General features: G+C 39.4%; 1 protein-coding gene across 4 annotated transcripts; it reads right to left on the minus strand.

Moving 5' to 3' along the window:
- Window positions 1-22,249: 22,249 nt before the first annotated feature.
- LOC131241241 (cyclic nucleotide-gated ion channel 1-like) lies at window positions 22,250-58,120 on the minus strand. 4 transcript variants are annotated; one of them, XM_058239985.1, is made up of 8 exons: window positions 57,962-58,120; window positions 44,474-44,692; window positions 35,520-36,081; window positions 34,426-34,638; window positions 29,682-29,971; window positions 27,165-27,276; window positions 24,999-25,235; window positions 22,250-23,140 (listed from the first exon to the last, which is right to left on the minus strand). In XM_058239985.1, the coding sequence occupies exons 2-8, from the start codon at window positions 44,500-44,502 to the stop codon at window positions 22,448-22,450; spliced, it is 2,136 nt and encodes a 711-aa protein (XP_058095968.1). In that variant the 5' UTR covers window positions 44,503-44,692; window positions 57,962-58,120; the 3' UTR covers window positions 22,250-22,447. The 4 variants fall into 4 exon arrangements, with proteins under 4 accessions (XP_058095968.1, XP_058095966.1, XP_058095967.1 ...); XM_058239983.1 differs by having other exon boundaries at window positions 44,474-44,696; XM_058239984.1 differs by having other exon boundaries at window positions 44,474-44,717; window positions 57,962-58,118.
- Between the last annotated feature and the right edge of the window lie 13,969 nt (window positions 58,121-72,089).

A 72,089-nucleotide genomic window follows, 5' to 3' on the forward strand; every position in this document is an offset into this window, starting at 1 on the left:
TCATCACCATTCATTAGTTCCTTAATATTAAAATAAATTAAAATCTTAAATTCTAGATAGATCAGACCATTAGATGAGAAATATTTATCTGAATAAATAATAGATCATACGTTGTATTCATTATGTGTAATTGTAAGATTTAAAGAGAATTCTTAATTATATGATTTTAAGAAGTCCTAATTCAATTCAAACCGTTGGTTCATGGAATCATCTCCACTACATCAAGGTGAGTGATCCCGATGTGTTTATCATCCATCAAGTTAGAATAGATGGATTGTTTGATGTGTTGTATTATTATCCTGATTTAATTACCATAATTTAATTGATATGATTTAATTAGCATGATTTAATTGATATGATTTAATTGTCATGATTTAACTGATATGATTTAATTGTTATGATTTAATTGTCATGAATTAATTGTCATGATTTAATTGATATGATTTAATTGCTATGATTTAATTGTCATGATTTAATTTCCATGTACTCTTAGTTGATTTAAGGGACTGTGATTTTTATATTAATAATGATATGATTTGATTAAGGTGTTAGATTATGTTGATTTAAATATGATAATTGAAAAAATCTATGCAATACATGATTCATAATTATATGGTGCATCTATCAATTGCATGCACAACACGTGCTGAATTCCTAGGGGACCTCCCTGGATGGTATATCCTGGTAGAATTGTTACCAGAAGCCCACTATACTATTGGAAGCCTACTCAAGCAGTAGATGCGGGCCTTGCCTATGCCTACCAGATGGTAGAAGCCTGCCAAGGGGCAGATGCGGGTTGACGGGTTTCCAACTCAAGCAAGTGGACGGATTCCCACTTGATGCATTATTGTATTACATTTGCATTTAAAAAAAAATTTATAATGTATATGTTTATTAGGCATTCTATTATAATTTGATGTAAATAACCATGTCGGGAATTCTCATTAGGCCTGACCAGGTTATCCTTTTTATTGATGGAAAAACCGTACAGATGTGGATGAGGGTGAGCCGGTGGCTTAAGAACAGGAATACGTGGCCAAGTCGGAGGAAGATTTAACGGACACGTGACCCTACTTGACAGAGGAAGAAATTACTACTTTAGAGTAGCCATGATTTTATTTTATTATATATACTTTTCTTAGATTGTTAATTAATTTTTCAAGTTGTTGGACATGTTTATTTCATTTCATAAGACCCCGAATGGAAGGGTCCTTAACTATGTTTATGATTAGTTATTTGAAATAAATGGTTATTTCTTATTTATGAGATGATTTTTAGTATGAATGGAACGTAGATCTACAGTAAAGCTACTGAGTAGATGAGATTTTTGTAAGCAATTTAATAGTTTAAGTACACTTAGTGTACAAGTCATGACATGGATCTCGGGTCCGAAGTATACGCTAGGTACCCGAAATCTGGGTCGTGACAGAATGGTATCAGAGATTAGTTTTTTCAAAACCTAGAGTGACCTGTAGGTCATGTATCCCATAAAATTTCATAAATTGTAGACCTCTAAAATTAGAAATATTTCATTATAATTTTTCTATCTATTGATGTATGGAATAGGGTATATAGAAATTCAAAACTAAATTCCTATTCATTTTTGAATGTAGAAAAAAAAATTAGATTCTCAGCACTCCTATTTGAATATAATTTAAATTAATATGGGTTAGTGTGGCCCAAAATTAATTTTTTAAGATTTTTAATTCACAAAATAATATTTGACAGCAATAGGCAGCAAAAATTACCCAACTTGTAAAATTCGTAGCTTTCAAAAGCTTGATCGAAGATAGACGAGTCTAAATTAATATAAAAATAATTAAAAAAAAATTTGAATATCAGAATCATTATATTGATTTAGTGAGTTAGTATAGGTTGGTCAGAATTCATCAAATTTTGGACAGATCTGACTGCAGGAATTTTTAAAAAATAAAATTTGTGGTTGGAATTTTTAGATAATATTTTACAGAGACATTAAACTTACAGTAAGAATTTCAGAAAAAATTAGAATTTAATTTGAAATTTTAAAGTACAAGAAAAGGTGATAGAAATGAAAGTCATCAAATCGGAAATCAATCTGCCCATACTGGTTTTCTATCAGTTTAACTAATGGAGTTTTTCATTTTAATAATTATTTTTGGTTTAATTAATATCTTTATTTGAATTAAATTATTTTAAAAAATATATTAAGAGTAAAATAAAATTAAATAAAGGTCATTATCTCTACTAAATTTAAAATTCTTTCTTATAGGATTATAAGCCCATACTTAGCGATTTTTTTATTAAAAAAGAAAAGAAAAGAAAATTTAATCTTAAACTTACTAAGACTTATTTTTAGACCTATAAGAATATTTTTTCCAAATTTCAAGGTCCAGGGTAAGTATTTCTAATTTTTGACAATTTGTTTATATTGTTGATTGAAAATTTAGACCATTTTAGTATCCCTGATCAAACACAATAAAATTGTTACCCAAAAATATTTTAAATTTTTTTTTAGAATCATGTACATATTGCTGGATACTTGTATAAAGTTTTACGACAATCTAAGCTATAAATAAATTATGAAAATTCAAATAGTAGGCCATAAATGACAAAAATAACTGCTGGATAGCATGATTTTTCTTCCTTAGTAGTGATGAAAAACTAAGTAGATGTAATAATTTTGATCTGAAATTTTTTAAAAGAATTCATCAGATAGTCAATGACTTATGTTCCAAATTTCAGATCATTCTGACTTTCAGTTTGAAAGTTAAAATTCTAAAAATAATGATGTGTCTATCAAATCCGAATTTGAAATTTTCCTTTAGTCACTTCGAGAGATGCAACACTTTGATCCTTAATCATCGTGACGTGTAAAACTTAAAAACCCAACCTATGATCCTTGATTGATATATATATATATATATATATGTGTGTGTGTGTGTGTGTGTGTGTGTGTGTGTGTGTGTGTGCTCGACCTCATGATAAGCTCCCGTGAGGTTGAACTGTGTGGGTCCCACCGTGATGTGTGTCGACCATCAACACCGTGCATTTGATGGGTCCCCTTTAAATTATGGGATATCCCAAAAATCAGCCGTATACAGAACTCAAGTGGGCCATACCATCTAAAATCATGTGAAGACATGCCAAAAACATATAAAAGCACTTGGTGGGGCCCACCTGAGTTTTGAATGCTACTGAAACTTGGTCTAAACCCTCATCCAAGTGGGACACACATAATGGATGGGCTGGATTTGCAAACCACATCTCGGTGTGCCTAAAAAATGATTATGAATGTTTTAATGGTGCACAGCCCCTCCTCACTTTTGTATGTGGTGTGGCCCACACAAGTCATGGATTGACTTGATTTTTGAGACCTAGGCCCACGATGGAATGGTGCATCTGATTAATGGGGTAGATGTTCGAAACGCATCACGGTGGGGCCCACACAGCTCGACCTCACGGGAGCTTATCATGAGGTCGAGCGCATAGTACCTTTTCCCATATATATATAATTAAATTTTATTTCCTTGCTAGATTAAATTTTCTTCTCCTAGGATTAAATGGCCCCCAAGAAGACCCGTAGTATCTGAGATTTGTTGCCCTCCTCGAGTGCACCTCTCCCTAAGACTCCTGTATCAAATCTGACTATTTATGAAGAATCAGGGACGACTCCTGAAGAGCAGGATGAGAATATGATAAATGTGGATGAAGTGGGCGATGTAGGGCAAGTTCCTCTACCACCTCCTTATCTAGTTAATATGAGTGGTGCAGGACCGAGCACTCATTTGCCGCTATCTCCAAATACGATGCGTGCTAACTTCAATGGACCTCACATTCAGCCCTAGGATGCAGCCTTTGGATTGATGACTCAGATGGCAGCCATGATGAAACAACAACAAGAACAATTTGCGACTCAGTGGGATATGTTAATGAATTTGAACCAGGCCCCTCAGAATCACTGGAATTCTTCATCGCACAGAACCGAACTACCTCGAGAAGTAGATATGCTCCAAAAATTTACCAAGCCATGTCTGCCAGTTTTCAAAGGAGCTTTTGATCCATCAGTTGCGGAAGATTGGCTTAAAGAAGCCGAGAAGACTTTAGAAGCTATGAATTGCCCTGATAACCAAAAGGTTCGACTCGCAACATTCACCATGCAGGGCGAAGTAGACGTATGGTGGAGAGCAGGTAAGAGGATGGTACCAACTGGACATTTGTGGACTTGAAAAGAATTCCAAGATAAATTCCACGAAAAATATTTTCCCAAGGCTTATCGAAACCAGAAGATGGCAGATTTTGCAAATCTACAGCAAGGAGCGATGACTGTGGCTTAATACGAGGCCAAATTCACTAAGTTGTCAAGATATATCATAAGACTAGATGAAGATTACAAAATAACAAGATTTGAAGAAGGTCTTCGTCAGAATATCCGAATAAGATTTTGTTGTGCGGATATTCAAAAGTACTCTGAAATTATAGATAAAGCCCTTCAAGCCGAGAGAGATTGTGAACATTTTCTGATATCGAAGGTAGGAAGCCAAAGCAGAATTGCGCCAAATCAACAACAACCTTTCAAGAAGAGACAATGGACGCATGTTCAAACAACACCATCAGGAAATCAGGAGCAACATTTTTCTGAAAATTGTTCATATTGTGGAAAATATGGACATAAAGCTCAGGTGTGCAGGACTAGACTTAAAGACATGGGAGTGATGCCGCTTCAGCAAATACCTCCTAGATTGCAACTTCCAGTACCTACTCAACAGTCGGGCCAAGCGTTGCGTGCATTACCTTCTAAGCCTCTACAGAATCAACATAATAGGCTTTAACCTCTTACGTCTCAAAACCAGGGAAATCAACAAACCAAAATGCAACCGTCGAGAGCTCGGGTTTATTCTATTCATTCCATCACACCGGCAGACAAGCCTGAAGATAACCATAATGTCGTGGAAGGTACAATTGATATGAACGGCATTTCAATTCCTGCGTTGTTTGATTTTGGAGCTACATTATCTTTTATTGCGTCATCCATTACAACTCCATTAGGGTTAAAACCAGAAAGTCTTGTAAAGAAGATTTCTGTGAAGTCTCCCATAGGAAAGCCTATTATTTTAAATAAGATTTGCAAGTCTGTTTTAGTCATATTAGGAGGGATTCCAATGATAGCTAACTTGGTTGTCATGGACATGTCTGGATATGATATTATTTTTGGTATGGATTGGCTTACCCCTAATCATGCCAAGTTGGACTATTATGAAAAGACGGTTAATTTTTTTGTACCTGGAAGAAAGCCATTTACAATTCAAGGGAAGCAGGGGAACGAAAGGATTGAGCGTGTTATAATGTTAATGAATGAAGAGATAGCAAAATTGTCTGTAGAACAAATTCCAGTAGTGAGGGAATATAGTGAGGGAATATAAAGAAAATTTTCAAGATATACCGGGTTTACCACCTCGTAGAGAAGTAGATTTCGGTATTGATATTCTGCCAGGATCAGCACCAATATCTGTCTCCATATCGAATGGCGCCTATTGAAATGAAGGAATTGAAGGAACAACTAGAAGAACTGAAGGCTCAGGGATTCATACGACCAAGCACGTCACCGTGGGGTGAGCCGGTACTGTTCGTGAAGAAAAAGGATGGTACTAGACGCTTATGTATTGATTATCGCCGATTGAATAAGGTGACGATTAAGAACAAGTATCCCTTACCACGCATTAATGATCTATTTAATCAGCTGAAGGGAGCTCGGTATTTCTCCAAGATTGACTTAAGATCTGGATACCATCAACTGTGAATCAAGGAGGAAGACATCTATAAGACGGCATTTTGAGCACGCTATAGACACTATGAATTTCTGGTTATGCTCTTTGGACTAACCAATGCTCCAGCAGTGTTCATGGACCTGATGAATAGAGTATTCCAACTTTATCTGGATAACTTTATCATTGTATTCATCGATGATATCTTGATTTACTCCAAGACTAGTGAAGAGCATGAGCTACATTTGAGGACAGCATTGCAAACTTTAAAGGACAATTAATTTTATGTTAAATTCTCTAAATGCGAATTCTGGAAGGAGAGTGTTAATTTCTTTGGCCATATTATCTCAAAAAAGGGAATTGCAGTAGATCCAGCAAAGATTGAATCCGTGGTGAAATGGAAACAACCCACAAACATCTCGAAAATTAGAAGTTTTCTTAGACTGGCTGGGTATTACAGAAGATTCATCAAAGATTTTTCGAAGATTTTTGAGCCATTGACAAGTCTGACTCGGAAGGGAGTACCATTCAAATGGATCGAGAAGTGTGAAGAAACTTTTGTCAAGTTAAAGCGACTTCTAACCTCCGCTCCCATCCTTACTCTTCCGAAAGATAGACTGATGTTTGAAGTATATATAGATGCATCAACAAAAGGTTTGGGTTGTGTACTGATGCAATTTGGTAAGGTCATTGCCTATGCATCAAGGCAACTTAAGCCTCATGAGCATAATTACCCAACTCATGACCTGGAATTAGCCGCCATTGTGTTCGTATTAAAAATTTGGCGACATTATCTGTATGGCGAACGGTTCGAACTTTTTACAGATCACAACAGTCTTCGGTACTTATTCTCACAAAAGGACCTGAATATGAGGCAAAGAAGATGGACAGAATTCCTGAAGGACTACGATTTTGAATTACTTTATCATCCGGGTAAAGCAAATTTAGTAGCAGATGCTCTAAGCAGAAAAGAGTATAAGCAGAAGACTATAGCTAGTTTGATGATCCACGAATGGGAAATGTTGAGTTTCATAAGAGAATTCGACGTCAAACTAAATTTTTAGGAGCAAAAGGTTGAGATATGTAATATTAAGGTGAAACCGACTCTTAGAGATCGGATTATCGAATCGCAAGCTAATGATGAATGGTTGCTAAAAATGGTAGCCAAATATCAGGATAATGAAGAGTCCGAATGGAGTAATAGGGCAGATAAAGGGATTCAATACCAAGGACGTATTTGTGTACCTAATGTCCCAAAGTTGAAGGATGAGATTTTGAAAGAAGCACATCGAACTAAGTTTACTATTCACCCTCGAAGCACGAAGATGTATCAGGATGTGAAGAAATTATTTTGGTGGCTGAACAAATAAAGAGATCACAAATTCTATTTTTTGATGTTTTATCTGCCAATAGGTGAAGTCAGACCATCAGAATCCATCAGGTTTATTGCAGCCATTAAAAATACCTGAGTGAAAGTAGGATTGTATTTCTATAGATTTTATAGTTGGTCTCCCCAAGACTCAGAAAAAGCACGATGCGATATGGGTGATTGTCGACCGACTGACAAAGTCAGCACATTTCCTTCCCATCCGTATCAATTATTCGATGGATGAACTCGCTAAATTATATATCAGGGAAGTTGTAAGACTCCACTGCATCCCTAGTTCTATCGTGTCAGATCGTGATCCTCTTTTCACTTCGCAATTCTGGATTAGCATACAGGAAGCTATGGGAACCACTACAGACTACAATACAGTATATCATCCATAATCCAATGGGCAGACCAAACGTATGAAACAAATATTGGAAGATGTGAACCAGATATTGGAAGATCTATTGCACGCATGTGCCCTCGATTTTAAAGGAAATTGGGATGACAATTTACATTTCGTTGAGTTCCTCTACAACAACAGTTATTAGGCAAGCATAGGAATGGCCCCATATGAAGCTTTATATGGGCAGCCTTGTCGTGTGCCTAATTGTTGGACCGAAGTAGGTGAGAAAAGTTTGGTCAGGCCAGATATTGTTCAGGAAGCTACTAAAAAAGTCAAGATCATTCGTAAACATTTACAAGCTGCGCAAAACTGTAACACCCTAAAAATCGGGGGTCGTGCATACGCTCGACTCCCGAGTTCTCGGGGTCACTTATAATCGATTTTCCTTAATATGTATTTAATCAGGTTTAAATGCGCAGCCTGGAGCTCCTGGAACATGAAGCACAAATGCACCTGTCGACTGAAATGAAAGAGAACTAGCACATATATATATATATATATATATATACACACACACATATACATGACCAAGAAAAATAATAAAGGGTTACACATGGTGTCACCCAACAAAATCATAAAGAATAATATGTCCAAAAAGAATAGAGCTGAGCCATCTGCGCAGCGATCTAACGTGTCATCCACAGGTCCGATGAGGGCCCGTTCATCAGCTGGAAGTAAGAGATCTCGTCCTCCTCCTCGAGGCTGCATCGCCAGGCTCCGCGAAATCTTTATCACCTGCATCTATGAACAGGTCTGGTTGGTGTTTTAAAACACCGTCCCAGAGTGGGAGTGAGTGATCAACTCAGTGGGTGCTATTAACCTTAAGTTGCAACAAGCATCAATTATAATAAGAATTTAATGAAAAGTAATCAATCATAAATATCTATCTAGTCTTTTTAATGTGCATGCATGCAGGATGATATGATGTATGCCCTCACCACAACGCTCCCTCGTGCGACAATATCTAACGATTGCCAATGCCAACACTCCCTCAGTGCGACCTCGACTACAGAGTTGCCAGCCTAGCTAATGTCATGCAATGATGTTGTTAACCGGGTTCTTAGTTAAGTCCATTCATCCAGCAGATTTGGGAATCTGATACACCCAACGTATCAAATGCCCTGAACTAGTTGCGAGGCCAAGGCCCCCCAATGTGTGAGGCCGAGACCCCGCGATCTTTGACCCCGTCGGGTTTTTTTCATCCCCGACTTCAAGCACATGGGGGGTGCTGAAAGTGAGGTCGCTCGAGGTCACTACGGGGAGGCGCCTCACCCCAGCGTAGGCCGACAGCTCGGACATCGTGTCCCATTCCACCATGCCCGGCTCACGAGACTGTAGATCAATATTTTATCCGGTATCGATGGGCTACAACGGTGGTAGGGTATTCCAGTTTCCATACATATGTGAGCAAACAAGGTTAACAACCAGGTGGGTCAGCCAGTGGACTAAACCGCATGAGCCCAGGCAAGTATGTGGCGGAACGACATCGGGTACAAGCGACTCATATAGCGTAACCACTGCCGCCCAACGTACTCGCCCAAACCCATGGGTTTAGCCTCAAGGTGGTCCTACCAACGGAACCACCTTCTCTCTCCTCATGTTCCTGACCAACCCAAGGGTAGGAATAGTGACTCATAGCATGCCAACTACCAATGTAACATCAAGCATATTCAACACCATGTTCTCATGTTGCTCAACATACAATTCAAATTTCTCTAACAAGCAACTATTAATATCATGAATAAAGTGTAGGTGTGTGATGTGGGTTAGTGAGGAAGTTAACACTTCCTCCATGTTGAAAAATTATATGTACAAGAGCAATAAATCATACACAAGATGAAGCAACACATATGAAAAGAAGAAATCAACCATAAATGAGCATGTAATCATCCATACACTAGATTATGAGAGATGCAAGATTAACATCAAAGAGAAATAAACATGTAATTCATACAATTCCAACAATATGTTATTCCTAGGTTTTTCTAGATTCTTCCATACAACACACCAAGTAAACAAAATCATTAAACTCCAACTATAATTGGTGTTAGGCCACCTAAGGATAATAGTCTGCACCTATGGATCATTCAGATCTTGGAAACGACCTAGGAATGAGGGCTTTTGGGGTCAGATGGCCGGATTCCTTAAAACAACCATTTGCATGTTAGAAATTCATGAAATCCCTTCTCATCACAAGGGTTTTAAGGAAAAAGGGGTGATGGGTCTTACCTAGACGATCAACGGGATGAATGAGTGGTTGTAGAGGAGAGATTCTTCTTAGAGAAGAGGTAGGGAGTTGTGGGGTTTGATTCTCTAGGCCCCACCTCGATTTAGGGTCCACCTTCACTCCCTTCTTCACTCTCCCTCTCTCTTTCTCCTCTTCTCCTCTTTCTCTTCTCCCTTTTCCCTCTTCTCTCCTTCCTTCTCTAGGGCAAATTCGTATGGGGAGAGGGGTGCCCCAAATGAGGCCCTTATATAGTCTCAGGTTTGGTGTAAATGGCCCTAAGAGATGGGTTTTCACTATACTAGACCAATGAGAAGATCTTTCTAAGCTCTAGGGCCCACTATGAGGTGTACAAGTCAATATACACCGTAGGATAGCTAGCCCTAATGATGATCTACGTATGGATATGATCGGCCCGCCATTTGGATGCGCCGATCGATAGATATGATAAGAAGTCTGTTCAACAGTCACCGATAGTCGATCAGGGCCGCGGCTATACGGATATGAGCAGGAAAATATCCTTACTCCATGGGTAAATTTTGGTCACAAACCGACGGTCCGAAATCCTCAACTTTGCATAAGAGTGGACGACTCAATTCACTTAAGTTCCAACTCCTTCCTTTAGGGTATTTGCACTTCTCATGCACCAGTCCTTCAGTTCAAGTTGACCGGTTCTGGACCGTACCCAGGTTCGATTCCCGCGATGGATGTCAAGCCCAATGAGACGAACATTATTCTATAGTTTTAGAACTAGTGGTCCACCAACGAGCGGTCTAGAGCTTGTTTGGATAATCGGGGTAGTTCTGGTGGCCCTCTGACCATGAAACTTATAAGATAGGTGCTCCATGGCCCGATGAAGGGTCATACAAAATTTGGGGATGATCAGATATGGGGTTTGGTCGCACGGGTCCGATTCGTGATCAATGGTCACCGTGCTACGATCGGGACCCAAATTTTGTGGGCCGGCGTAAAAAAATACATTAGACCCTTACCATAAATTTGGAAGGAATTCGACGGCTGAAATGCCTGAAATCTCAGTTTTATTTACCCGTGTCAGATTCCAATTCTGGCATTGGTGGGGCGCATCTGGCAAGTACCAGATTTCACTTCTGGGTGTCCATTAGGTCCGTGGTCCACGATGGTCCCCAAGCCCAGTGAGATCTATGATCTCCTAAATTTTTATAATTTTTTGACCTTCCCGTGTCGCGGTATAGCCTGCACAGGCTGTCGCTAGGTGTTAACGGCCAATTGGCTTGGAGGCCCACACCAGGTTTTATCAGGACCCGTCTGGTCTATTCAATTGGGCTAATCTCGGTCTAATTTATTTGTGATACCTCCCTACGAGTGACTTAAACGAACGGTCCTATAGCAAATCCTACGTGGACGCTCCAGGACACTGTTCTGTTAGGGCCGAACGTTACACTACACCTGATGTTCAAATGATCAGGCGAATTTGTTGGCTTTCTACGGCTTATTAATTGGACTGGTGCGGCTCTTTACTGGTACCACCCCTGTATACACTGACATTGAGTGCTAATGGTTATTAAGTAATATTTAGGTTAATTAAATAAACTTAAAAAAATAAAAATTGATGGATTTTTGGAAATCCAAAATAGTGAAAATTCAGGATGTTACAAAAGCCGTCAGAAGAGTTATGCCGATAATAGAAGACGTGATATGGAGTTCACAATAGGAGATCATGTATTTCTAAAGGTCTTTCCGATGAAGGGACTTATGTGGTTTGGTACAAAAGGAAAACTTGCACCGCGATTTATTGGACCTTTTGAGATTCTTGAATGTGTAGGAGCAATAGCATATCGACTCGCTTTACCTCCTCAATTGGCAAGTGTTTACAATATTTTTCATCTATCGATGTTGCGAAAATTTGAACGAGATGCCTCCCATGTTATTGAGTGGCAAGATCTTGAGTTGTAAGAAGACACTTCTTATATAGAGAAACCAGTTCGAATTTTAGACCGTAAGGAGCATGTCTTACGTACAAAAACTATACCGTTAGTCAAAATCTTATGGTTACATCATGGAGTAGATAAAGCATCTTGGGAATCAGAAGTAGAAATTCGCAAGAAGTATCCTCATCTCTTTGAGGAATGACCTCAGGTAAATTTCGAAGACGAAATTTTTCTTTAAGGAGGGTAGAATGTAACACCCGTATTTTTTAAAAATAAAATTTAAATTTTAAATTTTAAATTTTAAACTTTAAGTGGAGAAGAGATCCACCGATCTCGTTATCCTTCCTCTTATGTCTCGTCATACAAAATTCCTCGTATCTCGTAGTTCCCCAACCAACCTTCCTTCTTAAAAAAAAAAAAAACGTAAGAGAGTGAGAGTTCTATTAAAACTGAAATAAGTAAGGAATAACTCGTAGAAAAAGAATACGGAAGGAAAAGTGGGAAGGACGAATTTCTTTAGAATTCACTTATTGAGGTAAGTAATTTTATATTATTTTTCTTATTTTATTTATGTAATATGTAATTAGCATGATCTACACATTGGATAGATTGGATTAATCAAACATTCATTGTATAGGTTTAATTAATTCACGTAAAAAAGTATGCGTATGACTTGCTAAAGTATAGAACGTGAGATTTTAAGGTATGCGCAGGGCTTTAAGGGTAATATGTAAAATGTGATATTTTTTATGATGGACAGAAACCAGTATGATCCGTACCATTCATGGGTGTTATGACAATTAATTATATAATATTCTTTTAAAATCAGATTGATTCGACACCTTAGTGGACCGTACTGGTCATATATCTATCAATCTTCTTCCTTAACTTAACGAAAAAAAAAGAAGATAGAAGAATAATTCTCTACGCAAAATACAATTTGGCACAGAGAATTATATGACATAATTTAAAATGTGTGATTAAATCATTACCATTCATTAGTTCTTTAATATTAAAATAAATTAAAATCTTAAATTCTAGACAAATCAGACCATTGGATGAGCAATATTAATATGAATAAATAATAAATCATACGTTGTATTTATTATGTGTAATCGTAAGATTTAAAGAAAATTCTTAATTTTGTGATTTTAAGAAGTCTTAATTCAATTCAAACCGTTAGTTCACGGAATCATCTCCACCACATCAAGGTGAGTGATCCCGATGTGTTTCTCATCCATCAAGTTAAAATAGATAGATTGTTTGATGTGTTGTATTATTATCCTGATTTAATTACCATGATTTAATTGATATGATTTAATTGACATGATTTACTGATATGATTTAATTGCTATGATTTAATTGCCATGAATTAATTGTTATGATTTAATTGATATGATTTAATTGCTATAATTTAATTGCCATGATTTAATTTCCATGTACTCTTAGTTGATTTAAGGGACTGATTTCTGTATTAATAATGATATGATTTGATTAAGGTGTTAGACTATATTGATTTAAATATGATAATCGAAATAACCTATGCAATACACGATTCATGATTATATGGTGCATCTATCAATTGCATGCACAACACATGCTGAATTCCTGGGGGACTTCCCTGGATGGTATATCTTGGTAGAATCGTTACCAGAAGCTCACTATACTAGTGGAAGCCTACTCAATGAGTAGATGCGGGCCTTGCCTATGCCTACCAGATGGTAGAAGTCTGCCAAGGGGTAGATGCGGGTTGACGGATTTCCAACTAAAGCAAGTGGACGGATTCCCACTTAATGCATTATTGCATTGCATTTGCATTTTTTTTTAATTTCAAAAGTAGACATCCTATCTAAATTATCATATTATTATTAAGTGTGATCAAAATATTTATAATGGTCAAAGTAAAAAGTTTAATTATTTAGACATTATAAAGATCTCTTAAAACCTTTTGAGTGTTGGGCTTATCATAAAACAAATAAAGAATGTTTGAGCATAGAATCTCAATTGAAGAAACCAATGGTTTTCCTGTTAAACCAAGTAAGCTTTTAAATGGACTTTATTGCATGCACCCAGATAAATCCAAATTTATTAGCTGTATGAGAGGAATATATTTTTCCTTAAGTGCTTCCTTCATCTCGACTCAATTTACAATCGGGTCTTGTCCACACCTTTCTAACTTACGCTCAAGATTGGTCCAAAACAATTTAGCCTGGCCCACCAATTTCATTGTGGTGAACCTCACATGACGGCGATTAGATATCTCATACCACTTAAAGTAGTAGTCCATGTCCACAAGTCAGTCGAGAAAACCCTTTGGGTCCAGACAACCATCAAAGCTAGGGGCCTCAACCTTGACACTTTTCAAGATGCGCTCATATGGATCGTAACGATTGTGATACTCTCTAAGGGGTGGCTGGATATGCACCCCATTATGGCCAACACCTTGGTCACAACTTCTTCCACATCCTCCAACATGACCTCCCACATGAGCTTCTTCTACACCTCCCACTTGAGATTGACCATCTTCCCCATTGTTGGGGTTTGCCTGAAGGGAAGTCTCTAATTGAGCTATACGATTGTTAGTCGCTATCAATTGGTAGCCATACCAGCCTTCTATTTCACACACGCATATATATTAAAAAAGAAACCAAGAAGACAGACAGCGAAAGATAGAGAGGTAAAAGAGAAGGCTAGAGAGAGAGAGGAGAGAGAAAAAATAAAAGAAAGAACATCAGAGAGAGAGAGAGAGAGAAACAAAAGAGAGAACAAAACAGAGGAGGTGTGATCAATGAGTACAGACCAGATTGCAGAAAAAACCAACTGGGTTTCGCGCAATTCCTGCTGCTGCTGCTGGATTTCTCTTTAAAAGGTGGGATTTTGATATGTTCTTATTGTTCTAGCCTTTGAGACAGTGGAGAAAAGGCAAGAGAAGATTTTTTTAATACTTTCAAAGCTGGAGAAATCCAACTGGGTTTTATGCAATTCTTCTTGTTGTCGGATTTCTCAAGTGGGTCTTTTTTTATGAGAGGAAGAAATAGAGGAAAACAAATGAGAGAATAGAAAGAAGGAGAGGAAGAAGAAGAAGAAGAAAGCTCTTCTTTTCTAAGTTTATTTCTCATATTCTCAAAGTTGCAGAAAATCTAAATGGGTTTTGTGCAATTTCTCTTTTTTTTGTATTTTTCAATAGTTTTTTAAGGTGGGATTTTAGAAATCATCCAGAAATATCATCGTTATGCATAATTTCTTACATGGTACATATCATGTGGAATTGAATAGAGTGGTTTCTTCATAGGACAAATCGGTCTCTCCAGTTCTTGAAAACTCAAAACTGGCATGTTGCCGATGTTGCCCATCCACACTGGAAAGTAAAAAAGAATCACTCTCATCTCTTTCCTTACCTGAAGAGGTAGAGACAAAAGCAAATGGCATCTTCTAGCATCAGCAAAGATCCCCAAATTGTGGTTACAATAGTCCTAGACCATTGCAACCTGAAAGTAATGTAATTGCAATGCAATGCCTGAGAACCTCAACCCATCTATTGCAAAAGAAATTTACACTTTAGTGGTTTTGTTTATTGTGCTTATGATTGCAATATAATTTGATGTAAAGAACCATGTCGGGAATTCTCACTAGGCCTGACCAGTTTATCCTTTTTATTGATGAAAAAACTGTAACGCCCTGGAAATCGGGGTTCGTGCATATACTCGACTCCCGAGTTCCCGAGGTCACTTATAGCCAATTTTCATTAAAATGCAATCCAATCTAAATGCGCAGCATGGAATCTTTTGGAATATGAAGTACATTCACACAAGTCCACTGAAATGAAAGAGACCAAATACAAATATATATATATATATATACACACATATATACATGACCAAAAGAATACATGGGTTGCATAAGACGCTACCCAACAAAATCGTAAAAGAATAGTAACCAAAAGATTAGGACTGAGCCCCCTGCTCAGTGACCCAATCCCGCTGATCAAGCTGGCGAAGAACCCTCCATCAGCTGGAAGTATGATAACTCGTCCTCCTCGCCCAGGCTCGTCTCGCCAGGCTCCTCCAGTCCCGAGTCACCTGCATCTATAAATGGGTCTGGTTGGTGTTTTAAAACACCGTCCCAGAGTAGGAGTGAGTGATCAACTTAGTGGGTGCTATTAGTCTTAAGTTATCACAGGCATCAATTATAATATGACATTAATGAAAAGCAGTCAAGCATAAACGTCAAACTAATCTTATTAATGCGCATGTATGCAACATGACATGATGCATGCCCTCACCACAACGCTTTCTCGTGCGACACCATCTAACGATCGCCAATGCCAACACTCCCTCAGTGCGACCTCGACTGCCGAGTCGCCACCCTAACTAGTGCGATGCAATAATCATGTTAGCCGTGTGATTAGTTAGGTCCATTCATCCAGCAGGTTGGAGAATCTGGTACACCCCACGTATCAATTCCCTAAACGGGTTACGAGGCCAAGACATCCCAATGCGTGAGGCCGAGACCCCGCGGTCCGTGATCCCGTCGAGTTCCTCATCCCCGACTTCAAGCACATGAGGAGTGTCATGAGAAAGGGATCGCTCGCGGTCACTACAGGGAGGCGCGGTACCCCAACATAGGCCGACAGCTCGAACACAGTGTCTCATTCCACCATGCCCGGCTCAAGAGGCTGTGGACCAAATTTCAAGTGGGTTATTGATGGGCTACAACGGTTGTAAGGTGTTCCAGGTTCCATACAAGTGTGAACAAGTAGGGTTAACAATCAAGGTTGGTCAGACAGTAGGCTAGACCACCTGAGTCGGGCGAGCATGAGGCGAGTGACATCGGGCACAAAGGACCCATGTAGTCGAATTACAGCCATCCGCACACACCCGCCCAAACGCATGGGTCTAGCCATAGCATAGTCCAACCGATGGGACTACCATCACTTCTCAAATTCCTGACCAACCTAAGGATAGGAATAGGGACTCATAGCATGCTAACTACCAAAGTAACATTAAGCATATTCAACACCATATTTTCATGTTGCTCAACATACAATTCAAATTTATCTAACAAGCAAACTATTAACATTATGAATAAAGTGTATGTGTATGGTGTGGGTTGGTGAGGAAGTTAACACTTCCTCCATGTTAAGAAATCATGTACACAAGAGTAATGAAATCATACGTAATATGAAGCAAACAACGTATAAAGAATCAACACGGCATGAGCATATGATCATCCATACATCAAATCATGTGAGAGGCAATATCAATCATCAAAGAGCACCAAACATACAAATCCATGCAATTCCAACTAACATACAATTCCTACGATTTCCCTAGGCTTTCAAATATAACATCCAAGCAATCAAAATCATTAATCTCGTATTAAAATTGGTGCTAGGCCATCTAAGAACAATAGTCCGCACCTATGGATCGTTGAAGACTTGAAAATGACCTAGGAGTGTGGATTTTGGGTCGATTGGCCGGAATCCCTAAAGCAAAGCATTGCATGTTAGAATCCCATGTAAACCCCTCCTCATCATAAGGTTTTCAAGAAAAATGGGTGATGGATCTTACCTAAGCGATCAACGGAATGAAATGGTAGTCGCGGAGGAGGGTTTCCTCTTGGAGACGAGGTAGAAAGTTGTGGTGTTTGATTTCCTTGGGCCCCACCTCGATCTAGGGTCCACCTTCCTCACATTCACTCTTTTCCTCTCTTCCTCCTTTCTTCTTTCTCCCTTTTCTCTCTTCTCTCTTCCTTTCCTCTAGGGCAAAATCGTATGGGGAGGGAGGGTGCCCAAATGAGACCCTTTTATAATACCAGATTTGGTGGAAATGGCCCCAAGTGTTGGGTTTTTACTATACTAGACCTATGGGAGGGTCTTTTCAAGATCTAGGGCCCACTATAGGGTATACATATTGATATACACCGTAGGATAGTTAGCCCTAATGATGATCTACGTATGAACATGATCGGTCCGCCATTTGGATGCACCGATTGACAGATATGATTAGAAATCTGTTCAACGCTCACCGATGGTCGATCGGGGCTACGACTATACGGATATGAGCAGGGAAATATCCTTACTCCACGTGTGAAGTTTGGTCATAAACCGACGGTCCAAAATCCTCAACTTTGCATAAAAGTGCATGACTCAATTTACTTAAGTTCTAGTTCATTTCTTTAAGGTATTTACACTTCTCATGCACTCGTCCTTCGGCTCAAGTTAAGCGGTTTTAGACACTACCTAGGTTTGATTCCCACGATGGACGTCAAGCCCAATGAAACGGACATTATTCTATAGTTTTGGAACTAGTGGCCCACCAACGAGCGGTCTAGATCTCGTTTAGAAAATTGGGGCATTTTTGGTGGCCCTCTGGCCATGAAACTTATAGTAAAGGTGCTCCATGGCCCGTTGAAGGGCCATGCAAAATTTGGGGTCGATCGGATATGGGGTTTGGTCGCACGGGTCCAATTTGTGATCGACGGTCACCGTTCCACGATCAGGTCGCAGAGTTGGTGGACAGGTGTAGAAAAATTCATTAGACCTCCACCGTGAATGTGGAAGAGATCCGATGGTTGGATAGTCTGGTATCTCGGTTTCATTTGCAAGCGCTAGATTCCGGTCTTGGCATAAGTGGGGTGCATTTAGTCAGTGCCAGATCCCACTTCTGGGTGTCCACTGGGTCCATGGTTTGCGATGGTCCACAAGCCCGATGAGATCTATGGTTCCCTAAATTTTTAGATTTTTCTGACCTTCCCGTGTCACGGTACAGCCCGCACGGGCTGTCGCTAGGTGTAAGTGGCCATCTGGCTTGGAGGCCCGCACTAGGTTCTATCAGGACCCGTCTGGTCTAATCAATTGGACAAATCTTAGTCTAATTTATTTGTGATACCTCACTACGAGTAGCTTAAATAAAGGGTCTTGTGGCAAATCCTACGTGGACGCCCCAAGACACTATTCTGGTTGGGCGGGACGTTACACTACACCTGATGTTCAAGTGATCGGGCGGATTCATTGGCTTCCTACGGCTGATTAATTGGACTGGTGCGGTTCTTTACTGGTACCACCCCTGTATACACTAACATTGAGTGCTAATGGTTAATAAGTAATATTATAAGTTAATTAAATTTAAAAAAAAAATTAAAGGAATTTTGAAAATCCAAAACAGTGAAAATTCAGGATGTTACAAAAACCATACAGATGTGAATGAGGGTGAGCAGGTGGCTCAAGAACAGGAATACGTGGCCGAGTCGGAAGAAAATTTGAAGGACACGTAACCCTACTTGATAGAGGAAGAAATTACTGCTTTAGAGTAGCCATGATTTTATTTTATTATATATGATTTTCTTGGATTGTTAATTAATTTTTCAAGTTGTTGGACATGTTTATTTCATTTCATAAGACCCCAAATGGGAGAGTCCTTAACTATGTTTATGATTAGTTATTTGAAATAAATGGTTATTTCTTGTTTATGAGATGATTCTTAGTATGAATGGAACGTAGATCTACGGTAAAGTTACTAAGTAGATGAGATTTTTGTAAGCAATTTAATAATTTAAGTACACTTAGTGTATAAGTCATGACATGGATCTCGGGTCCGAAGTATACGCTAGGTACCTGAAATCTGGGTCGTGATAGGTATCCTCCATTTAAGGTGGGCCAGATTACATAAACGGTTTGAATAATTGAAAATTGATTCAAATGTTAGAGGTCCGACATATCTTATACTAAATTAGTAATACGACCGAATGTATTCCATCAAACTTCCCATGCATTTGCCTAACAAATTGGGATGTGGCCAAATTGAGATGTGGCCCTTATGCATGGAAGGGGAAAGCTAATATTCTCACGCGGAACAGGAGTACACATGAGTCATATAAGAGCAACTCGTAAACATATATAGGCTATTGTGGTTCAATTTACAGTTTTTGTCAGGCATGACAGAATTGAATGTGCGGCTCAAATTAAACTAAATAACTATGACCTTACAAGCTAAGAAAGGCATATACATAGTAGGTGGCCAATATTGAATAAGATCGGTCACCTATTCAGCCATTCGCATAGTATTTTAAAATGGCATACTCATATATGCGGCAAACCGTTTCTTCTGTCTCTCCTTTCACCAATCTCATCCGGAGATTTTGCATGTGTGATGGAAATCAAACCCTCCATGAATGCAAGCGATATTCCAGCCATTAAAAATTACGAAGTACTATTGTGATCGGATTTCCGGCCATACATTCAATACTACTTACGAACATTAATTGAAAAGTTCTTCCACACGTTTTCCATATTGACACGTGTGCCCGCTGCCATTTATTTGGTTCTTGCCGGATGCGCCTCACATGCTTTCGTCCGGAAGCGGATTGGCTACTCCGCGCGGCTGGTGGTCGGTGCTCTGTGGGCCCTACCAAGATGTATGCTTTTCATCCATTCCGTTCATCCGTTTTTAAAGATCATTTTAGGTTTGAACTAAAAAATTAGAGGTATATAAATTTCAAGTTGTCCACACCACATGAAAACAATAGCAATTGGATGTCCACCATTAAAATCCTCCTAAGGCCCACTGTACTGTTTATTTGATATCCAATCTGTTGATTAGGTCATACAGGCCCAGATGAAAGGAAAAAACAAATATCTGCTTGATCCCAAGCTTTTATTGCCCCCAAAATGTTTTTAATGGTAGACACTCATTCAATACTGTTTCTTGTAATGTGGTTCACTTGAGATTGTGGTATACCTCATTTTTGCTCTCATACTGTAAAATGATCTGTAAAAATAGATGGACAGCATGGATGAACACATACATCATGGTGGGGCCCAGAGAGCACCGACCACCAGCCATTGGCTGGTGTCGTGGGGAGTAGCCAATCCGTTTCCCGTCCGTCCAGTCTGCCAATAGACGGGGGCCACATGGCTGCTTGGTCGGATAATCCCAACGGTCCGTTATGAGGACCCCACCGTGAATGGGCCATGATCAAAGAAGTACCGTGGGTCGGAGGTCCTCACCATCAATAAAAAGACATCGCAAATGTTGAACGTTGTTTATACCCGTTTTTCATATTAATTTAAAACAATGGGTCGGATATTTAAAACCATGGGTCGGGTCGGGTCCGGTTAACAGGTTCCTGAGCCCGGCTGGGCGTGGATGTAGATAAATATGTATGGCTGTGGGGTTTCCATATTGATTTGAGCCCCAATAATCATTGGGTCGGATGGGATATGGGTTTGGGGCTAGTTCCTCTACAAATGTAGTGGAATAAGCTTATTCTACACTGCTAGGGTGTGGGACCCACTGTGGTGTGTTCGGTATCTATTTCATCCAACCCATCAAAGTAGGACATCTCTCAACCTTTGTCCATTGCTTGTTATCATGTGGCTCACCTGCTGATTGGATGGTTATGATTATTAGGCCATTCCAACAAGAAAAATAGGTCGAAGGTCAGTTTTGAGTTTTAAAACATTGGTCTAGATTCATACGTCGTAGGGCCATTGTGACCAACTCCTGACCGAACGAGCTAGTGGCCCACTAGTTTTCAGGGATCCAAACCCAAAGATAATGCGTTTACACCATGCAGAACGATGTTTATTAGCTCTTCTTCTCCTCATGGCCAACCCTCTCATTCTCACCATGGAGTCCTTGAGAAATTAAAGTTTGGGTGTTTCAACATTGGTAGATCAATGAACTGCTATTCAATACAAAAGCGCATCCAAACACGTGCTATTCTATGAAAAAGAGCATCCAAATGTGCCTTTGAAGATCGACTTAACATGGTAATGGCATTTTGCTGCCAAGTAACTAGACTTCCTTTTGCATCCCATACCGTAACCATGAAATAACTGTTGTTGAATTTCAAACCAATGTTTTAAAACCTGGACCAGACGCCCACCTGTTTTTGTGAGAGGTCTTGTGCAAACGTTGCCAGTCTAACCGCGTCATTCCATGTCATAACCAAGATAATTAAATTGGCTAAAATTACTTTTTTTAAAAAAATCAGGCAAAAGAAAGGCTGACGGTTCCAATCCAAACCGCCCGGGTTGGTTTGATGATTGGAATGGAAAACCCATATGACATGGGCAATCTGATTTGCAAAACCGTTCTTGTAGCAACCCACTCAGATAGGCCACCAGTTCTGGTTCAAACCAGTCTGACCCGTCAGCCTGGTCCAGGTTTCAAAACATTAGTCTGGACAAAGAAAATTACACACCACTACTATATATGCAAAACCATTTCCTTGCAGGAATTACTTGAAATGCTCGCGTAGGATGATGATGACCCTACACATGCACTCATTCACCGCACATGGCATAATGCACCTCAAGCCAAACTCTCCTCATTGTGGGCCCCATTGTACATTCGTCGCAACTGAAAAAAACAAAGTGGACAGATGAACCTAACTGTACCGTCATCAGCTGTCAAATGAACTTATAAAACCAATAATGTTCAACAATCCGAATTCAACAAGTGTCTATTAATGAAAGGTAAGGAAGGCCCAAGTAGACATATAATGGCTTGTGCCCCATCTTCAGTAGGAGTGGCGATAGGCTGGGGTGTCTGGACATGTAGGGCCAAGCTTGGCCCCTAAACAATCAATACATTGAGAACCAAACAAGAAACTGCTATTAGCCTACATTTTCTGTACAGAACTTCTGGTACAAACGATACAAGAACACAAAACCCGAATATTCTTCCAGCGTTGCAGTTTATCTACCAAAAATACAACGAAACGCAGACACAAGCTCCCGAGGAACTGATATTTTAATACAAAAACAGGATAGGCCATTAACATACGTCTTCATTCTGCTGTAAAATCTGGCTCAGCCGGCTTCTGGAGCAAGATGGGTGGCAACCTCTCCGGCAACCTGGTCTTGCGCGCGCCATTGCGCCGCAATGCCCGCAGTGCGTTGGCGGCAAACCGTGACGCGTAGATGGTGGCAACGAGGCTCGGTGAGCTGCCACCACCCGTCGCAAGTGCAGCTTGCAGCCTATCCTCTTCCTCATGGAGGGACTCTTCGAGCTTCTTCCTACAGTGACGGCGCCAAGCAGCTTGTATAAAACAGGCAGCCCATGTTCTCCACTGTTGTGAGTAGAGCCGGAAAGTGTGGCGGAGCTGTTTGCTGTGGAGCCTCCGGAACTGGGATGCAACGAATTTCAAGTCGTCAGCCATGAGAGCAAAGGCTTCTACCTCAGTCAACGCCCGTACTGTTCTTGTTGAGGTCGGGAGGTTGGAGGAAGAGTGTGGGTCCAGTGCCCATGTGAGAAGCTCTTCTCCACAGAAGTCCCCAGCCTTGAGGAAATCGGCATTGAAGAAGCCAGTTCTTCCACCATTGGTAGTTACTGTCTCCAGCTTTCCCCGCATTATGAAGAGCATTTCATCGACTGGGTCGCCCTCACGGACAATGTAGCTATCTTCAGTGTACAGGGCCGGCTTGAGACGGTCACACATGGCATCCAAGAGTTGCTCATCCATCTTCTCAAACATCGGAACCTAAAGAAAAGGGCCATGGTGGAGATATAGGCATGTCATATCAAGGTGGCCATATGCAACATTCAGAGCTTAATGCATGGGGCGGCCCATCAATTGGTCAGCCTAGATTGACAGAGAAAAGGGGCGGTACCATTTACTAAATGGGACCCAATGATAACGTGCACTGGAGCTGCTGTCCAGATGAAACAGTTTTGTTCTTGTGGATAGCAACAATGAGGAAAAAAAAAAAACTCAATTAGCTCGATTCTTAGTCTATTCAACTCATTCAAGACTCAAGAGCCAAGTTTCACTATAACTCAGTTTTGACTTGCCTCAGCTAATAATAACTCCAAAGACTTCCAATACTCTACGAGCTCAAACGATAACTAAAACTAAACAAGTTATAGACCTATGGAAAAGGACCTTGTATTCCAGATATCAGTACTGTGTCCAAATTTCAGAAGCAAGCATGCAGCACCTCGTGGTGTAATAGATTATGCAAAGGAATTTGTTCACCAGATTTCATATAGTTTGATCTCCTGAAGTGATTCGAGCTGGAGATTAAAGAAGAGAACTGCAGGGGGGTGCACATATGAAATCCGGTATATTCATTAGGTGATGGCCAATGTAAACATGCATTGGCCCAAAGATAGGGCGGGTGGACTCGTCAAGTGAGACACATGTATGTTGTATGTAGGCCATTGGTCCTCTTTTTTTCAATCCATCCATTTGTCTCATTTAAGTGCAAGCCCAGCTAATGAGTGGACTCGGCCTGCTTTACAGGCAAGGCAAAGTGGCATCGAGCCTGTACCTTTTTGCATTAGTTATGGAAGAGTTAGTAGGTAGTATATTGTTTGCAAAATTACTTAATTCTCATTAATGAGACAAGGGGGGAAATGCAAAAGCTAAAACTATGGATGGATGCTTTAGATAAGGGTTTTAAAATTAGTCAGACAAAAGCAGAGCATATGGAATGCAGTTTTAGTAACAATAGGAGTAAAACCCACGAGTTTGTTAAAATTGCTCAGTAAGAGGTACTCCAAAATGATCATTTTCACTATCTTGGGTCAATAGTTCAGGAGAAAAGAGAGATGGAATGCAGTTTTGATGGCTCTAAAAAGGCAAGGGGAAGTCTCAAAAGGATGTGGGGGGAGTTAGTAGGAAAAAACTTGAGGACCTAAGGTTTGAATGATGATATAGTCCGTGATAGAGTGGAATGACTTAACAGGGTTCATGTTGCTGACCCCAACTAGTTGGGATAAATATGAAAGTGGGTCCCACTTGATGACTGGCTTGGATCTTGCATGTGTTCCACAATTAACCCCTTTTCTCTCCTGGAGCGAATCACTTCTGACATCGCTTGTCATTCAGTAGCCAGAAAACCAAGCCTTCCAAACAACAGCTTTTCTGGCCTCCACTCGTCACGTTTGCTACAATATTTACAAACAAATGGACAGCTTAAGTTTTTTTTTTTTTTGGCACCCATCTATTTGTTCCATAAAATGTCATGCACCTAATAAGTGTACCCTGATTTTTGGCCCAGGGAATTTCTAGGGTGGGATCCACCTAATGAACAGTTTGGATCTGAAACCCATGTGCCATGAGGACCTCTGTGATGGCAAAATAGTGGGTTAGCAAACCTCTAAGAAGCATATATTTCTAGAAAGTATGCAATCCCTAATGATAAATAATAATAAAAGCATGTATCCCTGCTCTTGGGATGATAAATGTGTTGAAGAGCCCATGAGGGAAAGATCATCCAAGAGACTTTTTGTTTCAAGATAAGTAAATTATGTATTTTCCACTAGCAGAAAATACAGAGAGTATTGTGTTTCATCACCTAAGCAAATAAAGCAAGGAGAATTTATGAACCACTTACCCTCATGAGTAATGCCAAGCAGAGATGGCGCTTAATATCTCTCCTGAGGTCCTTGGGAAGATTGTGAAGCAGAAGCTCTTCATCGACCCCTCTTGTTTCTTGCCACTTATATTGTTCGTATCGACGGATCCGCTCCCTCAGGTTATCGGGAAGCAGACGGTGAGACATCCATTGCTCCGCGTCTCGCCTTTTAACTCTCATCTCTTCCAATCTCACAGTGGTGGACTGCAGATATGTCTGCAATATAGTTGCATATTTAATATTCAGAACATCAATACAGAAGGAAATGATGTGAAATATACACCTATGCCCCCAGTTTGAAGAAGGGTGAAATACGAATTGGGCCCTACTCAGACAGCGTTAACTTTCATTTTCGAAAAAGAAAACTTTTGTTTGCGAAGTGTGGATATTCCATTACAAATCAAATTGAATGAAGAATTCCTTCAAACTTGCTCCAAATGTTAGGAGTGCAACTCGAGTGGGTTGGGTCAGGTTGAGAATCAACCGGAACCCAACCCGACCTCAAGAGGGCCCAATCTGCAGCCTGACCCAACCCAAATTCCAAACCAAACCCCACCCAGACTCCTTTATAGTCGACCCAACCTGACCTGACCCAATTCACCCCAAATATATGTGAGTATTCCAAACCGAGCTAACCCCGCCCTTCAATTTGCTCAACCCAAATCCACTCTGAATTCAAATAGGGTTGGCATTTTCCAACCAGAAGCCAACCCGGAAATTTTGACAACCCAACCCAAACTCGGGTTGGGTCAATCAGATTCAGGCTGACCCGAAACTAGTTGTAGCCCCTACCAAATGGCATGTGAACCCAATGCAGCATGCAGCAGAATTGGGCATAATGGCCATTGCTACCAGTGGGAATGCGCATAGTGCAAATATAACAACTCCCATAGCACCCTCACTTTCGAGCAAATGACATGCACGCACGCAGACCTGACTGGGATCAACTTCTGGGGACATGCATACACTTCAAGGAAATGAGATACACTACTAATCATTATAAAAAAGAAATTATGTGTTCACATGCCAATATGCCAGCAGTTAGACAGTTCAGGTTAGCACTTTCAATCTTTCATAACTCAACTATTCAAATTAGAACTCTTCTGTGGTCGCAGATAAGAAGAGATCAAACTTTGAGAAACTACAGCAGTTAACCACCATATATCTTTGCCTTTTCTCTTCTTCTTTTTTTTTCTGAAAATCGTAACAACATGTCTTCTAGTCGTAACTACTCCGGACATCTTCTTGCAGTAGGCCGGCATTTTCTTTTAGGAGACTAGTACACCATTTTAAAGCAATAGCATGTGTTTTCCATCATCTGAAAGTTTTCTCAGAAATTTCAGGCACCAGTGAGACTAGCATTCAAATCCTATTTCTAGTTATTCAAATAAGGCCCTCCATTTGGAAGTCCCTGGAAATCAGGATTGCTTGTGGTTTTTAGCAGAGCAAATCCCTCAGCATATAGAGCAGCCATTTGGAGCAGCTTGGGAAAGGGGAACTGTACTAGACAGCTCACAGGGCACATGCTGCACATCCCATCAACCACAAACAGAAACTTTCAGATGGGCCCTGAAGCTACAAAAATTAGTAGTCATGGCATTTGAGCATGTGGGTTGGTTAACATGTAATTTAAGACATCAGATAGTAGAGAATAGTTGCGTGATTTTTCTTTTTCTTTCTTTGAAAGGACACTAAAGTTGTCTCTCAAAAAAAAAAAGGATGCTCAAATTTCCAATGTACAAGAATGACAGAACAAAGTCTGTCAAAATACAATTCTAATTCTATTTTCTTTTGCTCCACTATCTTCAGATAATGAAAATCAAAGTCTCTAGCTGTAATACAACTGCAGCCTGCAGGTTTTGAACTGCCAATTTGATCATCCCACTAGCACCTCTTGTACCACCATTTATATACCTATTACAATGTATGGGAAAATCTAACAGGATTGTGAAAATGGATAGAGCACAGTACAATGATACAAATACAATTAGGCAATTTGCTCCTGCAAGTTTGTCAATGGAGATGTGTGCAAGAACATTTAGTCATGAAAGAGAATGACTAAGTGGCATCCAACTACGAATCTGCACTCATGTTTATGCTGACTCAAATTAATGTAGGCCATGAGATGCTTGAGGAATTAGTTACCTGCATATTGCCAATGAGAAGTGAAAATAAAACCAAGCCACAGATGGAAATGAGAACCGCAAAGCAAATCTCCCAAACATAAGTACTTGTTTGCAGATTTTGGCCAAGAGCACTGCAAAACAGAAATATCAGTCACACATTTTATTTTTATTTTATTTTTCACAAACGCACACACACTGCCACACACTCACGCCATAGTGGGATTTCACCACCTATGGGTACTTGAACCCTTGACCAGGTGTTCAAACTCCTATAAGAGTCTACCACCGGAGCAAGGGCAAGGACCCAAACTCAACTATAATTTATAAGTAACTTATACGTCGATCAGGTTCAGGTTGGGATATGAATATCAGTCACACATTAGCAAGGACCCAAAACAGAAATATCAGTCACACGTTAGCTTGAAAAGCAAGACACTGCAATGCAATATGAATGTCCCTATGAATGTAACGGCTATTAAAAATAGTCCATCAAATGCATCATTGTGATCACTGCTGTAACATTCATGAAGCTACTGTGTGAATTCACACTTGTACATGTATTCTAACACTTACTTTTAAAGCCACATGTAACTTGCCTTTCCCAAAGACTAAAAAGCTTTCACCATCTTCTGGCTTGTAGATTGTAGTTGTGTCATGTGTGGCTTCACTAAACAGATTATTATCACTTTGTTTCCTCATTGATTCACCACCATCTCATTTATTTTGTAATTGCTTCTGTACAATAAAGTTAGTGATCACCATCATCGGCATGTGAATAGCTAATCACAGCAACCATCCTCATCATTCAACTGAAAATGCGCCAAAGCGTCGAAGGGTCATGATATTCCAGTCTGGGTGATTTTGGGTCATCACCATGCATGGTGATTCCCATGAGAACATCAGTCTGGATTACCAAACCATGTTTTCCACATGCACCTCTTCCTCAGCAACTACACATTTGCTGCCACTCAAGACCCTGTAATTCGTCTTTGAAGAATGTGTAAGTTTGAAGTCAGGGAGGATTTGACATTGGAACTTTGAAAAAGGCTTGCAAACACTGGAACTTGAAGAGACAATTGTTTGTAGGTTTTTTGTCTGAATTCAAATGCTTTGTCAATTCTAATCTCAAAATGTTTCAACCCAAGGGGTTCTTTCTCCAGAGATTTGTTAAACCCACACGCATGTGCAATAAAGCTCACCTACATGCCAATTATGTGCCAGCATGTCACAATTCATCCATCAGAATAGCACCACTATATGCTCTAGCCCAAGAAGCACATTGTTACTGGTCAGGTGGGCCACAGTTTGCAAAACAAATGTACTGATCTGAAAACCTTTTCTAAACCATCCACGTGTTTCCATTTGTGAGGCCACAGGCTGATTGGTCCAGATTTTACTTTTGGGAAAATATTGTATTGACCAACCAGATTGATGGATTAGATCTCACACGTATGTGCCATGTGGGCACATTTGTGGCATGTACACAAGCTTTATTGCACAAGCATGTGTGATTAGCAAAGCTCCTTTTCTACATTTTCCAGCATCGACGACCTATTTTTATGAATTCACACCTTGCATGATGTAGGAATGACCAATCAGTTCTTCAACTGAATAAGATCACTTTAACTTGCTGCAGCTTACTTGACAAATAGCTGACAATTAAAGGGAAGGAACCAAGCTCAAGTTTTGTGAAAATGCAATTTCAATTTTCCAATACACGGACTATCGAGGTCTTCTTTCTCACATGGAGTGGAGGCGGGTCCAATAAAAAAGGAAGGGCGATGTGGAGGTTAGCTATGTCGGCCGATCTTTGACTCTTTGGGGAAAGAGGAATAACCGATGCTTTCGAAACCAGAGTGGGTCATGCTTGGAAGTCTTTGGAAGGGCAAAATCTGATGTATTGGAGTGGGCTTCTTGTTCTCGTTTCTTGCTCAGGCTTGAGCTTTTATATTGCCTCTTTTGCCCTTTGGGCCTTTTCTTTTAATAAAATCTCATTACCTTTCAAAAAAAAAAAAATCCAATATGTGATACAGTCAACATTCTAGTAAAGCTTCACGATCATTGTTAATGGATCGTTGTGATCACTCAGAGTGATTACAACAGAGCAATAATTACAAGAGACCACATGTGAGACCAAGCCGGTCTACCTAAGTGATCACAATGGTCCATTAACAATCATCATCATCTAAGCCTTATCCCAATTAATTAGGGTCAGCCAACATTCTAGTAAAGCTTACCTTCCCCATATCCACATATCTATTTTACTACAATCACTGAGGAAGACAGAAGCCTTGTTATGATTTACCACAAATGTGCACCATAAGTTTTATTAATTTTCCAAGTGATTAGTTCAACATCACACAAATACATTTCCTGCATGCTTCAAAGAAATTATGAGGACATATATAATACACAAACTATGTTTGAAATTGGAATTGAAACAAATGTGCACAAGCACAAGAGAAAAGTATGTAAACTGCTTGAAAATAGATTGGCATCGATCGAAAGAGGCAAGAGGATCTTTATATGCACCAACCTCAGATTTTGTAGTCCCCACCAAAAGCAGTAAAAGAACTTCTGTGGAAAATTTCTTGATTGGACAATCTCGGATTCGAGAGCGGGATAATATATTCCAAAGTCAAAAGGTGGGGTCGTGTCCTCTGGCTTTACAATAGGGCAAGAATCACTTAGAAAGCTATTGCCTCCTGCACCCTCCCCTTGACAATACAAAGATTCAACCTTGCATGATCCATGGTCGCGGCAGGCTCTGTGCCAGCATGTATCTTGGCGTTCAATGGCAAATAGGTACCAAAGGGCTCCAACAACCTGAAATACCATTCACTTATCAAATCACGTGGGTCTGTGAGAACTGAGAAATGACAAATCCTACTTTTTAGTTTTGGTTTTCTTTTTATTGGCAATGGAGATATTTTATGAAAAACCAAAAGGCCCAAAAGCCAATACAGCCCTAGGCAAAAATAAATCGTAGTTTTGTTGTAATCAGAATTTAATAAGGGGCTTGTACTAGGATGTGCTAGACTGACTGTCTGGAAACACCCAGCCTATCCAACTTTCAGGCATCAAGATAGGTTTCAGGCATGGATGATTCTCATAAGAGATTACCAACATATCATAAGATTCCTGTTCTTGAAAATCAGCACTTTTCCAAACCCAGAAAACAGGTAGGATTCTATGATTCTTCCTTGGGGCAAATACTTCTATGCCAACCTCTTTGGGCTGATCCACACCATACTGTATTTCCATAAGATGATGCACACTATCTAACAATCTGCCTGGTGCTATTTTCAGTTGTAATTAAATAAACTCCATTCAGTGAAGTTCCATACAGGCACTGCATGACATCATGCTCATGCAAATAGTATTAGTTACTGTGGCTATTATTTGCTTGACAGGGTAAGTGGCAGACGATATGTTCAAATGTCAAGACTTCCATAGGGATTAAAATCATCGAATGCATATTCAACCTACTAAACATATGAGAAAGAATAGATTCCAGCAGCAGAAATCATTATAATACCAAAAAATGACGAGTCATATATCTTGCACCTGCATCATCATCATCAAAGCTTTATACCAATTAATCAGGGTTGGCTATGTGAACCCTATTCTGCCATTCCACTCTATCAAGGGCTGGACCTTCAGTTAGACCGGTCATCAAGTCTTTTCTTACTACTTCCATCCATGTCCTTTTGAGCTTTCCCCTTGCCCTTTTAGAGCCTTCAACTTGTACCAGGCTGCCACTGACTCCTCCAAACCAAAGTGGTTCTTGGTCTCCGTTGCACATGACCAAACCATCAAAGTCTACTTTAACTCAACTTATTCCCTATGGCACCCCTAGGTTCCCTTGAATGCATTCATTCCCAATTATACCCTTCCTTGTCTTGCCACTCATCCATCCCAACATCCTCATTTCTGCTACAGTCATCCTATGAACATGTTGTTCCTTAACTGCCCAAGAAGACCCTTTTTATCTTTTATCTTGCACGTGCATCAAATCTTAATACATGACCTTTTTAGGAAAAAAAAGAAAAAAAAAAAAGAAAGAAAGCATGATATCAGCAATAGGAACAAGGGTACAGAGCATGTGTCAAGCAATCAGGAGAATTCCTGTTCCTGAATCTGTACTGGTGAAACATTCATAAAGCTGACCCCAAATAATGGGACAAGGCTGCTGATGAAGAAAGAACTCTAGGCAATGATAGGATTCGGAAAATGCACATTAACGTGACAACTGCAAAATGCATCAAGTCTCACAAAAGGAATCTAAGTAAAAAAAGCAAAAAGGCATAAATGAACTAATTAATAACATTTAGAATGAAGAACAAGAACATAACTACATGACACTGATAAGAGGTCAGGACACTTGGAATAGAGAAGGGAAATGAATTTCCAAAAATTTTAAGACATTCTTTCAGATCCCCAAATTGTTTGTCAATGATTTCAAATTTATCACTAAAACCATGCGCACTCACCACCAGGCTCAGGGCTTTCCAGTTACTCTGGATTCCATGCCTGTTTATTCGAGGAAACACAGGAAAGGAAATTTGTTTTTGGTGAAAACATACTTTCCCTTTCTTTGTTTTGAATTTTTTTCTTGGAAAATAAATGAAAATCCAAATTTCCAAGAAAATCCACCCATTTTCCCCATTTCTTTTTCCTCATTAATACCTAAGAAAAGCATTTTCCTTGAGTTGGAGGCAAATCCATTTCCAATCACCCTCAGAAAGGAGTCTTCAGTCAATCGATCACTTGTATTTCTATGTGGATCTTAACCATGCATTTCTCATCATTAATCAATTCTAACCACTTGTATTTCCATGTGGGGCCCACGGTCAGATGATCTTAACCACATTTACCGTCATTAGTCAATCCTAACCACTAGTATTTCCATGTGGGGCCATTTTTGGATGATCTTAACAATGTGGAGCCCCTTGCTATTCGATCTAACCATATGTATTTCCTCGTGGGGCCCATTTTCAGGAGATCTTAACCATGTGGTGTCCAATGCTTAGTCTATCCTAACCATCTGTATTTCCATGCAGGGGACATCGTTAGACGCTCTTTGTTAAAACTTAAAAGTATTGTTGGTTCACATGTTTTGGGCCTTGGGCCCCTTTGGGCTTTGGTTTGTTTCTTGGGTTGAGTTTGGGTCCAAGTTTGGGCCCATATGAATATGTTTTAGTTAGTCCTTAAGCAAGGAGGGCAATTTTGAATTTCAGCTATAATGACTCCAGCCCTAATAAAATAAGATGGGAGAAATGTGAGGAGGCTGGCAAGTGAGCAGTCGTACCTCCTCTCTTCTTTTCTTCCCTTTTTCTTCTATTTTCTCATCTTTCTCTGTTCTTCTCTCTAGCTTCTGTTAAAACCATTCTTATTTCCCTATTTCACATGGTATCAAAGCCATTAAGTGAGAGAAACCATGCACATTCTTCCCTGACAGTGACGCTAATCTGATTGCCACCTTTTTCTTAAGTTCCAATCAGCCCACTAGGATTTTGGAGACCTCCAAGCTAGATCCAAATATTAGGGATCTGAAAAAGAGAGGTCCATGGCCCAGCATCATTAGTTGATCCTAACCATGTGGAGCCTATCGGTGTTGATAATTACAAACAACTAAGTCGTTATTTTCCTGTGGAAATATCTTTGCCAAACAAAAAAGAGAGAAATGGAGAGCACTTTCCAAGGGAAAAATTTTCGGAAAACAAATGGTATAAATAATGTTTCATTTTCAATCAATTGATTGACAAGACAAATGTGGGATAAACACAGCTAGATTTATGGAGAGGTGCTTTAGAATCCAAAGGATTTAAAATTAGTCGGACTAAAACAGAGTACATGGAGTGCAATTTTAGTAACCGTGGAAACAAGGAATTAATTAACATTGTTGACCAAGAAGTTTCCAAAATAACTACTTTAGATATCTTAGGTCAATATTCATGAGAATGGATACGGGGTGTAATGGCCATTACGGGGGCCGTTACGGTCTCTTTTTTTATTGAAAAAAAAAAAAAAAAAACGAAAAAACTATATTGGCCCTATAATGGATCGTTGCGAGGCTATTACAACCTTTATGGGGGCGTAACAAACCGTTATGGGGGTTGTAACAGCCTTTACGGGTCATTTTTTCCGTAACGGCCTTTACGACCTTATAACATGTAACGGTTGCCATTGTTACCTTTATGTAACGGCCTTTATGGCACAACATGGAATAGAGAGACTAAGAAGGATGTTGCCCATAGAATTCAAGTTGGGTGGAAGAAAATGGAGATGTGCCTCTAGAGTTTTGTGTGACCGTCGTGTACCACTCGAACTAAAAGGAAAATTTTATACATTAGCAAAAAGACCAGCCATACGTTATGGGAAAGGATGTCAGGCAGTTACAGAATGACATGTTCATAGGATGTGGCTGAAATGAAGATATTGAGATAGATGAGGGGCAAGAAGAGGAGGGATAGAATTAAAGATGAAGACATTAGAGCATCATGGAAAGTGGACTTAGATAGTTTGGTCATGTGCAAATGGAGACCAAGAACTGAGCCGGTTAGAAGGGGTAATAATGCAAGGGCATTTTCACAATGGGCTCAAGTGGGGTTGCCCGTGGGATGCGGGGGCACACTCGGGGTGGGCAACCCGTGTGAGGTGGGTGGCTTGTGTGAGGCAGGCCCCACCCGTGTGAGGCGGGTGGCTCGTGTGAGGCGGTACTCATGTGAAGTGGGGCCCATGAGGGGGGTTTGGCCGAGGTCCTAACCCATGGGATGTAGGGCCTGGGCTATGAGATAAAGGGATTGATTAGCCATGATCTATCAATTCGAGCTTTTAGAGCAAGGGGTTAATTGTCTTGCATCAAAGTGGTATCAGAGCAGGAGGTCTCGTGTTCAAGACTCCTCACTGGGGGTGATTAATGCAAGGGCATTTTTACATCGAGCTCAAGTGGGGTTGCTTATGGGAGGATTCATGTTGCAGACCCTAATTAGTTGGGATAAGGCTTGGATGATGATGTGGTGGTGATGATGATGATGATTTCCACCAATTTACCTGAAGTGATATTTTCATGGAAATAACTTTTCCACTTTTTTTTCAATGAATCCAAACAGGCCCTGAAAGGAGATAAGTGAAAGAAAAACAGATGTCCGGGTGTTTGTGACAATATATATAAAGAATAATCTATGATAAACTGAAAATTGTCTTAGGAACATTTCAAGGTGTAATTAAAAAATTAAAAAACTATTATTTACAATCACTTGGATGATCAAACTTACATGACTTGCAAGCATGTAAAGAAAGAGATTGAGAGCAGCTCCAGCCCATGCAGTTTCAGTGATTATGCCAGACGATCTTGTGACCTCCCTGTATAGAGGAATGATCCGTACAAGCCTGGGTACATACTGGAGTAAAATAATAAATCGCAATAGGTTCTTTGCATGCAATGGTGCCGACCCTCTCAATTTGGGTATTATAAACAATATAATCACCTGAGCATATAAAAGCAAGCAAGAAGTAAGAAACAATGACACTACCCTCAAGACAACCAAATCTTAGCATGCTCAACTTAAGCAAGAAAAGCTACAATTCAGCACAGGTTCCGGATTTCATCTGTGAGGAATGGATTGAAAGAATGGTCTTCTATGTTATGTACATATAGATATTGAAAGTGTGGGCTTCTGCCATGGCTAGTTTCCAAGAGCCCATGTAAAAAAGGTAGGGTGATATCAATCCGCCTTTTCAAGCCAGACCTTGAATTGCTGGAAGAAGGCTAAGATGGTGAAGATGATGCCCATATAAAAACAGATGAAAAAATAACAGAAGTAGAAGAAATCACCCATTGCTGACTTAAGTCCATCATCCAAATAAGAAATGAGGGGGGAAAAAATTTAAAGCGCCTCTTTTTTTTTTTCCAACACACAGTACCAAGATGCAACATTTTGATGAAAGGGAATTCAAATCTGTCATCCTCATTAGATTTCTTTCTATTTTTCAAATCATATTTACAAGAATAACAAGAACACCGTCTATCTTTCAGGATTAAGAGAAGTTTAATGTAAAGCTAAAAGCATTAGTAGAAGGACAACAATTCTAGAACAATAAGAAAATTGACCAATTGTCAAATGTCTCAGATTGGATGCACACCACAAAGATATGATATTTTATTTATACATCTTTTAAAAATAACATTTTCTTTTTCCATCATTGAAAATAAAAAAATTTGAACAATCCATTATAGAAAAATCCCAAAGAATGCTGTGAAATACTACAAAACTGAGCAAAATTTTAAGGAACTAAGAAGCTGATGATAGTTTTAGAAGACAAGTGGCTATAATGAAAAAATAAATTCACAATGAAACAAAGTGTTTACCTGGGGTAAGGGAAGAACTGCAAGAACATCAATTAGGAAGTATGATGACAAATATCTCCTTGCTATTGCCAAAGAATCTTCAACCAAAACACCCCTTCCGAATACTCGAGAAGAAGGAGCAATAAAACCCGTACGAAATTGAAAGACAATATGAAGTAGATAAAAGGCATCAGTGAAGGAACGCAAAACACTAGCTGCAATTTCCAATCTATGATCCAAACCAAGGCATTGCTTTTGGCCAGTGCCACGGATAACTGGGATGTAAAAGAACAAGGGGTCCACAGACACAGCAATCACACATGACAGAAGAAATATCTTATTCCATCTTTGAAGAAATGCTCCCTGAGGATCAAGAATCTTCCTCGAGCTGAAATCTTTCGTAGAGGAATCTCTTGGAGAACGAAATTGAAATGATTTCTTAATGCACTTAAGTCTTTCAGATCCCCGTTCAAAACCTCTTCGGATGCTCTCTGAAGCAGAGCTTATTGTTCTTCTAACCTTTCCAGAAGATTCTCTAACCTCTGCAGAACTTACAGATTTCTCTAAACGCCAATCCTGAAACCTGAAAAATATAGTTGCTATAACCAACAAGTCGTCTAAGAACAATTCAGGCGAAGCACTAAAGTGCCATAAAAACCTATGAAATGCCTTTCATCAATTTACAGTTAAAACAGACAATAGATTAGACTTTGAAATAATATAGAAACAGTAACAGCTTCAATGCTGCTGAAGAAAGCATAAATTACTGCATAATAGTATTAGTTCCACTGGTTGGCCCGACTTACTGGAAAGAAGTTAGTTGAGATTGCTGACTGACCACCCAAAAATGACCATTTTCAATATATGGTTCAATAATTCATGAAAGCAGCAAGATTGGGAAGGATGTTGCTCATAGAATTCAAGCTAGGTAGAAGAGGTGGAGATGTGACTCTAGACTTTTAAATGATCATCGCATACCAATCAAACTAAAAGGGAAATTTTATACGATTGCTATAAGACCAGCCATGATTTATGGGAAAATGTCGAGCAATTAAGAACAACATGTACATACGATGAGCATAGTTGAAATGATGATGTTGAGATGGATGAGTGGCAAGATAATGATAGAATTAGAGATGAACACATTCAAGGGAACTTAGGAGTAGCACCAATAGGTAATAAGATGATGCAAACTAGACTTAGATGGTTTGGCCATGTGCAATACAGACGAATAACTGCACCGGTTAGAAAGAGTTGGTTCAAGTTGAAGGTTCAAAAAAGGCAAGGGGGAGGCGACTTGAGGACCTACATTTTAACTGAGGAAATGGTTTGTGGTAAAGTGGAATGGAGGAACAGGATCCATGCCCAATTAGTTGGGATAAGATGATGATGACGATGACGACGACGATGATGCGTTTTCCCTTTATTTTTTAGCCGTCGACAGGTGTAAAGCATGTTTTATTATATTAATACATTAGCAACTCTCAGATTAAAAGAGGTCTCTTTCATATTTTCTTTTTCCATGGTATAAAAACTACATGTCGTTTTTAAAAAAAGGTTTCTGGCTTGAACAAAAGACATTAATTTCAAGGATTGACTCCAAGTCTCCAACCATCTGAGTTCAGATAGGCAGTTTCCTGGAATTGTTGGACACCTTCACTTCATCTAGGCCGTCCAGCTAATGTCAGCAACCACACAGCTGATATCAGAAGCGTGGCCAAGAAGACCACCATTTGAATCATATGATTGTTGTGTACTTAGGTTAATTTTGCCAAACTTTTTTTCCATCTTGGTGGTGTTTTGATTTTATTCCCTCCCTCTACATCAAACTTAGAAACCCATTTTCTGCTAGTTCTCACCCACTTTTGAGCTAGAAACACAGAGATTTTGGGTAGGATACAATGAAAACAAAGTAGAGTGGACTGCTTTCGGGAAAATAGAAAGGTAACTGTCACCTTGTTTTCATTTTTTGTTGTTGTTGTATTTCAACATAATGGGTCATAATCCATTAAATCATGATTGATTTATATTCAGCTATGGCCTATTTGGCTGATTTTTCCACTTATACACATTTTTTAACAATTTTTTGCCAATTTCAGAGATAAAATTTTACAAGTTATATATATTATACATTTCCAAGGCACTGCCCTCAATATTCATGATTGTAATTTAACCATAGATATTTAAATTCAAAATAACCTGTGATGATTCCTATGACGCTTAATGAAAATAAGATAAAACATGCAATAAAACCCATTACAATAAGAATATACGACCAACAAAAGAATTCCCATGTCCTAACTCAAAAACTCATTTCAACAAGTCAGACCAACAGGCTCATTTCTTTCCTCTTATATATATATATATATATATTCACGATTTTTGGGGAGAAAGAATTAGGCCAATATGGTCCAATACAGCTATCGTATCAGTTTTGGACCAGGCTGATAATGCCCTTGAAACTGATATTCAAAACCTTGGCTGGATACAGATACTGCCCACCTTTTTTCTTTTCTTTCTTTTTTTCTTTTTCTTTTTTTTTTTTTTTTTTTTTTTTGAATGGTGGATAAACCACCCCCAAACTCAACAAATGAATTTTTTTTGCTTCTCACCCAAACCCTAGCACAAAAATTCTCACCTCAATCTTTCTAACTCAACCAACACCAACTTCAAGCACCTAAATAAGCTTTCAAATGAAAAATAACTCAATAAGCCTTCAAATGAGACCAATTTCAAACCATTCATACGTTTAATGCCTAAAAAGTAGCCCGAAAATAAGCAATGAAAATACTAAGGGTCCGTTTGGATTGGAGGCATTCGAAATTTCGGTAAGCCCAATCGCCAATTGAAGTGTTGCATTTGGCAACTGCTGGACATTGGAATACACAAATTTTGAAATGCTCAATGGGCATCTCAATAACTCATATGGGGAATCACAATGCCAGAAGTAGACATGTACATTTCTGAACCGTGTGCCCTCTCTCAAGATCGTGGGCCTTCTCTCTTTAGATCATGGGCCGTCTTTTATTTTTCTCTTATTTCTCTTATTATTTTTCTTTCTTTTGTTTGTACTCTTTTGCTTGTGGTTCCAAAGGTATTTTATGTAATTTGGGACATCACTTGATATAAATAAGAACGACGCTAGACTCCTTGCTCTAGTTAGAGTTTTTCCTCTCTGACAAGGTACTTGAGCAAAAAAGCTCCAAGGGCTTTCTCTTCTTCCTCCCTTCTTTTTTTTTTCATCTCCCTTCCTCCTCTCCTTTCTCTTCTTCTTTTTTCACTTGTTCACTTTCTTCTTCTCAGATTTTTCTCTCGATGTGAGAGTCATTGAAGCCTAATCAGTGGTTGAATGTGATTAATGAGGAAGGATCTTGCAGCAATTTCTGATTTTCTGGGAGGGTTGTGGGACATTAAGTTTTGATAAGGTTTTTGGGGCATTTTTCTTCCATTTTTTTCATAAGTTGGTCTTTAGCAGCTAGGGTTTGCTGAATTTTTTTGCTTGGACATTGTTTAGTTCTTTTCGTCCAGATTTATAGCAATTCTTTTGCGTCCAGCAATCGAGTATTTGAGTTTTTTTTTTTTTTTTTGAAGATCTTCAAGATTTGTTGAGATCTAGTGAATTTAGCCATAAGACCCCTTTCTACTCTTTGGTGGTTCATTTGGAACTGTGAGGATTAGTTCCTTTTTTTATTTTTTTTGGTCTTTTTTTGGAGACTTGCCAAAAGCAAAAGTTGGTTGTAGCAATTTTTTAAAATTGATTGGTGTGAAATCTTGATTTTTAGTACTTCTTAATTGTTTGCGATTATATATGGCTTCATCATCAACATCCAAGACAGATGATCCCGTCACCCCCAATATGGAGAAGCTGATTGTTCGTTATAATAATCTTGGGTTACAACTTGTGAGCTCAAGTCCAACAATTATCTTCATTGGTCAAAAGTTATTAATCCCCAGTATGCCAGATGATAGACGTTCCTATTGCACTTTTTTTGGAAGTAATCTTGTTACGACTAAAAAACAAATGGTTGTTACAAGATCCAGTGTTGAGGCTGGGTACCGTGTTATGGCAAATACACGTAAAAATTTTGTGGTTAGAACTTTTGTTGTTGAATTAGGATTTCCAGTAAAGACTCTTATACCTATGTATTGTGACAATGAAGTTGCAATTCATATAGCTTCTAATCCCGCTTTTATGAGTTGACAAAACACATTGAAGTTGATTGTCACTTTATTCGCGAGAATGTTACCGCTAGCATCATTTATACTCCATTTGTTCCATCTACTGTTGAACTCACGAATATCTTCACAAAGGCTCTTACTGTTGAAGTTGGACAACATTCTTGGAAAGTTGCTATGTCACAGCTTGAGGTTGAGTGTATACACGTATAGACCATGGGCTCTCTCTCTCTCTCTCTCTCTCTCTCTCTCTCTCTCTCTCTCTCTCGACGTTGGGCTCTCTTATTTCTCTTATTGTTTTTCTTTCTTTTGTTTTTCCTTTTTTACACTTGATTCCGAGGGTATTTTATGTTTTTTATTTTTAAAGGATCCAAGGGTATTTTATGTAATTTGGGACATGGGATATCATTTAATACAAATAGGGGGGTTGAACTTCCGGCTGTAATTAAGAGTTTTTTCTATCCCAAAGGCTTTTTTTCTCTCTGACACAAACCAAAAAAAAAAAAAAGGACATGGAGGGCCTAAATCAAAGATGGCACCATTTGTAGTACTGTCAATATGGGCCATCAATTTCCTAGACATTGATTGGACAACTAAAATCACCAGAAGAAAGTGAATTTTAGAGGGATGGGAGTTGATTGGATGGTTAGGACCATTTAATAAGTGATTTTTCATGAGGATGAACAATCAAGAGTAAAACCCACATAATGGATGGTACGGATCCATGATCAGACCATATGTAGTACGATCAATATAGGCCGTCTGTTCCCTTTGCATTGGATGGATGGTTGGGGTCATCTAACAAAATTGATTTTTTGAGAGGGATGAACAATCAAGAGTGAGCCCCACATGATGGATGGTTTAGATAAATGATCTAACCATTAGTAGTATAATCAATATGAGATATCCATTTCTGTAACCATTTAACGGACAATTAAAATCATCTGACAAAAGTGTGATTTTGTAATGATTGCCAATTAAGGGTGGGCCCACATGATGGTCTAGACCAATTTAAATCATAACATTTACAGTATGATCAATATTGACTGCCCGTTTCCCTAATCATTGAGGATGATCCGAAAAATGTGATTTTTTAAGAGGGATGGGCAACCAAATATGGGACCCCACATGATGGATGGTCTAGATCAAAGATCGGACCATTTTGTAGAGTAATCAATACCACTAGTGATTTCCTAATTATAACTAAACCAAACAAGGATTCAAATTCTTGGAATCACAATCACCTACTACAAAATGTTATACTAAACACAAGATAAATTTCAACAATTATAATTCTTGCTTATTGTTAATAGTATTGTTATGTCTAGGTCATCCAAGTGCCCCCATTCCAAATGGCCCCTAAAGGAAACTTAATCAACAAACCACTACTAACTTTAACAACTAATTAAATAATAAATCAATAAATCCATGGACCTATGGACCTCACAATCCAATCGGAACATTAGTTTTAGCCCCGATCTGTCACTAGACCCTTGATATGATCTAGGTTCTCAATCAAGCAATCTAGACCATCGATGTGGCTTGGATCTTAAATATGGGTAGTAAGATTTGTCAAATCTTTGATGACGACCCCCTAGATGGGCCCAATCTTCAATTGGCAAGCCTCTAGGGCCATTTAGAACCCATCTAATGGAGATGTGTGGCCTGCCATAGAAGGACTGTCCTTATGATTAGCCCCAGTTTGATCCACTTTCATGATCCGCCTTTGTAGGGTGCCTTCTTTAGTATAGCTATAGTCGCTAATGAAGGTGCATGCATCGGATTGGCTTGATCGTCACATGGCTCCAAATTAACATGTATTGTCACTTCTCCGGCCTTTGTGCGATCTTTCATGTCACAATGAATTTTCAACCAGCCTATTTGATCTAACATCATCGGGAAGTGATTAACATTTTCCATCCCAACTAGGATATATTCCTCAAGACTTGCCACTATGATTGTCAATCTGTTCTTGTTCTATCTAGATTATGTCTTCCAATTCCACTAGAGTCTGCCAGTCGATCCATCGGTAAATTTCTCAAGCAATGAAGATGGATTCTCATCATTGTGCTCATGGATCATAACACTTTTACAAGTGAATTCCTTTGGATTTCAGATTCCACAAATTGAGATTCAGAGTTCATTTAGGGTTTGTTTGGATTCACTGGAATGCAAATTAAGGAACCACTGTTTCCATGAAAAAGGCATTTCCATTGTTTGCTTTTGTAAATTTCTTGAAAAAGCCATTTCCATTTCGCGTCATTTCCTAGAAAACACTCCATTTCCTTGCCCATACATCCATACCTAACAAATGTAGTTTCCAAGAAATTGAGGAAAAGGAGAGGAAACCACCCATCTCACTATAAAGTGTTCTACATGTTCACCATATGCGCCACCAATGACCAACCACCTTCAAGTGCCCCCCATCCCCCATCCACCTTTAAGTGTCCCACATGTGCCAATGCCCCACATGTGCAACATGTACCACCATCAATCTTAAAGCGCCACATGTGCAAAATGTACCACCACCCATCTTTAAGTGCCCCACCAATGTGCCACATGCAACATGTGGGGTGTTGCCTTCTTTCAAAACCCCACGTTCCATTGTTCCAATGTGCAACATGTGCCATCATCCATTTTGAAGCGCTCCACATATGACACATGTGCCAATGTGCCACACATGCATCATGTGCAACCGACCATCTTCAAGCACCCCATATGTATCACATGTGAAACCATCCATCTTTAAGCACCCACATGTGCTAATGTCCCACATCTGACCATTGTGCCACGTGACAATGTGATGTGCCACAATCCATGTTCAACACCACACGTGCCTCCTATTTTCAAGTAAATTTAGAGTTGTACACGAGCCAAGCTAGCTCGAAAAGCTCACTTGGCTTGGCTCGATCTAGCTCGATTTGACTCGGCTTGAACTGCGACTCGAGACGAGCCAAGCTTCATATGACCCAGCTCGTTTGGAAACGAGCCGAGGTCAAGCAGAGTGGAGCTCGACTCAACTCGGCTCGAAGCTCGATTCCAAGATTGGTTAGCTCGAGATCGGCTCGGCGAGAATATATATATATATATATATATATATAAAAACTAAAGGCCCTACCCATCTGTTTACCTTTTCCCTTTACAAACCCTACCCGCCGCACCCGCCCGAGCTTCTCTCTCTCTCTCTCTCTCTCTCTCTCTCTCTCTCTCTCTCCAATCCCCACTGTACCTACTCAACTTAGTGTCTACTCGACTCAACATCTCAGCCGCATGGCCGGCACCCACCGCTCTCTCACTCTCAACAGCAAGGTACCTCTAAATCTAATCTTTGGTTTTTATTTATTTATGTAATTATTTGAAAATAAGCAAACCCTAAATTCCAAAATTGAGATTTGGGGTTTTGATTTGCAAATTGGAAGGTTTGGGGGTCAAGTTGGGGTCGGGTTGGATCGGTTGGTCAGGTTAGGTCAAGTTGGGACTGGGTTGGGCCAGGTGTGAGTCAGTTGGGACGGGTTGGGTCAAGTGTGGGCTAAGTTGGGTCGGGTGTGGGTCAGTTGGGTCAGTTGAGTCGGGTGTGAGTCGAGTTGGGGCTGGGTTGGGTAATTGGATTAGATTTGGGTCAGTTGGGTTGGTTGGGTTGAGTTGGGTAATTGGATTAGATTTGTAATTGGTATAGTTGTATTTTGGATTAGATTTGCATGATTCCATTTATTGACAATTGCATTTGTGTAATTGGATTATATTTGAATTTTGTAGAATTGAATTCTAATTGTGAATCTGTGATATATTTATTTTCTAGAGTACTTATAATTATAAATATTTGTGCTTATTGGTTAATTACATTAACGCCAACTAATGTGTTTAGATGAGTATTTAATAATCTACCTACCCGTTTAAGAATCTATGTAGAACTACATTGTATTATCCAATGTCTATAACAATCTTGTGCAATTAAAAAATTGTTATTTCATAGCATCTTGGAGAAGATACTAGCTCGGGCATGGACAACGAAAACGATGGATCCGATCCCGGTTTATATGGAGGAGATGAGTAATATGGAGAATATTAAAATTATAAAAGATGTATTAAGTTTATTACTTATAGGCTACAAATACATTAGCTTAATTTACCTATTATAAATACACTAACTAACCTTTTCAGTTTTCAAAATGAAAAAAAAAAAAAATGACAAAGCTCGACTTAACACAGCTCACTCGGCTCAACTCAAACCTAGCTCGCTCGACTCGAACAGTTAAACCAAGTTAAGCTCGTGTTTTGAGCTCGAAGGTCGAGCCGAGCCAAGCTCAAGCTGAGGTAGTCATGGGAACGAGCCGAGCCGAGCCGAGCAGGGCAAAGCTCAGCTTGACTTGGCTCGATGTATAGCTCTAGTAAATTTTACATGAAATTTTTCTATTTTGCCAAACAACATATTTACAAATGAAGAATTTTTTTTCAATAAAATCTTCTTGAAAAACAATCAAGGGAAACAACTTTTCCTTTCCAACAATTTCCTCTGAAAAACATCATTTCCTCAATTTTTTCTCAAAGTCAAGTAGGAAGAAAAGGTAAGTAATCCAAAGTATTTTTATGTTTGAAATGCTTATACTTGTTGAATCACAATTATTTCTTTAATTTTAAGAGCTTCATATATCTAGTGCATTAAAATATATGAAAAGCATTCTAATACGGAAGGAATTACCTCTCAAAAAAGAATAATTGGAAGGAATACAAAACTGGAATCTCTGGATATTGGAGTACTTGAGTAAAAGTAGTATGTGTACATATTCAAACAAACTAACCTCACAAATTTCTCCTCTTGATGATACATAACTCTAGCTTGTTTGCCTTATAGGGTCCAATATAGTGAGTCAACCTTGGAACTATCAACGACAATAAACGTATTCCAAGCAATAGATGTATTCAGTGATCAGTCAAAAGTTCAACTGCCAGCCCTTGAGAAAGATTAACCTCAAATGTACAACTTTCCCCCTTCCTCCAGTTTAGAATGTGGTAAAGGGCTGTCTGGCAAAAAAATGACTCAAGCTGTAAAATGAAGCAGATAGAGCAAGTCTTAATTAATAATTAACAACACTAGGTACAGTCAGTTTGACAGAAAATAAATGAAATGGCTGTCTAAGCGAATAATTGGTTCATATCATGCGACCTTAGCATGCATGACCACTCATCAGCTCTTCAACAGTGACCTAAATAATCTAACATGGATTAGTCCAATAAAAGCATGGTATATCAGTGATATAAAACAGACCAGTTACACAGCATGCTGTTTAAATGAATGCAAATTGAAGGCAGTTAATTCAGCAAAAATGGGACAGTTGTGCATAGAATAATTTGAGGAGCCATTTATCTAAAAAAGTAAATATCTGCCAACCGGTCATACAATCATTTTTATAGATAATGGCCTCTTGCATACAAAGGTTGACTCAGATGCCTGAGCATTTCATACAGAAGTAGATTTAACAATTTCATTACAAAAATGCAGTCAAACAAATGAACCATTCCATGGTTCTTTAATTGAGAAATAGCATATCTTTACAATTAGTCTCGTACCTGCGAGTTTGTAAATAACGAGTTCACACATATTTGAGGATTACTAAACCCTGATAAGGACAACTTATGGTGCCAAATTTCTTAAACTGATTTAAAGATGGGAAATGCTACTGTCCCCATCTTTGTGGGGAGGTTAGCAATGTCCCCAAAGCTTTTGTGTATGTGGGACATCCAATCATCAATCCAGACAGTCCATTCAATAGTACTATTGGGAGCAAGCCGAGTGCAGGATTCATGCCAATCAGATTATCCTATCCCTTTGAATGGAGCCAATTTGTTATAACCGTCTGCTTTTTTATGAGCCATAGATCACATGTTTAGAATCCTCAAACCAATCTGCTACTTTGGAATCATAAGAAATAAAAAGTGGGATCTATGATCTATCGAATAGATGTTTCAAGATAATGGTAGGAACTACTTTGTGTATCCACATAATCTTGACCATCCATTTTCCATGCCATTGATCAGATGTTTAGGATCATCCAAATGGCGTGATTTTTGCACCATGGGTTGCTTCCTTCTGTATTAATGAATGAACATTCCAAATCAATGATTGGTTGTCCCATGTGGCATTTAAGAGCTTCGGAGATTTTACTTACCCCATGAAGATGGGGACATTAGCAAAACCCTTTATGGATATGCAAACACTAGAAGACCATGGGTCAGGTGCACCAACAAATTATGGTTTACGGGGGCTTTTGAAGCATGCTTAATATGCTTGGTTTTCGAGTTGATATAGAAATTGAACCGGCATTAAGCTGGCTAGCACTTTCCAACTTTGCGCACCATAAATCACTTCAGAAATAAGAACAGGCTGATGCAGGACATGAAAATTAAATATGATATGCGAGATTTCAGGCTTAAGATCACGTTAGTTCAGAAACAATTACACAAATTTCATATCCCACGTGAAAGTCCAAATATTCAATTAAGGGGAATCTATGCCGGTCCAGGCCTACACATGATAGGGCTGGATCAAAAAAAATTATGAACCAAACAATACTCAAAGATAAGAAATAATCATCCACGCATGCATAGTAATCAGTCCCTAATCCAAGGGATTCAGAAATTCCAATTCGGGGAACTCTAGGGTAAGAAAATTGGTAAATAACTTAGGGAAAACGTAATCTAGGGCTAGGATTCATGAAAAACGGCTATGAGAGGATAAAAGTGGATAAAAACCGGAGCCAAAAGACGATCCCGCGTGTGGACAGCAACAATGGCCAAACGGACGTATGTATGATCCCGGCCGCACGTGTGTGGGGCCCACCATTCAGAAAAAGGCCACCTTGGCCCTGGTCAGCCAGGGATGGTCTTCAAAACCCCCAAATCTCAGCTCGATCCGATGTACGGTTTGTGCGTGGTGCTCCGTCGAAGTTTCAGCTTGCCTGTGGGCCGAAATTTGGAAACCTGCTGTAATGAAGAAATCTGATGTAACAAAAGAACGAATTCGAAGAACGGATGGTGGGGGAAGATGGAAAAATAAAAAAAGATGATGGAGGATGGGGGTGAATCGGGATCGATGTGGCTTCGCACCACGGTAGTTAGCCCTTCAAAAAGGGAGGGCTTCGCACCCACTTTTGAATTCTTCCACAACTCACGAAGAGAGAAAAAATTAAGCAAAATTTTTTTTATTAACTTCAATCAATCAAAAAAACTACAAGGGGTGCCTATTTATAGGGAAAATGATATACACCAAAACTCGTACCATGTGCGCAACCTATTACTTGGCGATGAAGTAAACTAAAATAAAAACCAAACAGAGAAATCTAAAGCGTTCACCATGTTCTAAATAATAACAATAAACAAAACCTAAAATATGAAATCAATCCGACGAGTGGGCCACGATCATGAGATCCCATGATGGGCTTTTCTTGGTTATTGGGCCCAATCTTTTGAACCAAACTTCGTCTTCTAGGTAGGAGGCCCTCCCTGGATGTCGTCATAGAGACAGATTGATGGTGGGGCCCTCCTACTCCGTGCGTACGTGCGTAGGTGAGGCGGCGTGCGTGCGCGTATGCGCGAGATGTCCCCATCAATTCTCTTCGACTGCGAAGATTTCGCCACTGGCGAAATAAAACTCCTGAACCACTCCAGGACGTCAAGATCAAGTCTCTGGAGCTCTTCCGCAGTGAGTCACGTGCTGTCTGAAGCTGGGCGTGAATTCCACTTGACCAGGTACTTCTGAAACTTGTTGTCCGACGTTAAAACTATCTGATGGTCCAGGATATCCTCTATTTCCTCTCTGGGTGTGTGAAGGTTAGGTATAGGAAGGAGTGACTGAGAAGAAATGTCAAGAATAATAGGTATGGGAGGTAGAGGCTGAGGAAATGGGTTGGGACGGGTAGGTATAGGAGGTAGAGGCTGGGAAAATGGGTCGGGACGGATAGGTATGGGACGTAGAGGCTGGAAAAATGGGTCGGAAAGAGTAGGTATATGACGTAAAAGCTGAGAATATGGGTCAGGACAGGTAGGTATGGGAGGTAAAGGCTAGGAAAATGAGTAGGGACGGATAAGTATGGGAGGTAGAAGTTGGAAAAATGGGTCGGGAGGGGTAGATATGGGACGTAATAACTAGGAAGATGGGTCGGGACGGATAGGTATGGGAGGTAGAGGCTGGGAAAATGGGTCGGGAGGGGACCATGGATCAATGGAAACGTCTGATGAATCAAGATGGTTAGGCGAAAGGCTAGACAATGCATCAATAGCTCCTTGAAATGCAACTAGATCTTCCACATTGAATGTGGAACTAATTCTCATGGAAGGTGGAAGATCTACCTCATACACATTGAGACCGTTTCGTTTTATAATTTTGAAGGGTCCAGCGCCACGCGCGTGTAACTTACGAACGGCCCTCGGAGGGTACCGCTCAGGGCTGATGCGGACCATCACGGAGTCCCTTACATTGAATTCTTTGAAACATTTATTCTAGTTTGCAGAAAATTTGTAATGTTCATTACTAGTAGTGATCTTCTGCCTGATTTCTTGATGTCATGAATGAATATGATGCACAAAAGACTCTGCAGGCTCTGACGGCCTATGAGACAGTAACATAGGGACAAGATCAATAGGTTTCTCAGGTTTATAACCAGTAACGACTTCATAAGGACTGAGACCTGTGGACCTATCGACGGAACTATTAAACGCAACCTCGGCTGTAGGTATTACGGTGTCCCATGTTCTGGTGTGCTCTATATCCCTCCTAGGGGGAGACTCATCCGGTAGATCATCAGGAAAGACATCACGAAACTCATCTACTACCGGAATGGCCTCAGTGGGTAACTCTATACTAGCCTCTAGAGCACTCTCTCTAGCCACAAGGCCGTACGTGTTATGCCACTCAAAATAGTGGTCTTGATGCCCCTGTTGGGGTGGGTGCACGGGTGCATGCCCATGACTGATTCCTTGGCCACCTCCATTCATTAGTCTATCCTCCCGGCCACCTGCCTGAGATTGGACATCTACCCTAATGCTGGGATTTGTCTTGGCGGAGGCCTTTAGTTGGGTAATGCGTGCATCAAATTGATCAAAGCGTTGGTCTATATATTGTTCATAGAATTGACCCAAATACTCGATTTGCTAGGACAACTTGTTCATTGACTCTAGCAGTTGCTCCATGTTTAGTGTAAGTTGCAAGCCAAAACCATGACCCGTACGTGTAGGCATACACTGGGTAACTCAACCTAAGGACTTTCTATGACAACTATATGCGTCTAAAAACTAAATGACCCTACGAGACTCAATATGAAGGAGACTACACACTGTTACGAAAATTCAGCTATATATATCAAGGACTACGGTTTTCTAGCAGCTATATATGATGGACTGGATGTATGAATGACTCAAATTAACTAAACCCTAAATATGTGGTGAATTCCCCTACAAGTACCCTAGGCTTTGATACCGAATTTGATGCAGGACATGAAAATTAAATATGATATGTGAGATTTCAGGCTTAAGATCACGTTAGTTCGGAAACAATTACACAAATTCCATATCCCACATGAAAGTCCAAATATTCAATTGAGGGGAATCTATGCGAGTCCAGGCCTACACATGATAGGGCTGGATCAATAAAAATTATGAATCAAACAATACTCAAAGATAAGAAATAGTCATCCACGCATGCATAGTAATCAGTCCCTAATCCAAGGAATTCAGAAATTCCAATTCGGGGAACTCTAGGGTAAGAAAATTGGCAAATAACTTAGGAAAAACGTAATCTAGGGCTAAGATTCACGAAAAACGGCTATGAGAGGATAAAAGAGGATAAAAACCTGAGCCAAAAGACGATCCCACATGTGGACAGCAACAATGGCCAGACGAACATGCGTGTAATTCCGGCCGCAGGTGTGTGGGGCCCACTATTCAGAAAAAGATCACCTTGGCCCTGGTCGGCCAGGGATAGTCTCCAAAACCCCCAAATCTCAGCTTGATCCGATGTACGGTTTGTGCGTGGTGCTCCGCCGAAGTTTCAGCTTGCCTGCGGGCCGAAATCTGGAAACCTGCTGTAATGAAGAAATCTAATGCAACAAAAGGACGAATTCGAAGTACGGATGGTGGGGGAAGATGGAAAAAAAAGATGATGGAGGATGGGAGTAAATCGGGATCGATGTGGCTTCGCACCATGGTAGTTAGCCCTTCAAAAAGGGACGGCTTCGCACCCACTTTTGAATTCTTCCACAACTCACGAAGAGAGCAGAAAAATAAAGCAAGAATTTTTTTATTAACTGCAATCAATCAAAAGAACTACAAGGGGTGCCTATTTATAGGGAAAATCCTATACCCCAAAACTCGCACCATGTGCGCAACCTATTACTTGGCGATGAAGTAAACTAAAATAAAAACCAAACAAAGAAATCTAAAGCATTCACTATGTTCTAAATAATAACAATAAACAAAACCTAAAATATGAAATCAATCCGACGAGTGGGCCACGATCATAAGATCCCATGATGAGCTTTTCTTGATTATCGGACCCAATCTTTTGAACCAAACTTCGTCTTTTAGGTAGGAGGCTCTCCCTGGACGTCGTCATCGAGACAGATCGATGGTGAGGCCCTCCTACTCCTTGCGTACGTGCGTAGGTGAGGCGGCGTGCGTGCGCGTATGCACGAGATGTCCCCATCACTGGCCCTGCTCTCATCACAGACACGTTTGGAATAGGTGCATCATGTCGGCCTTGGGAATCATATGTAACAGACATAACTTTATAAAATGGGTTAGGATTAGGACAGTGAGTAAGATAGATGTCATTACCATGTTTAGTTGGGCTCTTTGTCAAGATTTTTTTATTTTATTTTTTTTTTGTATTTGTAATAGGTAATAAGATGAGGGGAAGTAGACTTAGATGGTTTGGTCATGTGTAACAGAAACCAAGAACTGCGCTGGTTAGAATGAGTGAAATAGTACATGAAGGCTCTAAAAGGGCAAAGGGAAGGCCCAAAAGAACGTGGGTGGAAGTAGTAAGAAGAGACGTCTAATTGAAGATATGGCCCCTGATAGAGTGGAGTGGTGGAACAAGATTCATGATTGATAAGGCTTAGATGATGATGATGATGATGAATATATATTTCTTTTTATGGATATTTTAATATATTTTTTCCTTTTTATCAGCTAGAGGATTGCGCCTGATAGTGATTGCAACCAATGTTGTCAAAATCGTTATCGTATCACAAATTGTAATAGGGGTTGAATCATATCGAATCGCAAATCATATCGTAAACCATAAGATTTTTTCCAATTTTCATAATAAATTGAAAAGAAATGAAAAAATATAAATAAATCAGGAAAAAAAAAAAAAACTTATCAATCATCCTTTTGCCATCAATATGCATTGAGTAATACCATGTCATGATAGTGTTAAAGGATTCTTATCTTTCCTCTATTTTTGTCTTTTAAGAAATTTCCCTTAAAAATCATACAAGGATCCTTTAATAATTTATGTTAGAATCATGTTGGAAAAGCAACATTGGATACTATAGACTGACGAAAAAAGATATTTTGATTTCTAAACATTATTCCACAATACATATAGGTCAACATGATTGTAACCATTCATAAAAACATCCTGGATAAGTCATACATCAATTTGGTGTTTCAACCAGTTAAGAATTATGATTTAATGTTCAAGAGAATATATATATCTTAGAAAGAAAAAAACAAAATAATTTACCTTTTCTAAACAATTTTTAAAGATTGCATCAATTAAAAAACATAAAATGAAAGCCAAGTGAAGCTTAAAATAGAAGAGAGCAATTATAATTTGAATCATAGATTGAGATTTGAATCATAAATTGTAAGATTCAACTCATAGAATCGTAGGATTCATATAAAAAGGGATTCAAGGTGAGATTCAAATCGTTTTTGCTCAAGATTCAACTCAAGTCATATTTCATAAATCGTAAGATTTTAATAACAATGATTGCAACTACAACAGCCAATCCCCAGCCCAAGTAAGGAAGGGTTGATGTTGGGTAGCCAATCATCAAACTTTTTCCATGAAATCATTCATAAGCCCAACCCAAATAGTTGGGACATGGCTATGACGACGATGATGATATATATACACACACAGAGAATGAACATATGAGGAATATTCACCTACAACTGGGTGTAGGTAAGGGCAGCATACTTTTTTTAAAAGGATAGGTAAGGGCAGCATGCATACCTTCTCATGTGCCATTATCTCACATGTGCAGGACTTCCTAGCGGCGGAAAAGGTGGTCCCCCACCATGAAGATCGCTTAGCACAAAAATCATCCCAGTCCACTCAGAAGGCGGTCTACCCTGTTGGGGGACCGCGGAAGCAAAACTCGACTTCGGATCACACGACGATAAGCAAACGCAAACAAAGCATGCACAAGTACACACGAATTTTACATGAAAAAAATCTCGTGGGAAAAAACCAAGGCACAAAGCAATAATGATCACTACGAAAACGAAAAAGTACAAGAGACGGATACACTTACAATTAGAAAACCCTCATTTTCTCCTCTCCAAAACCTAAAAACGTTTAAGCCTTGATTGGAATACCGTAATCCCGCAATTACACCCATATATATAGCATAACACCTAGAATAGGAAACTAATCGCGCAATTACGCAAAATTGTGTGCACTATCGATCTAACCATTGATCGATCGACATCAATCGATTGGTCAATGATCGATCAAGCACCACATGTTCGATCGCTTGAACATGCTCAAAAGTGTCCAGAGAGTTCAAAAGTATTTTTCGAATTATGTCGATCGATCAACTCGATAGATCGATCGATCGAGACTGTCCGAAATTGCCCAAAGACCAATTTGTATAATTTGAGGCTCATTCGATTGATCGACCAAGGTGGTCGATCGATCAAACACCTCTTACATGTACAAATTGAAGACATCTAACAACAATCTCTACCATGACTTCAATCATCATGAACCATTGCTCAAAACTCCAAGCTTCATCTCTAATCGCCTTCATCATAGCTTCACCATCGTCATCACTTTTCATACATACTCCGTCTTCATCAACCTTTCGTCAAACCCAGAGAAGTTGAACAGAATCGGAACTTCTTCGCAATAACCACCTTTGTAAGCATGTCTGCCGGATTCACACCTGTGTAGATTTTCTCCAGAGTGAAATCACCTTCCTCAAGCACATGTCGGATAAAATAATGACGAACATCAATATGTTTAGTTCTAGAGTGGTAAAGAGAATTCTTCGCGAAACCAATCGCGCTTTCGCTGTCACAATTAACCGGCACAGCCTCCTGCTGAAGCTCGAGTCTGTTCATCATTCCACGCAACCAAACACCTTCCTTGAATGTCTCTGTCATTGCTATATACTCAGCTTTGGTTGTGGAAAGAGCAACCACAGACTGAAGCTTCGACATCCAACCGATCGCTCCACCCGCTAATACAAACGAGTAACCGGAAGTCGACCTTCTGTTATCCACATTCCCTGCGTAATTTGTATGCACATAGCTTACAAACTTTTCATCTGATTTCTGAAATGTCAAGACATAGTCCGATGTACGTCGTAGATAACGAAGTAGCCATTTCACTACCTCCCAATGTTGTTTGCCGGGGTTTGACATAAATCTGCTCACAACACCGACTGCATGTGAAATATCCAGTCTCCTAGAGACCATGGCATCATCAAACTATCAACCGCACTCGAATATAGCACACGAGACATCCCGTTTTTCTTCATCTATAATGGAACATTGCTTTGAAGAAAGCTTGAAGTAAGCAGCATGGGGTGTGCTAACTGGCTTAGCCTTGTCTATCCCAAACTTCACCAATACCTTCTCAAGGTACTCTGCCTGAGACAACTGTAATCTGCTCCTCTCCCTATCCTTGTGTATATCTATGTCGAGAATCCTCTTTACGGCCCCAGATCTTTCATTTCAAATGTCCTTGATAGTTTAGTCTTCAATGGGTTTATTTAAGATATGTTATAGCTGGCGATAAGCATATCATCAACATATATTAACAATAGAATGAATCCTCCATCACTTAGTGTCTTGAAGTAAACACGGTTATCATATTCACTTCTAATAAACCACTGACTCACCATGAAAGTATCAAACTTCTTATACCACTACCTAGGCGACTGTTTAAGGTCGTACAACGACCTCCTTAACCTGCAAACCTTATTCTCTGCCCCTTGGATTTCAAACCTCTCTGGTTGCTTCATGTATATCTACATTTCCCATGTAGGAAAGCAGTTTTAACATCCATTTGTTCTAGTTTGAGGTTGTATTAGGCAATCAGTGCCAACAAAAATCTAATAGATACCTACTTGACAACAGGCGTGAAAATCCCACTGAAGCCAATGCCTTCTTGCTGAGCATACCCCTTCGCAACCAATCTTGCCTTATACCTATCATGTTTCTTTTTGTAAATCCACGTGTGTCGGATTGCTTTACGTCCAACGAGAAGCTCTACCAACTCCCACATCTCATTCTTGTACAAAAAGTCAATCTCGTCTTATATCACCGCCATCCACTTCTCAGCATCTGAATCATCAAGTGCTTCTTGGAAAGTAGATGGATCCCCCTCATCTGTAATGAAAGTGAACACAATATTCGAGTTATCTCTGTATTTCGCCAGTAATTTACGATCTCTCAGTAGATTTTTCCTCACAGGTGGCAGCTTCACCTGCTCATGTACCTCTTATTACGGCTCAGCTTCAACCTATGTTTCACCCTTATTGATTTCAACATTGATCACTACTGATTTTTCTGGTTCCTTGTTTTCTCCCTTACGGAATAAAGAATCCTCATCAAACCTGACGTCACGGGTAATTGTGATCTTCCGTGTATCCCTTCACACCATCACCATAGCCAATAAAGGTGCACTTTTTTGCCCTTTGGTTGAGCTTATCTTTCTCAACTGCAGTACATGATAGTAAGCGTCACAACTAAATACTCGCAACCCTGAATAGTCTACATTGTGACTACTCCACGCTTCCTCTGAAATTTTACAACTAATTGGCGTAGACGGAGACCGATTTACTAAGTAACAAGTCGCGTTAACTGCCTCAGTCCATAGCTCATTGCCTAACGCAGCGTTGCTCAACATGCTTCGGACTCTCTACAAGAGAGTCTAATTCATTCGTTTCCCCACACAATTCTACTTTGATGTGTGTCTGACTATGACATGTCATACGATTCCCTCATCTTTACAAAACTAGTTAAATTCATTTAAAGTGAATTCTTCACTGTTATTTGTCCTTAAAAACTTTCAATTTTTGTCCTGACTATTTTTCTACCATCGTCTTTCACACTTTAAAGGTGGCAAAAATGGTTGATTTATACTTCATAAAGTATACCCACACCTTTCTAAAGTAGTCATCTATGAATGATACAAAGACCGATGAACACCCTCCAGAAACTACGGGTGACGGCTCCCATACATTAGAATACACATAATCAAGCATCCTTTTACTAACATGTTTTCTCAACTTACAAGATAATCATTATTGTTTACCACATATACAATGCTCGCATGTATTTAAATAAACACCTTTAAAAACAGGGATTAAGCATTAATCAGAAAGTACCTTCATACCATGCTTGCTCGTGTCGCCTAGACGAGCATGCCACAAACGTGCCGATGTGAACTTCGCTGTAGGCGTTACAGCTCTACCCGATATAGTATTCTCGATCAACTTATAAAAGTTACCGCTCTGTTACGCTTTCATCACTATGAGTGCCCCTTTTGAAACTTTTAGAACACAATCAAACCCGGTGAACTTGCACCCAAGTGCATCGAGAGCTCCCAAGGATATCAAATACTTCCTAAGCTCAGGAACGTGTCTAACATCCGTCAGGATGCGCTCCATTCCATCAAACAACTTAATGCGCACCGTTCCGATTCTAACAACTTTACGGGCAATGTCCTTGCCCATAAACACTTCTCCGCCATCGCACTGACTATAACTAGTAAACCAATCTCACTGAAAAATAATGTGGTATGAGGGCCCTGAATCTAAAATCCACTCATCACTGATATAACCGGATTTCGATGCGGTCAAGAAAGTCACCACCATCCAACTCTTCACTAGATTCTACCGTATTGGCCTCCTTACACGCTTCATCTGATTTTTTCCCCATTCTAGGTTTTAGGATTTCGACAATCCTTCTTCATATGCCCATGTCTCCAATAGTTCCAGCATTTCATCTTTCCATTGCCCTTAGACTTGACCGTAATCATGAGTTTTCCTTCTCTCGCTCAGAATTCCTTCCTCTAGCTATCAATGCATCCATAAAGGACCCCATGCCGTTGTCTTTATTTCTCAACATCTTCTACTGAAGAGCTGAGATGATAGTCTCGACATCAATGGTCTCTCTATCGTGGCACATAGTGTCTACAAAGCTATCATGAGACTCGGAAAGAGAGTTCAACAGAATTAGGGCTTGGTCTTTCTCGCCAATCTTCACTTCCACGCTTGTCAATTTGCAAAGTATCTGATTAAACGCAATGATGTGATCATTAAGATCCGACCCTTCCGCCATATTCAAATGATAGAATTGTTTTTTCAGATGCAAATGATTCAACAGTGATTTCATCATGTACAAACTATCTAACTTCTTCCAAAGTCTTGCGGTAGTCTTTTGATTAAGGACATTGTAAATGATACCATCCGCCAAATATAGTTGGACCGAAGATTTCGCCCTCTCATCCAATTCTTCCCACCCATCATTGCTCACAGACCCTGGATGCTTCTCTACACTAATGAGTGCATGTTACAGTCCTTGTTGAACTAAAAGGCATCTCATCTTCACCTTCCATAATTTGAAGTTGTTTTTTCTCGGTGAACTTCTCTGTTTCATACTTCACGTTTGATACCTTAACCGTCATGTTTCAAATTCAAACTCAAAACCCAAAATTAGCTCTAATACCATTTGTTAGGGGACTACGGAAGCAAACCTCAACTTCATATCACACAACGATAAGCAAACGCAAACAAAACATGCACAAGTACACACGAATTTTACATGGAAAAACCCTTGCGGGAAAAAACCACGGCACAGTGACAACACTCGCTATAAAAATAAAAAGTACAAGAGATGGATGCACTTACAATTAGAAAACCCTCGTTTTTTTCTCTACAAAACCTAGAAACGTTTAAGCCCTTATTTAAATTCCCTAATCCTGCAATTACACCCATATAGCATAACACCCGGAATAGGAAACTAATCACGCAATTACGCAAAATTGCAGGCGTCATCGAACTAACCATCGATCGATCAACACTAATCAAGCGATCCTCGATCAATCAAGCACCACATGTTCGATCGCTTGAACATGCTCAAAAGTGTCCAAAGAGTTTACAAGTATTTTTTGAATTCTGTCAATCTACCAACCCCACAGTTCAATCGAACAATATTGTCCAAAACTATCCAAAGACCAATCTGTATAATTCGAGGCTCATTCAATTGATCGACCAAGGTGGTCAATCAATCGAACCCCTGTTACATGTACTGATTGAAGACATCTTACAACATACCCTTTAAAAACAGTTTGACGGGTCTGATTCAACATGCCCATGTAGCCTGCCCAATGAGTGGACCAGCTTTCGCACTGAGCAGTCTTCATGTTTGGGCCCACCTTTTCCAAGGCTCAGATGCCCTAGACACGTGGCATGTCAGCACATGTGAAGGGCCGTATGTTAACAAAATCAAAAACCGATTCCAAGTGATCATTTACATTATATGGCCACATCAGTATATGTAAATGGTACACCCAGCCAGGTATTCCTGAAATCATCATCATCAGCATCATCATCATCATCACCACTACCACCATCACCACACCACCACAGGCATCACCATAGCCTGTCCCGGCTATTTTTGCCCGCCTTCATCTGCACGACGAACTACCAAACCCAGTTCCATACTCGGCCGATTTTCACCGAATAGGGGGAAAATCCCTAATTCTGATATCCTAACATAGCAACTCCCGGAAAATCAATAATCTTTCTACCATTTCTAGAAAAATCCAAACTCCGATTTTGACAACAAGAATCGAGAGAAGGAGAAACGATACTATTCTCGTTTCACCACGATTCAATCTGCCGAAATAGAAGCAATCGAGTGTGAAAAAAACGGCAGAGAAAGAAATCGAATAGACACTGCAGATGCCATGGCAGAAACAAAATTAAACTGGAACTGCCGTTAAAAAATTAAAAATAAAAAAAAAATCCAGCGGCTGAAAAGCTGACCTGTTGTAGAATCGACAGTCGGAGAACGATGGCGACGATCAGAGAAGAGAGAGAGGATAGTTGGATATTTCAAGGGCAATGGATCTCCCTGAGTTGGTAGAAGAGACAGAGGAGGCTTTGATTTTAGCGTAGGTACGCTGATACAAGGACTCGTCGTGCCAGTCAAGGGGCCGGATTTTCCAGGTCTTCCGGGCCCACATCCAGTCTCTGGGCGCTCTACTGTAGTTGTTGGTACGTTGCCGGATTATGAATATTCATAATCACGCAGAGAGATAATATCTATGTGGCATACCATACCTCAATCCACACCGTTAAAATGTTGAATATTTATTAGGTATTCAATTTTAAATTGAATTTGGTTCAATTGAATGGAAACATTTATATTAATACGAGGATCATTGAATCTGTCTTGTTTTTGGCATGTGATTCTTCAATTGTGGGGCCCTTCTTTTTTTAGGGATTGTATTATAAGTATAATCCACGTGTACAATCCTTTATGAGGCTTTTATTCTGTGTATTCCACGTGTACAATCTCCCCGTGCATGCGCATGGATTGTCACGCTCTGTCAGAGTACCAAGGCCTTTATCTTACAGGGTTGGCCTAATTGGTTCCGGATCAGAAACGGAAACTGCACCGCGCGAATGTACTTTTCGTCACTTAGCAACCCACACGTGCAGCATATCCGACCCGTTTATAAATCGGGACACACGGTATAGATATAGATGTTAAAATCTGGTCAGTTCTTTCATCTGATGAATGGACAATGAATGCGAATCATAGGCCAATTTGCAACCGTCTCTTTATTTTTTACACATGTTATAACACCTGATAACTAAACGAAATTATCTTTGGTCCATGTGATCAGAGTCATGGTTCTACTCTGTATAACGTATTGGATCTTTCACGAATATATTAAATCGGCACCTGTAAATACCAAATCATAAGAATTGCACGCGCACGAATGCAAGTAGGCTAATCTTAAACCGGTGGCATGGAAATTACGCTGGCTTCTTCGTGGAAGCGGATTGGCTGGTTCACCAAATTCTGCGTGTCCCATCACAAGGCATGTGTTATATCCAAACCGTCCTTCCATTTGAAAAGCTCGTCGTAAGTCTTGAGAAGAAAATTAAGACATAAAAATATTAATTGGACCACACTGCAAAAATTAGTGACGGATTGAACCTCTACCATTGAAACCCTTTTGGGGTTACAGAAGTTTTGGATCATTATGATATTTGTTTTTCCTCTTCATCCAGGTATTTGTGAGACCTTCTGAACGGATTGGATGGAAAATAAACGTTACCATGGACCCTACAAATGTTTTAATGGTGAAAATCATTCTCCCACTCCTATTCGTTGTGTGGTCCACTTGAGATTTTTATATGACTCATTTTTTGGCACAAAATCTGAAATAATCTCTACAAATGGATGAACGGATGGATATAATAAATACATCATTGTAGGCCCATGTAACTTTGATCTCCTTTGAACCGTTCGTAGAACTCGGAGCACGAAGATGTCAGCGATCGTCTTCGCACGACACGTACCCACATCAGCCAGATCGGTGGTGTGTGGTACACCAGCCAATCCGCTTCCGGCTTCTTCGTGTTTTAGTTAGAAACATGAGTCTACACTGTCGGGCGGAGATACGGACGTTGGCTCCAAAAAGGCTGCCTGAGAAACTCGTGTGCACGCGCGCGTGTGAGTTTCAGCGCGTGTGAGTTTCACGTTGTTCATCGAGGACACCAAGCAATCTTGTATACTATGGAGAATAAACTTCTTCCTAAGCAAATAGACTAATAAAATATGTAAAGATTACAAATTTAAAATTGTGAGAAAGTTTGACTGCGTAACATCAGGAGGAGAGAGAGTGGAAAGGACATGTGCCTAAAATCAATGTTGTGGAATTTGGGAGGAGAGGAATCAGTATTATTTAATAATAAATGGATTGAAGGAGGAAAGTGGAATGCTAGAAAAACGTTAGGTCGACGTTTTTATAGTGATTTGAAGTTTTCTGAGTGTTTGGAGGAAAAGCAAGAGAGACTTGGCTATGAAATGATAGGGTCCGAATGGATATAATAATAAGCAGCCCTGGCCTAAGGTCTAAACCAAGATTGAAAATGAGAAATTTTTGAAAGAACGTAAAAAACACTAAAAAGAAGGATAAAACTATGGTAGGTGAGGCTGGATTTAAATAATAATAAAAACATAGATTTGCAAGCCGTCCAGATTATTTGTATAATAGATTGAGAACAAGAAAAAAGTGAAACGGCATTTACGAACTTGTTAAATAACTCACTTTAAAAGTTTAAGAATATGCGGAATCACAAACTCTAAAGTTGGAGAGTATAGATACTTTTGTATTGGCAGCTCTAATAGAGTGTCCTGTTGGAGTTAAGGCTGCCTCCACTCTCTTATCGCCACTTTTTCCTTAAGTACACTAACCCGTTCACCAACGCTTGTGGTTTTTAATCAAGGCTCACTCTCATTATAATGTCATAAGCTTTTAAAAAAATTGTTACTCTTCTCTTTAATACATTGTTAAACACTTGTTGTTGCTATAGTTGTAAATTTAATATTTTTTTAGAAGGATGCTTTTGTTGGAGAATTACAATTAATGCTTTTCAATACAAACATACCTCTAGTCTCTTGACTTTGAAGTTCATATACATGGCTATCACCACGTGTTTTCTAGACCATTTGATTAGACCATACTAAATCAAGTGTAAACAAAAATAAAAGCAATGTGTACATATATGTATTTACACACACACACACGCGCACACACACACGGTGCGAGGATCCTTACTCGAGCCTCGGTGGTAGCCTCACAAGAGTTTCAATACGAGGTCATGGGTTTGAGTACCCATTGCTGGAATCTTGCTAGGGTGTGAGTGTGTGTGGGGTGTAAATGTGTGTAAAAAAAAAGGTTTGAAGGTGTGTGAGAAATATTTTACTATTTCAATTGATTAGTTGTTCAATAATACTATTAAAAAAATGCCAGGTGAATGAGTGAATAGGCATTGGTACCCGCTAATAAGTGTAAAAGTGACATGAGAAGTTGCGCTATGATCATGAGATAAAACTCATGACTTAGACTATGAAACTGTGTTAGAGATTGATTAAGCAGATTAAAGTTGAATTGTAACATGAACTTGTCGGAGAATCAATTTAGATTTATGTCAAGAAGATAAACCACTTACATAGTTGCTTGAGAAATATGCGGAGAGGAGGAAGCATGTTTACATGGTCTTTTTTTGCTTGAAGAAAAAATACAATAAGACACATTAAGAGTTCATCTGTTAGTTGTTGGAAAAAGAAAGGCGTCACGAGAAGATACACACTATTCTCACGTCTAACATAATTTAGAATATGTACAATTGGATAACAACAGTGTAAGTGAATAAATTTCAAGCCACTATAGGCTTACACTAAGAGCTAATATCTTTCTACTTTGGTTAAGGATGAGTTACTAAGGAATTTACAAGAAAAGTTCTCATGATCTGAAGACATGGTTTTAAATCAGATGAGGGAGTGGATAAATGTACAATTAAATCTATTAAGGCATGCTTCAAATTCTAAAGATTTATATGAAATGCAATATAGTTAAGATAGAAGAGAAAATGAGGAATTAGTTAAGATCACCAACCAAAAAGTGCAACATAATAACTATTTTTAATATTTTGGATCGATAGTTCATAATAGCGAAGGGATTGAGATAGATATTACTCATAGGATTGTAAGTTGATGAAGTGAAGATGACCTCTAAAGTTTTATGCACTTATTTTATACTAATCAAAGTAAATTAGATATTTTATAAAATGGCTATAAAATCATTCATACTTTATGAAACAAAATGTGAGGCAATTAATAAACAATTATAAAACTATAATTGAAACAATGATGTTGAGATAGATGAGTGACAAGACAATGAATAATGAAATTAAAATGACCGAACTGAAGAATAAATCAATAGGTAATAAGATGAGAAAATGTAGACTTTAATGCTTTGAACATATGCAATGAAGATCAAGAGCTACAGTAGTTAGAAGCAATTTAGTCCAAGTTAAAAGGCCTTAAAAGAGAAAGGGAAAGGCCCAAAAAGGGATAGGCAGAGACAAAAAGAAAGGATTTAATGTGTGGTTTAAAATCCTCAAAACTCAATTTGAAATAATGTTTGTCGAGATTAAGTCAACTTGAAGGCTTGAACTTAATTTGAGATTCCCAAAAACTTAACTTGGCTCAATGTCCATTCTAATTGGGTCAACTCAAAGACTTGAGCTTACTTGATTCGATATTTAATAATAAAAAATGACAATATCTGTTGCGCAGCACGCCAACAACGCAAGTGAACCGAGATCCAATCTTCGGTCTCACCCACAAACGATAAACAAGAAAAAATATAATCTAAAAGTATAATCAAAACATATCAACGAACCATAAGATAGAATTTACGTGGAAAAACCCTAACAAGGGTAAAAAGAAACCACGGGTGCAAACTTTCACTATGAAGAAAAATGAAATTACAATCAATGTACTCACCTTAGACGTATAGAAAACCCTTAGCCTTGCTTTAGAAAACCTTTTTCCATACCCTACAATAACCCTATGACTCCTATTTATAGTTTACGAAACTTTCGTTCCGCACCTCTGTGAAACCACATCAAAATTACGCAGTTAGCACCAAATCCACGCACAATCTGTGTAACCCTCGACTAGTCGAGCCAGGTCCTCCATTACATATGGTGTGGCCCACATAAGCTTTGAATGGCCCTCATTTTTGGGCACATGCCCTAACCTTGTTGGGCAAAATTGATGAATGGTGTGGATTTGTCACATCATTCTTATGGGGCCCACTCTCCATAAAAAAACCAAAGCAAAGTGACGCGCTAACGCACGTCACCCCATGAACACCCTCTCCTCCACGACTTTCTCCTTCCTTGTTCTCTGCAGTACAGTTGCACACATGAACCCATCTGACCATCCATGCCATCATCATGGTGGGACCCACTCCTTGATCTAAACCGTTCAATGAACTCAGACCCTTGATTAACCTTAGCCCTTGAAATCTTTTGCCTAAAAACATTTTACGTGGCTCACCTTGAAGCTTGATTTAAACTAACTTTTTAGTACTAGTACCTGTGGAACCTGATTAATGGCCTGATCTCAGCCATTATGGTGGACCCTACATCACTACCCACTCCTCACGGTTACAACAACTGAAAGCAGAAATTTACCTTATGTACGAAGTCACGATCTCACGTTCTTTCCTCTCTCAGACTCCTTCCTATACAAATCTCCTCTCTTACGATCATAGACATTTTCATCATTGATACCAGTCCGCTCACTCATTAATTCACAGCCATTGAAAAGCCTACCATTGAGATCTTTAAAAATCTTTTTTTCCTTCCTATTTATCAATTTCATGTAACTAGTAGCTGCACCTTCCAACTTCAGAATCAACTAACAAAATCAATCCGAAGCTTCAATCTGTGGAGCCCACAAGCTTTATACGGCCTGTAAGAACCATCCACAACTATCAGTGTCGCAAAATGCATCAGTCCAGATTTTGACATGATCACCTACTTCATGTACACCACCACCGTCTAATATATGTAAACCAGCATTACAGCAAGTAAATCTTTCCACGAGGCTTATTAAAAATAAATCCGACCATTAATTAATATTCAGGGTCTTAGTATGTATAATTACATCATTTAATAGGTAAACTGTTTCCCAGATAATTAATCTGAAAGCAATGTATAATTGTAATATAAGCTAACTCACTAAGTCAATTAGCTTATAATTATTTATTTATTTTTAGAAGTTTTTGTACAGATAAAAACCATAATTATAAGAATTGTATTGGAACCATAGATAAATCTTATTTGATCGGACCAATTCTAACATACAAATCCAATTTTGTTCGTGATCGTTACATCGAATCAGATTTGTAGCAGACTTTATTATACAAAGAATAATCCTACGAAAATTTATATTTATTTCAGAGTGTTTTATCATCACAACAGGTAGGTGATCATTCCCTATTGAAAAATTCATAAGTAATTACTTTATGTGATGTAAACATTGAGATATTCTTTATTTGACTGAACCAATACAAATATTATTTTTTTCATTTAATATTATCTAGTGGTGATAATGAAAATTCATTGTGTGAACATAGACACTATATCTGTCATATTTCCTTGTAAGATAGATGTATTTTATGTGAATTATTTTTTTTATGCAATGATTCTTACAGGTACTCTGCCCAAGGTCATTCCCAAAAGGTTTGGCACGGGTGTTCTGCCCTGGGTGATTCTCTAAAAGGCTCAGTACACACGGGTGCACTGCCCTGAGCTTTTGTCCCTAAAAGGTTATACCAGTGCTTTGCCGAGGGTCATACCTTGAAAGAATCAACATCGGTGCTCTGTCATGGGTCATCCCTTAAAAGGATCAGCATACATGAGTGTTTTGCCCACTCCAAATCTTAGTATTTTTAGAAAAGTTATGTTAAACAATTTATTCATTTTATATTCATGTATGTTAAATTATTAATTATAATTTTAAATTCAATATTCGCCTTATTTTGATTAATATGTCGAGGTTAAATTTGATAATATTTATGAGGCTTTCAACTCGGGATTGATGTGATTCTATTAAGTTGTCAACTTATTATGTTTTAACCGTTCCAGGTTATGAATATTTTGAAGATGCAGGGTACTACTATTAGTAGTGGAGCATTGAATGTGTTTGGATGCACGTGGCATGTCATTCTACATAGAATCAATTTTATTTTATTTTAGAACTCTGAATGTAGTAATGTTTTACTTGATTTTTTTACTCAAGTTAAGTTAAATAAGTATGTATCGATGTAGTAACAGATTATGTAATTAGTTATCTTAGCATGTTGTCTGGATCTTAAAATTGTAAGCTAAGGTGAGAGAAAATGAAATGTATATGTAATTGTCATACTTTATATTTATATTTTTAGTTTTTTATATAGGTCACGGGTCTGGAATTCGAGTCTTGGACACCCACCCAAATTTTGGGGCATGACATGTGTAACCCTCGACTAGTCGAGCCAGGTCCTCAATTGGTTGAGACCAAAAAATCCTGCTCGCTGGACTTTGAGTCGAGAGGGCCCTCGACTGGTTGAGCACCCTTCGACCAGTCGAGTAGCCCACTAGACCAGTCGAGCAGCTCGGTAAAGGCGTTGGTGTACTGGCTCCACACCTCAACAATCTCTCACTTGGAGACACATCACCATAATCCTTCGTCTCCTACATCCGGAGTGCACTACATCCCTGTCTTCAAGCCTGAAGACCAATCAATGCTGAACAGATCTTCATCTTCTCCCATGTGACCACTTTGGTCAACATATCCGCAGGGTTCTCACTTGTATTGATCTTATCCAGAGTAATCGATTCATCTTCAAGTAACGAACGTATAAAGTGATATCTGATGTCGATATGCTTAGTTCTTGAATAAAAGGTTAAATTTTTAGCCAAGTATATTGCACTCTGACTGTCACTGTACAACTTGTAATATGCTTGCTTCTTTCCCAACTCTTCCATAAAATATTCCATCCACACCATCTCCTTGCACGCTTCTATAGCTGCAACATATTCTACTTCTTTTGTACTAATGGATACTATCTTCTGTAACTGAGAGACCTAATTGACTGCAGTACTACCCAGAGTAAAGACATTCCCTGTAGTGCTTCTTCTGCTGTCGATATCTCCTGCCAAATTTGAATCTACGTAGCCTTGTAGCTTGATTTCTGATCCTCCATAACATGGCCCTACATCCTACAAGGTATCTAAGGATCCACTTCACAGCTTCACAATGTTCCTTCTTGAGGTTGTTCATGAACCTGTTAACAACTCCCATTGTTTGAGCAATATCTAGCCCTGTGCTCACCATAGCATACATGAGGCTCCTTACAACTAATGCGTATGAGACTTTAGTCATGTAGTCTCGTTACTCTTGTGTCTTCGCACCTTGCTCCTTAAAAAGCTTGAAGTGGTTGTCTAATGGAGTGCTAACTGGCTAACTACCTCTTATACTGAATCAATCAAGTACCTTGGCTATGTACTCTGCCTATGACAAAACTAGTTTTTTATTTTATTCGTCACGCTTTATCCTCATGCCTAAGATTTGTTTTTTAGCTTCTAAATCCTTCATGGCAAATTCTCTAAATAGTTATCTTTTGAAATCTGAGATGTCATTCATGCTCGATCCGGCCACAAGCATATCATCAATATATAGAAGAAGGATAATGTACAACGTATCAAACTTCTTCAAATAGTAACAGTGGTCTGCATGACATCTCCTAAAACCGTTTCCTGATATGAAACTATCGAACTTCTTGTACCATTGCCTCGGGGCTTGCTTCAAGCCATATAGACCCTTCTTCAGTCTACACACCTTGTTTTCCTTTCCTGGTGCCACGTATCCTATCGGCTAATACATGTATATCTCTTCTTCAAGGTCCCCATGAAGAAAGACTGTCTTAACATCTAGCTGCTCTAGATGTAAGTCCTATGTAACCACTATACTTAAGACCATGCAAATCGTAGACATTTTCACCACTAGTGAAAATATTTCAGTGAAGTCGATACCTGCCTTTTGTTGGAACCCTTTCACAACCAATCTGGCCTTGTACCATTTCGAACCATCGTGCTCCTCCTTTAGTCTGTAAACTCACTTATTGTGAAGAGCTTTCTTACCCTCAGGTAGAGTGACTAGCTCTCACGTACGATTGGACTCAAAAGAGTCCATCTCATCATCCATGGTCCGCTCTCACTTAACCCGTGTATTCAACTATAATGCCTTTTCAAAATACTATGGTTCACCATTATCTATCAACAATAAATAATGTAAGGAAGGTGAGTATCAGACTTTGGGTCTCCTCTCCCGGGTAGACCTTCTCACAACCAGTGTCTGAGGCTCTGCCTCATTATGCTTCTATGCATGCTCATTTTGTGGTACCGTAACACCTGTGCCCAGTAACTCTTCTAACTCTACGAATTTTTTCTCATCAGCCTTATTTTGCTGCACACTGTCCTTATGTATCATTTTTTTATTGAAGAATATGTTTTTGCTTCTGATGATTTTTCGGTTATCTGAATCCCAAAACCTGTAGCCAAAATTATGTTGCCCGTAGCTTATAATGTGCACTTCTTAAATTTCGCATCCAGCTCGTTCCTATGCTCTGCATTAATGTGAATATATGAAGTGCAATCGAACACTTTGAGATGTGCAAGGTTTACTTTTTTCTCAGTCCACGTTTCTTCTAGTAGCCCACCATCCAATGGTGCTGAGGGACTTCTATTGATGAAATATATTGCAGTATTCACAGCATCTGCTCAAAACGTCTTGGGCAATTCTGCATGTAATATCATGCTCCTAGCGCGCTCAAGGATAGTCCCGTTAATGCGCTCAGTCACACCGTTCTGCTGCGATGTCCCTGGAATTATTTTCTGATGTTTGATTCCATTTCATGCACGATACTCCTCAAACCTCTTATTACAGTACTCTCCCTTATTATCTGATCAGAGACATTTTACTGTTTTATCTGTCTCGTTTTCTACAATTACTTTCTACTTCTTAAATACATTAAACACATCAGATTTCTGCTTTAAGAAATAGACTAACGGTTTTCTACTAACATCATCAATAAAAGAAACAAAATAACGTGAGCCACCAAGAGATGATACCTGTGCTAGTCCCCACACCTTAGTATGTACAAGCTCCAACAGATGCGTCTATGGAGCACGTCCTATTTTCTTGAAGCTTACCCTCTTTTGCTTGCCATACACATAGTCCTCGCAGAATTCCAAGTCAATAGACTTTAGCCCTAATATCTTCCCTTTTAACAATAACATTTTCATCTCTTTCTCACTCATATGTCCCAACCTCTGATGCCATAACTGCTCATTCACTCTAGTTGATGCGACTGCGAGTAAATTATACGATTCGGAAGTCACGTACAAAGTACTTTCCTTCTTGCCTCGAGATATCACTAAAGCACCTTTTGTGACCTTTCATGAATCACTGGTGAATGTCGTCACATATTCAGTATCGGCCAACTATCCCACCGAGATCAAATTCCGTCTCAAACTCGATACATGTCTGACATCCTTTAATTTCAAAGTCGTTCCGTCTTTTTAACTTATATGAACTTCTCCCTTTCTAACAATATTGCACAACTCATCATCACGTAGGTAGAATCTTCCGAAGTCACCTGACATATAATTATGCAGAACTTTCTTATACGAAGTGACATGAAACAAAGCACCCGAGTTTATGACCCAAGACTCATTCTGCGCATCAAGAAACAAGATCAATGCTTCTGTGTCACTCTCCTCAGATAGATTCACTGAAACCTTCCCACCTTGAGAGCTTCCTTCTTGTTTCTTAAGTACCCTGCAATTACATTTCATGTGCTCCTTCTTCCCGCAATGCCAACACCCGTCATTGTTTTTCGGTCCCTTGGATTTCTTTCTCGACTTAGAGCGTCCGTGTTCATTACCTCCTTTGTTCGGCGATCTTTCTCTTCCTTCAACGTTTAAAGCATTCCTCGAATTCCCTAAAACTCCCGATGCCTTTCTTCTAGATTCTTCGTTGAGAATTAGACCGACCACATTATCGAACTTCAGCTTTGTCGACCCTGAAGAATTGCTCACGGCAATCACCAAACCATCCCAACTGTCTGGCAAGCTAGATAAGATTAATAACGCTCTGACCTCGTCCTCAAAAGTGATGCCAACGGATTCCAATTGGCTCGTGACTGTATTGAACTCGTTTGGATGTTCAGCCACGCTCCCACCATCTGACATCTTCATGTTGAATAGTCGTTTCATAAGATGAAACTTGTTCGACGTTGAGGGTTTCTCATACATCGTAGCTAGAGCTTGCATTAATTCTTTTGTGGTCTTCTCCTTGGATATATTAAAAACGACGCTTTTAGACAAAGAGAGTTAGATCATTTCTAAAGTCTTCCGATCCAATAAATACCATTCATCATCTGTAATTTTCTCTGGTTTCTTCTCTTTTCCTCCTAGAGGAATATAGAGGTCATTCTAATACAGATAATCCTCCATCTGCATCTTTCAGAAGGCAAAGTTTAAACCATCAAATTTCTCAATTCTAGTATTCCATTCTTCTGTCATCGCTCCCACTTGAAATAAACCAAAAACTTTGATACAGTTGTTGTGCAGCACGCCAATAATGCAAGTGAACCGAGATCCAATCTCCGGTTTCACTCACAAACGATAAACAAGAAGAAAAACAATATAGAAGTAGAATCAAAGCATATCAACAAACCATAAGACAAAATTTACGTGGAAAAACCCTAGCAAGGGTTAAAAAACCACGAGTGCAAACTTCCATTATGAAGAAAAAAGAAATTACAAGCAATGTACTCACCGTAAACGTATAGAAAACCCTTAGCCTTGTTTTAGAAAACCTTTTTTTATACACTGGAATAACCCTAGGACCCCTATTTATAGTTTAGGAAACTTTCATTCCACACCTCTGCCAAACCGCCTCAAAATTACGCAGTCCGCATCAAATCCGCGTAACCCTCGATTGGTCGAGACAGGCCCTCGACTAGTCGAGCCCAAAAAATGTTGCTCGCTAGACTTTGACTCAAGCAAGGTCTCGGTTGGTTGAGCAGCACCCTTCGACCAATTGAGTAGCCCACTTGACTGGTCGAACAGCTCGGTAAAAGCATTGGTGTGCTGGCTCCACACCTCAACAATATCAATATTAACAACAAGATTTAATATAGTTGAATTTAAATAAGCATCATAAAAATAGTGGAATTATATTAAAGTGTTGCAAGGCCCAATGGTTGATAATGTCTTTACATCTTACTGACATCATGGCTTTGACTCCTAAACATTTCAATTTACGAAATTACTAAGCCTGTTTGGTTCAATGTAATTGATAATAAAATAAGGTAAATAAGTAATAATTATTTATTTTACCATTTCCTTTAGTAAATTTTGACTTGTAGAAGGTCATTGGATTTGTGTGACCTCCTTGCCACATCTACATGACAAAAATCTACGAGCTCCATTATATTGTATGTGTTTTATTTATGTCATCCATTCATTTTGCTAAATCATTTTAAGGTATTATCTAAAATATGATGTAGATTCAATGCTAAATTGGACCGCACCAAAGGGAGCAGTGGAAATAATGATGCCCACCATTGAACCTACAGTTTCTTGTGGTGCAGTCTACTTAAGCTTTGGATTTACTTTATTTTTAGGCTCATGCTCTAAAACGTTCTAAGAAAATAAACAAACAGTGTAGATACAACGGATACATCATGGTGGGGTCCATAAATTTTAAAATGAAATTCTATCACATATTCAAATAGGTGCCCTCCCTCATTATTATACTTATACCATGGTTTACGTATATTTACACCAAAACAAAATGCTAATTTTAGAGGCTGAGTTACCGCGAGTCACGTTGAGTTGCCTTGGTTGACCCAAGTCCAACTTAAAATTGAGTTTCTAAGGGACTTGACTCAAAATATCTCCAAGTTGAGTTAGTAAGACAAGAATTGTGTAGCCATACTCATTTTGTTGGGATAAGGATTTAATAATGATGATGACGATGATGAGAATGAGATGGTTGGTGATAGGCCAGGCCCAACACTATATAGCCGAAGGCCTGAACCTGGTGCAAGCAGGGCACTGACCAAAGCCTAAACTTGAGAAATATTGGTTGGGCCGCGGCTCTAGTGGCCATAAGTGGATCAAAGCTCTACGCTGCTAACATATGTCTTTGTTAAGGGGCCATACATACACGGAGAAATACGCATTTTAAAAAAATGAAACCATAGGTGTACATGCAAGATGGGTGTGCTAACTAATCTAAGATCAATGGATTTGTAGAACAGAACACATACATATAAATAGGGTCTAGTTAGGCTAAAATGACTTGAGCCCAAGCACAGCCCAACAAATGATTGGACCAACCCCAAGCCCATCGCAAGGACCTAGCTAATAGGTCCAAGATCAGTCTAAAGCTGAGGCAGGCTGGTCTGGTGTGCCATCCGACCGTAGCCACCCTCAATTCCAAACATCAATTTCTTCCAATTCTCCATGGGGAATGTCACCCTTTAACAACTTTTATTTTCAGTTGTTGTTTTGAGATCAACTAAACAGGTGGTTAGGATCACCCAAGCACTGTGTATTTTGCAAATCATTTGACATCCACGGTAGGGGCAATTAGATGAACGGTCCTGATTGACATGGCTCTACCATATTTCGACTCACCCAGCCATACCGTATCATCTTCTCAGTGCCAAACGGACGCGGATTGCGTCCTACCCCCCGTCCGGGCAGGGATCCGTGGAGTCCACTATGATTTAAGTGTTTTATCCATGCCGTTAATCGCTTTTCTAAGATCATTTTAAGGTGTGATTCTAAAAATTGAGGCTGGTCCACCGTTCCAGTGGACCACAAAGTTGGGATTGAACGTCCACCGTTAAAAACTTCTTGGGAGCTGGATAAGTTTAGGATCAAGCTGATATTTGTGTTTTCACTTCATGCACGTATACATGACCTTATGAATAAGTTCGATGGTAAAAAAAAACATGACGGTGGTCCTTGGAAAGGTTTCAATGGTGGGTGTCATTATCACTGCAGCTTCCTTTAGTGTGGTCCACTTGAGTGGTGGACCAGCCTTATTTTTAGTATCACATGTTAAAATTATATGATTAAAGCAATGAACGGCGTGGATAAAATGCTTACATCACTGTTGGCCCCACAGAGCAGCACGGGTAGGACGCAATCCGCGTCCTTGCCGAACGTAGCATATGATCATATGAAGCAATGGTTAGGAAAAAATCCCAATTAGCAAAAGGGTAGCGGCCCCATAGTGTGATGCGTATGGGAAATCCACTCCAATCATCAGATGTGTTATCCTGATCTAGACTTGGTCGTAAAAATAAGGCCCATTTGTGATTAAGGTGGACCACATGATTAGAAACAATGTGAAAACTGCTATGAAAAACATAAACTTTCCGAAGCTTCACTCCCCCGCGCTCACATCACATGACCTATTCATTGGCACAAGTCATCAAAAACGAACACCCAGGTC

Source organism: Magnolia sinica, chromosome 3, assembly GCF_029962835.1.
Source record: "Magnolia sinica isolate HGM2019 chromosome 3, MsV1, whole genome shotgun sequence".
NCBI lineage: Eukaryota > Viridiplantae > Streptophyta > Magnoliopsida > Magnoliales > Magnoliaceae > Magnolia > Magnolia sinica.

Excerpts from the sequence above, each read along its gene's own strand:
- LOC131241241 (XM_058239985.1), bottom strand. The coding sequence starts at position 44,502 with ATGTATCATCAAGAGGAGAAATTTGTGAG. Across the intron at positions 34,639-35,519 it reads CAGTTCTTCCCTTACCCCAG|GTGATTATATTGTTTATAAT; the intron begins GTAAACACTTTG and ends TTATATGCTCAG. Across the intron at positions 25,236-27,164 it reads TTCTCATTGGCAATATGCAG|ACATATCTGCAGTCCACCAC; the intron begins GTAACTAATTCC and ends ACTATATTGCAG.